The sequence below is a fragment of the Callospermophilus lateralis genome, chromosome 18 (assembly GCF_048772815.1).
Source record: "Callospermophilus lateralis isolate mCalLat2 chromosome 18, mCalLat2.hap1, whole genome shotgun sequence".
Lineage (NCBI taxonomy): Eukaryota > Metazoa > Chordata > Mammalia > Rodentia > Sciuridae > Callospermophilus > Callospermophilus lateralis.
The window spans coordinates 61156575-61228663 of record NC_135322.1 but is presented as its reverse complement, the minus strand read 5'-3'; the positions used below and the strand labels follow the sequence as shown (position 1 = coordinate 61228663).

Below are 72089 nucleotides of genomic sequence, written 5' to 3'. Positions count from 1 at the left end.
TAAATCACCTCTGATATATATATATCTCCATCCTACTGATTCATTTTTCTGGAGAACCTGACCACTACAATGATCATTCTGTTATAAATTTTTCAATAAACACATCAAGGTTTTACCAAGACAATAGATAGAGATAGCTATTGCAATCAAACCATGAATTAGAAACAAACATGAAACTTGGAGCAAAACCTTTGAGAAAAACAACTTCTGTCCCTTCTAAGTACCAAATAGTATTCAGATAGCATCTTTCACATGCATCATTTCTTTTGCATCTTTATTCCTATGAATAAGTATGAGTGCATGTGAGATAAGTGCTACTACTATTGTTTTCACAGAAGACTGGAGGTCAGGAAATTTAATAAAATTGAGCTCACTTTGCTTTTGCTTTGTCCTGAACTAACACTACATAGGGAATAATATCCTGGGCTAACACAATGCACTAGGACATGACCTTCTTGGAGAGAATAGCAGCAAACACTAGGACATAACACCATCTTTGATTTGATTAGTTTGGAGAGTCCTGTGGTGTTCTGGCTTGACATCTGTATGTTTAATCTTTGGCAATGGTCATTCTGGTTACCAATTCAAATTCTTTCATATAAAATATTTTTTTTATTATTTTAAAATAACAAAAATTGCTAATAAAGCACTCAAGTAAATTTTAGAATTTAATGTCACAACTGAATTCAGGATTCTTGAAGAAAACGTTAACTGAGAAGATGGAATATGAGACTATTAAATGTTACAGTTTCTTATAATGTTTTAATTTATTTGCGTTCAAATAAATGAAGATAATTCTAGTGCCATGTTTTTTAGAATTAGAATTATTATTTTATTTTTTAAAAACCTAATAATGTTTATTCCTCACAATGTTTCCTGTGGACATACCTTTACTAACTGTTCAATGGCATTCCTTATGGGAGCTTTCTGGGATGGATTCCTGGAATCGTTATGGTTTGAAGCACTGTGGAATATTACAGGAGTTTCTCTTCTGCTAAAGATGCTTTCTAAAAGCATGACTGAGAAAAACATGAACACAAAAGAGATGACAAAATAGTGGAAATGGAGAGGGGGAAAGAGAAGACAGAAGTAGTCAGGAGAAGAGGAAAGAAGGAAAAAAGAGAGCTCTCTTTGGATTTCACTCTAATCCTGGCCTTTCCTATCCCCACGATGCTGGGAGCCATTAGCCAAGTAGGTATGACAATTTCCTTGCCAGCGTACCCCCATGTTGCTTAGCAGAAGGTGACCTTGCTCAAGGACCAGGGCGGATCCGTGTTTAGGGTGCTCCCGGTTTAGGATAATCCGAGTTTAGGGTGTTCCTGGTTTAAGGTTATTCCTGCTGGGAATAGGGCGTATCCTGCTGCCTGAGTTCCTCTTGAGTTCTCACGGGATTCAGACAGTATTTTTGGGAGACAGAAGCCCAGTGGAGGTGTGGATTTGGACAGAGAACGTGGATTTCCCCAGAACATGTTTGTAGACGGCCGGTGTGAGTTCGGGAATAAAGAATTGCTGTTTGAATCTACAAAGCTGTGAGTGGCTCATGATTTGTGCCCAGCCAGACTGCGGCACCACTCCATACATTCATACATGACATATCACACACACACACACACACACACACACACACACACACACACACACACCTTCTTTGACTATTGTCTCAGCCCCATATATCTTGCAAGGGATATAGAAATTGGCAACATTTTAATGATCCAAAATATTCAAGAACATAAAATTACAGCCATATAATACATTAATTTGTAATTTTTAAAATAAAAATTTTAAAGAGTTTAAGAATGGAATCATTTACAAAAGAAGTTTCATGAAAGATTAATATGTAAGTTTCTTTCTGTATTTGGTAATCTGCTATGCTTCCTCCTGGCTTTTTTTTCCTATGTTTTTATTGGTGCTTTATACTTGTACATAATGGTAGGATTTGTTATTATATATTCATAGATTCACACACTATAGCAACACAATTTGACCAGTGCCCGCGCTCCTTCTCTCTTCCCCAGGGTCGCTTTCTTCTGCTCTCCTCTTTATTTTCATGAGATACTCCCACACACACCTTTTTTTTTTTTTCCTCTCTAGCTTCTACATATGGGAGAAAACATATGACCCTTGACTTTCTGAGTTTGGCTTATTTGGCTTAACATAATGGTCTCGAGTTTCATCCATTTTCCTGCAAATGACATAGTTTCAGTCTTCTTTATGGTTGACAAAACTCCATTGTGTATGTATACCACATTTTCTTTATCCATTCATCCAGTGATGGACACCTTGGCTGGTTCCATAGTTTGGCTACTGTGAATTGTGCTACCATAAACATGAGTATGCATATGTTGCTATAGTATGATGGCTTTAATTCTTCAGGATAAATACTGAGAAGTGGTACAGTTGTGTAATATGGTGGTTCAATGCCTGGTCTTTTGAGCAACTTTCATACTTATTTCCATAGTAGTTGTTCTAATTTACAATTTTACCAACAGTGAAAAGTGTTCCTTTTCATCCTCATCCTCTCCAGCATTTATTATCATTTGTATTCTTTTTTTTTATTGTTGGTTGTTCTAAACATTACATAGTTCTTGATATATCATATTTCACACTTTGATTCAAGTGGGTTATGAACTCCCATTTTTACCCCGTATACAAATTGCAGAATCACATCAGTTACACTTCCATTGATTTATATATTGCCATACTAGGGTCTGTTGTATTCTTCTGCCTTTCCTATCCTTTACTATCCCCCTCCCCTCCCCTCCCCTCCCCTCTTCTCTCTCTACCCACTCTACTGCAGTTCATATCTCCCCCTTGTATTATTTTTCCCTTTCCCCTCGCTACCTCTTGTATGTAATTTTGTATAACCCTGAGGGTCTCCTTCCATTTCCATGCAATTTCCCTTCTCCCTCCCTTTCCCTCCCACCTCTCCTCCCTGTTTAATCTTCTTCTCATGCTCTTCGTCCCTACTCTGTTCTTAGTTACTCTCCTTATATCAAAGAAGACATTTGGCATTTGTTTTTTAGGGATTGGCTGGCTTCACTTAGCATAATCTGCTCTAATGCCATCCATTTCCCTCCAAATTCTATGATTTTGTCATTTCTTAATGCAGAGTAATACTCCATTGTGTATAAATGCCACATTTTTTTTTATCCATTCGTCTATTGAAGGGCATCTAGGTTGGTTCCACAGTCTTGCTATTGTGAATTGTGCTGCTATGAACATCGATGTAGCAGTGTCCCTGTAGCATGCTCTATTTAGGTCTTTAGGGAATAGACCGAGAAGGGGAATAGCTGGGTCAAATGGTGGTTCCATTCCCAGCTTTCCAAGAAATCTCCATACTGCTTTCCAGATTGGCTGCACCAATTTGCAGTCCCACCAACAATGAACAAGTGTACCCTTTTCCCCACATCCTCACCAGCACTTGTTGTTGTTTGACTTCATAATGGCTGCCAATCTTACTGGAGTGAGATGGTATCTTAGGGTGGTTTTGATTTGCATTTCTCTGACTGCTAGGGATGGTGAGCATTTTTTCATGTACTTGTTGATTGATTGTATGTCCTCCTCTGAGAAGTGTCTGTTCATGTCTTTGGCCCATTTGTTGATTGGGTTATTTGTTATCTTGTTGTCTAATTTTTTGAGTTCTTTGTATACTCTGGATATTAGGGCTCTATCTGAAGTGTGAGGAGTAAAGATTTGTTCCCAGGATGTAGGCTCCCTATTTACCTCTCTTATTGTTTCTTTTGCTGAGAAAAAACTTTTTAGTTTGAGTAAGTCCCATTTGTTGATTCTAGTTATTAACTGTTGTGCTATGGGTGTCCTATTGAGGAATTTGGAGCCCGACCCCACAGTATGTAGATCGTAGCCAACTTTTTCTTCTATCAGACGCCGTGTCTCTGATTTGATATCAAGCTCCTTGATCCATTTTGAGTTAACTTTTGTGCATGGCGAGAGAAAGGGATTCAGTTTCATTTTGTTGCATATGGATTTCCAGTTTTCCCAACACCATTTGTTGAAGATGCTATCCTTCCTCCATTGCATGCTTTTAGCCCCTTTATCAAATATAAGATAGTTGTAGTTTTGTGGATTGGTTTCTGTGTCCTCTATTCTGTACCATTGGTCCACCCGCCTGTTTTGGTACCAGTACCATGCTGTTTTTATTACTATTGCTCTGTAGTATAGTTTGAAGTCTGGTATCGCTATACCGCCTGATTCACCCTTCCTGCTTAGCATTGTTTTTGCTATTTTGGGTCTTTTATTTTTCCATATGAATTTCATGATTGCTTTCTCTATTTCTATAAGAAATGCCATTGGGATTTTGATTGGCATTGCATTAAACCTATAGAGAACTTTTGGTAATATCGTCATTTTGATGATGTTAGTTCTGCCTATCCATGAACAGGGTATATTTTTCCATCTTCTAAGATCTTCTTCTATTTCTCTCTTTAGGGTTCTGTAGTTTTCATTGTATAAGTCTTTCACCTCTTTTGTTAGGTTGATTCCTAAGTATTTTATTTTTTGGGGGGATATTGTGAATGGAGTGGTTGTCCTCATTTCCATTTCAGAGGATTTGTCGCTGATATACAGGAATGCCTTTGATTTATACGTGTTGATTTTATATCCTGCCACTTTGCTGAATTCATTTATTAGCTCTAATAGTTTCTTTGTAGACCCTTTTGGGTCTGCTAGGTATAGAATCATGTCATCTGCAAATAGTGATAATTTAAGTTCTTCTTTTCCTATTTTTATGCCTTTAATTTCTTTCGTCTGTCTAATTGCTCTGGCCAGTGTTTCGAGAACTATGTTGAACAGAAGTGGTGAGAGAGGGCATCCCTGTCTTGTTCCAGATTTTAGAGGGAATGCCTTCAATTTTTCTCCATTCAGAATGATGCTAGTCTGAGGCTTAGCATAGATTGCTTTTACAATGTTGAGGTAAGTTCCTGTTATCCCTAGTTTTTCTAGCGTTTTGAACATAAAGGGATGCTGTACTTTGTCGAATGCTTTTTCTGCATCTATCGAGATGATCATATGGTTCTTATTTTTAAGTCTATTGATGTGGTGAATAACATTAATTGATTTCCGTATATTGAACCAGCCTTGCATCCCAGGGATGAATCCTACTTGATCATGGTGCACAATTTTTTTGATATGTTTTTGAATCCGATTTGCCAGAATTTTATTGAGGATTTTTGCATCTAGGTTCATTAGAGATATTGGTCTGTAGTTTTCTTTCTTTGAAGTGTCTTTGTCTGGTTTAGGAATCAGGGTGATGTGGCCTCGTAGAATGAATTTGGAAGTTCTCCCTCTTTTTCTATTTCCTGAAATAGCTTGAAAAGTATTGGTATTAGTTCCTCTTTAAAGGTTTTGTAAAACTCTGCTGTATACCCATCCGGTCCTGGGCTTTTCTTAGTTGGTAGTCTTTTGATGGTTTCTTCTATTTCCTCAATTGATATTGGTCTGTTTAGGTTGTCTATATCCTCCTGCCTTAATCTGGGCAGGTCATATGACTTAAGAAATTTATCGATGCCTTCACTATCTTCTATTTTATTGGAGTATAAGGATTCAAAATAGTTTCTGATTATCTTCTGTATTTCTGAAGTGTCTGTTGTGATATTGCCTTTTTCATCCCGTATGCTAGTAATTTGATTTCTCTCTCTTCTTCTCTTCGTTAGCATGGCTAAGGGTCTGTCGATTTTATTTATTTTTTCAAAGAACCAACTTTTAGTTTTGTCAATCTTTTCAATTGTTTCTTTTGTTTCGATTTCATTAATTTCAGCTCTGATTTTAATAATTTCTTGCCTTCTACTTCTTTTGCTGTTGTTTTGCTCTTCTTTTTCTAGGATTTTGAGATGGAGTATGAGATCATTTATTTGTTGGTTTTTTCTTTTTTTAAGGAATGAACTCCAAGCAATGAATTTTCCTCTTAGAACTGCTTTTAATGTGTCCCATAGATTCCGATATGTTGTGTCTGTGCTTTCATTTATCTCTAAGAATTTTTTAATTTCCTCCTTGATGTCTTCTATAACCCATTGATCATTTAGTAACCAATTGTTCATTCTCCAAGTGATGCATGTTTTTTCCTTCCTTCTTTTATCGTTGATTTTCAGTTTCATTCCATTATGATCAGATAAGATGCATGGTATTATCTCCACTCCTTTATATTGTCTAAGAGTTGCCCTGTGACATAATATATGATCTATTTTTGAGAAGGATCCATGTGCTGCTGAGAAAAAAGTGTAACTGCTTGATGTTGGGTGGTATATTCTATATATATCAATTAAGTCTAGGTTATTAATTGTGTTATTGAGTTCTATAGTTTCCTTATTCAACTCTTGTTTGGAAGATCTGTCTAGTGGTGAGAGAGGTGTGTTGAAGTCTCCCATGATGATTGTATGTTGATCTATTAGACTCTTAAACTTGAGAAGAGTTTGTTTGATGAACATAGCTGCACCACTGTTTGGGGCATATATATTTATGATAGTTATGTCTTGTTGGTGTATGGTTCCCTTGAGCAGTATGTAGTGTCCCTCTTTATCCCTTTTGATTAACTTTGGCTTGAAATCTATTTTATTTGATATGAGTATGGACACTCCTGCTTGTTTCCGAAGTCCATATGAGTGATATGATTTTTCCCAACCTTTCACCTTCAGTCTATGTATGTCTTTTCCTATCAAATGCGTCTCCTGTAGGCAGCATATTGTTGGGTCTTGTTTTGAGATCCATTCTACTAGCCTGTGTCTCTTGATTGGTGAGTTTAAGCCATTAACATTTAGGGTTATTATTGAGATATGGGTTGTTCTTCCAGCCATATTTGTTTATTTATGTTACTAAACATGGTTTGTTTTCCTTTTTGATTATTTTTCCCCCCTTTACTGTCCTACCTCCCACTGTTGGTTTTCATTGTTATTTTCCATTTCCTCTTCCTGTAATGTTTTGCCGAGGATGTTTTGAAGACATGGTTTTCTAGCTGCAAATTCTTTTAACTTTTGTTTATTGTGGAAGGTTTTAATTTCATCTTCCATCCTGAAGCTTAATTTTGCTGGATACATGATTCTTGGTTGAAACCCATTTTCTTTCAGTTTTTGAAATATGTTATTCCAGGATCTTCTAGCTTTCAGAGTCTGTGTTGAAAGATCAGCTGTTATCCTGATTGGTTTACCCCTAAATGTAATCTGCTTCCTTTCTCTTGTAGCTTTTAAAATTCTCTCCTTATTCTGTATGTTGGGCATCTTCATTATAATGTGTCTAGGTGTGGATCTCTTATGATTTTGCACATTCGGTGTCCTGTATGCTTCTAGGATTTGGGATTCTGTCTCATTCTTCAAGTCTGGGAAGTTTTCTCGTATTATTTCATTGAATAGGTGGCTCATTCCTTTGGTTTGGACCTCTATACCTTCCTGTATCCCAATGACTCTTAAGTTTGGTCTCTTTATATTATCCCATATTTCTTCGATGTTCTGCTCATGGTTTCTTAACAGTTTTGCTGAGCTGTCTATGTTCTTTTCAAGTTGAAATACTTTGTCTTCATTGTCTGATGTTCTATCTTCTAAGTGTTCTACTCTGCTGGTAGTATTCTCAATTGAGTTTTTAAGTTGGTTTATTGCTTCCTGCATTTCTAGGTTTTCTGTTTGTTTGTTTTTTATTACCTCTATCTCCCTGTATAGTTGATCTTTTGCTTCTTGGATTTGTTTATGTAATACATTGTCGAAGTGGTCGAAGTGATCTTTCATTGTCTGATTTTGCTGTCTAATGTCTTCCTTGAGACTCCAGATCATCTGCAGCATGTATATCCTGAATTCTTTATCTGACATTCCATCTGCTGCAGCTATTACCTCTTCTAAAGTTGAGTTGACCTGCATTGCTTGTGGTCTTGTCTTTCCTTGTCTTTTCATATTGCTCGTGTTTCTTTCTGCTTAGTGAAACTGTTGTGTTTTTGAAATTTTCCCCCTATATATTTATATTGCTCTTGTATAGTTGAAAAGTCTCCCTTGCAGGGGCGGGCGGCAGCTCTGCTCCTCCTCCAATTGGGGTGATCTGTCTACCACGCTGGCGGGCCGCTGGGACTGTTCTGCCGGTCGGTCGCAGGTCTGCCTACCTTGGAGGCGCGGGCAGCGGCTCTGCTCTGCCCTTCCTCCAATTGGTGTGACGTGTCTACCACATCCGTGAACCCCTGGGCCTGTTCTGCCAGTTAGTCGCGGATCTGACTACCTTGCAGGCGTGGGCGGCGGCTCTGCTCTGCCCCTCCCCCAAGTGGTGTGACATGTCTACCACGCCGGTAGGCCGCTGGGCCTGTTCCGCCAGTCTGTCACAGGCCTGCCTATCATACGGGCTCGGGTGGAGGATCTGCTCTGCCCCTACTCCAATTGAGGTGTCGTGACTACTACGCCGGCAGGTCGCTGGACCTGTTCTGGGCGCGGGTGGCGGCTCTGCTCTGTCCCTGCTCCAATTGGGTTGACGTGACTACGACGCTGTCGGGCCGCTGGGCTTGCTCCGACCGCGGGCGAAGGCTCTGCTCTGCCCCTACTCCAATTGGGGTGACGGGTGACGTGTCTACCACACCAGCAGGCCGCTGGGCCTGATCCGCCGGTAGGTCACAGGTCTGCCTACCATGCGGGCTCAGGAGGTGGCTCTGCTCTGCCCCTCCTCCAATTGGTGTGACGTGTCTACCACACCAGTAGACCGCTGGGCCTGTTCCGCCGGTCGGTCGCAAGTCTGTCTACCTTGCAGGCTCGGGCGGCGGCTCTGCTCTGCCCCTACTCCAAATGGAGTGATGTGGCTGCCACGCCAGCGGGCTGCTGGGCCTGATGAGGGCTCGGGGAGCGGCTCTGCTCTGCTCTGCCCCTCCCCCAAGTGGTGTGACATGTCTACCACGCCGGTAGGCCGCTGGGCCTGTTCCGCCAGTCTGTCACAGGCCTGCCTACCTTGCGGGTGCGGGTGGAGGATCTGCTTTGCCCCTACTCCAATTGGGGTGTCTTGACTACTACGCCGGCATGTCGCTGGACCTGTTCTGGGCGCGGGTGGCGGCTCTGCTCTGTCCCTGCTCCAATTGGGTTGACGTGACTATGGCGCTGTCGGGCCGCTGGGCCTGCTCCAACTGCGGGAGAAGGCTCTGCTCTGCCCCTACTCCAATTGGGATGACGGGTGACGTGTCTACCACACCAGCAGGCCGCTGGGCCTGATCCGCCGGTCGGACGCGGGTCTGCCTACCTTGCGGACTCGGGAGGTAGCTCTGCTCTGCCCCTCCTCCAATTTGTGTGACATGTCTACCACACCAGTAGACCGCTGGGCCTGTTCCGCCGGTCGGTCGCAAGTCTGTCTACCTTGCAGGCTCGGGCGGCGGCTCTGCTCTGCCCCTCCCCCAAGTGGTGTGACGTGTCTACCACGCCGGCAGGCCGCTGGGGCTGTTCTGCCAGTCTGTCACAGGCCTGCCTACCTTGCGGACGCGGGTAGAGGATCTGCTTTCCCCCTACTCCAATTGGGGTTTCTTGACAACCACGCCGGCAGGTCGCTGGACCTGTTCCGGGCGCGGGCGGCGGCTCTGTTCGGCCCCTGCTCTAGCCAGGGCGACGCGACACCACGCCGGCGGGTCGCTGGGCCTGTTCCAGGCTCCAGCGGCGGCTCTGCTCCGCCCCTCTGGCCTCCACAGTATTCAACAGGACCCGGACCGAGAAACAGTTTCCGCGGGTTCTTTATCCCTGGGCCAGAGCAGTTCCGGAAGCCAGAATTCGGCCTCTCCAGACTTGGTGCATGCTCCGACAGGAGCAGGCTCCAAGAAGCAGTTTCCGCGGGTTCTATAGCCCTGGGCCAGAGCAGCTCCCGGAGCCGGAGCTCCGCCGCTCCGGGCTCGGTGCGTGTTCTGATAGGAGCAGGCTCCAAGAAGCAGTTTCCGCGTGTTATTTAGCACTAAGTCTGAGCAATTTGTCTGCGAGACGCAGACAATTGTCAGCCTGAAATTACCTGTTCTATAGCTGAAAGAGCTGCAATCAGTCGAAAACAAGGATGGTGACGTCAGCTCTCCAAGATGGTGGCCGCTGGCTTCCTCCGTGGTCTGACCGGTGTGGAGAACCGAACTGGACCGTTTCCTTCCCCCGTCTCCAAGCCAGAATTCAGCTCCGAGCTCAGCAAATGCCTAGCTGGCAGGAGCCCGCAGAATCAGCATCGCTGTATCTCTGCGCCACCAGCCCGTCGTTTCCCAGCGCGCGCCGCAGACTCCAGCCGCGGGGCGATCTGCAGAACAAGCAGCGCTCTGTACGGACAGATGGCTCGCGTTTGAGCCCCTGAAGCTGATCCTCGTGTGATGAAAATCCTTCCACTAGGTTTTGGAGCACCCCAATTTTGCTGGAAATTCCTAACAAGATAGCTTTTAGCCGTTCTAACTCGTCATTTTCCCTCACAGTGACACTGTACATGGAGTTACTGCACTCCCTTAGCGGCCATCTTCCCTCCCTCCTCGACATTTGTATTCTTGATGGCTGCCATTCTAACCAGAGTGAGATAAACTCTCAAAGTAGTTTTCTTTTTTTTGGTATGGGGGATTGAACCCAGGGGCACTTGACCATTGGGCCACATCTCCAGCCCTTTTTTGTATTTTATTTAGAGACAGGGTCTTGTTGAGTTGCTAAGTGCCTTGCTAAGTTGCTGAGACTGGCTTTGAACTCACAATCCTCTACCTCAGCCTCCCAAGTCACTGGGATTACAGGCAAACATCACTGCGCCTAGCTCAGTATAGTTTTGAATTACATTTCCGTAATTGCTAAAGATGTTTAACTTTTTTATATATTTTTGGCCATTTGTATTTCATCTTTTGAGAATGTCTGTTTAGTTCATTTTCCCATTTATTAATTGAGTTATTTCATTTTTGATGTTGAGTTTTTAAAAAGTTATTTATCTGTTCTGGATATTAATCCTCTGTCAGAGGAGTAGCTAGCATGATTCTGGTATAAAAACAGATGCATAGACCAATGGAACACAATAGAAGACCAGAGATACACCCACAAATATATAGTCTAAAAGCATGACTATATAGTCATCTGATCCTTCATAAAGGTGCCAAAAACATACATTGGAGAAAACAAGAATCTTTTGAACAAATAATGCTTGGGAAACTGGTTATCCATACGTAGGAGAATGAGACTAGATCCCTATCTCTCACTCTGAACAAAGTCAACTCAAAATAGATCAAAGATCTGGGAATTAGACCAGAAAATATGCAACTTCTAGAAGAAAGCTTAGGGTCAACCCTACAGCATATAGACCTAGGCAAAGATTTTCTCAATAGGACCCCTAAAACTCAGAAAATAATTCGAAGAGTTAATAAATTGAATGGCATCAAATTTAAAAGCTCTGCACACAAAGGAAATAATTAAGAATGTGAAGACAGAACCTACAAAATGATTTTTTAAGTAATCAAGACATTCTTGTTGAGGGAATGGATAGATAAATGGATGATACACAGAATTGAAAGTCTTACTCATTGGGGCTGGGATGTGGCTCAAGCGGTAGCGCGCTTGCCTGGCATGTGTGCAGCCCGGGTTCGATCCCCAGCACCACATACAAACAAAGGTGTTGTGTCCGCCGAAAACTAAAAAATAAGTATTAAAAATTTTTTTTAAAAAGTCTTACTCATTGAACAGCATGACCCCAACCAGAATTTGCTTTCTGCATGATCATCCTGAACATCCACCCAATCCTTAGTCCCTTGGAAATGTGACTGGGATGCCAAAATTTTCTCTGAGGAATATTTTTATGCTTGCCAAGGAAAGTAGCATAGAATATTTTAAACTGAGGCTGCCACATACACATCCATGAGCAGGTAAACATGTGAACTCGTGCACACATCCAGCAACCCACATATCTGGAAGCCACACCTACAACTTCCTCATCCACTGGTGCACAAGAGGAAATTTGAAGTTCGGATTATGGCTCCTACATTCTTGATAGATCCATATTGTATTCCTGGATGAGCTGTCAAGCAGCCTGATAACACTGCTTAAAACTTACAATTGGGCATATGTTTCAATTTAATCTAAGAAATAGCAAGGCTCATTCTGGCCAGCAATATGCTATTTATCTGCTTTCCTTCTTGGTTGTCAGTGTTTCTGAGAAGACTGTGCTATAGGCAAAGCACTCTGATTAGGACATCAACCTGCCTTGGTTGATGGCAGCAAGAGCTGCCAACTGCCAGCCTGTGCTAAAGGCTAAATGCCCTTCACCCTGGTGCAGGTGTGGGAAGCCAGCATCATCAGAAGTGAGGGCCAGTATTCAGCATACCCTCTGTGGCAGACAAATTCAGTCACCCTCTAAATCCTCATTTTCACTCCAAAAGATTAGCTTTGGTTATATTCTTAACAGTAAAAAAAAAAAAGAAAGAAAGAAAGAAAGGAAAATTCTGTTATTACTTTTCTTGTTTCAAGGTGTATTACATTAAGTATGTGGATATATATAATCATGTTGTGAAGGATTCAGACACCTAAAATTACATCATTTAAAGCATGAATGCTCCCTTTCCCTACTCCTCGGTGGGTAAACTTTATGTCATTTTCCCTAGATTTAGTCACAGATATAAACACTTTTTTAATATAAAGGGATCCAGCTCTACAATCAGTTCTGTAGCTTACTCCACTTCAACAACATCCCAGAGATCATCCCATGTCTGACACACAGCTTTGCTCCATTCTTTGTAATCACTATAAGTTATTGCATGGAAATGTCTATGATAATTCACCAATGAGGCTCTTAACTACTGACAGGCATGTTGCCTCCAATTTCTTATCCCTGTAAGCAATGCTAAAATCAGCGTCCTTGTACATAGATCTTCAGAAAACATGTGCTTGAGAGTTTGGGTGACATCGCCTATAAATGGATTGCTGGATCAAAAGTTTGTGAATTTTAGAATTTGATTAATACCAACAAACTGCCTTCCCAGTAGGCTGAAATGATTCATGCTTCATCAAGAGTATATGAGAATGTCTTTCATGCCTTGTTGCAAAGTCTTGATAGTATAAGGATTTTACATTCTTTATATTCTAATGGCATGATTCCATTCTCTATACTCTAATAAATGAGCATTGTTATCTTATTTTAATTGTTATCTTCCTAACTACAACTGTGCATGAGTTTATTTTCACAAATGTTTTGGACATCATTTTTTTCTGAATTTGTGAATTGCCTGAGCTTTTTTGTTTCCTGTATATTTTTGAGTTGTCATTTATAATTGATTTGTAGGAACTCATTATTCTATAATAATGTATGTTTGCTTAAAATATCCCAGTATGTCTGCTCAGAATGACCCTTAATTTCAATGTAAACTTTATTAATTTGCCTTGAATATACTTATTTTTTATTTTTTACTTGATGACTTCTGTCTTTGTTGTTCAGTAGCATATTAACATTAGGGAGTCTGGGAGAAGGGTATACAGGAACTCTTTCCTATCTCTGAAACTTCTGTGTAAATTAAAAATCATTTAGAAAGTTTGTATATCTATCTATCTGTATGTGCGCACCACACACACACACAAACACACTTTTCCTTCTCCCTCCATGACATTTACATTCCATGCCTTCACTATTAACAATGATAAAATGCCAGTTTGTATTTTCTTCAAATGACTTTACATCTATTTTAGTGATGCTGGTACTTTTTTGCATTTAGTTTGTTAATATACCTGGAATTTAATTTCTGTGTATAAATGCATAAAAAGTGAAATAATCTAGAATTTCATCTTGATATTTTCCATGTGAGGAGCCCTTGGTCCCAACATCACTTTTAAAATGCTCTGTTATTTTCCTACTGGTTGAAGAACTTCCTTCATCATAAGCCACACTGCTGTCTTTGACTTAGTCGGTTCCCAGACCCTGTCCCATGTCATTTTTCAGCTTATCTGTGGTACTTCAATACCACACTTGGAACACTGCTAGAGATTCACACAGTTTCTTTCTGACTTCTTTCTTTGCTTATGTATTATCCCTTTTATACTAACTTTTGGCCCTTTGCTTCATTGGTCTTGTTCCAAACTTATTTTTTTAAGGAAAGCAAGTATTGTTGCAAACTGCTATCTTACCACCCAGAAGTAGAGTCCATATTTCCATTTATTCTTTTATGTCTTTCCATACTGATTACAATTTTAATATTCCTCACTCAGGTATTCACTCATTTCTTACTGTGTTTATTCCTAAGTTGCTGATGGATTTCATTTCTAATAGAAAGAAATGAGATTCTTCTTTTCATTATGTTTCCTAGGTGATTATTACTGGTATTATTGGTTTTGAATCTGAATCTTTTTTAATTAACATGTAATATTTGTACACATTGATGGAATTATAATTTATACATGTATATAATATGTAATGGTCAATAGCAAAACTAGAATTTCCATCTCCCCAAATGCTGTTTTTTCTATGTGTTGGGAATCCTTGAAGCATGAATCTTTTGTCCAGTCACTTTATGGAACACTCTTTTTAGAGTCAATGTTTCCATTAATTCTTCTCAAGTTTTCTCTGCCATGTTCAGGATATACACAAAGGAATGGTGATTGACGGTTTTCCTTGGATACTTTTATATGAGAAAGAGGCTGGCTGGGGCTGGCCAACAGGCAGGATTTGCTTTAAGATGGACAGGCACCATCACTACCCTAACCATCAAATGCTAAAACAGAGGACTTCAGGCTACTATGCCCACACTGCTTCTTGGCTGGGCTTTGCTCTACTTCACCATTAATTTCAAATTGCAGACTCCCTTAATGACCACAAGATAGCTGCTGGGTCTCTTGGTTTTACTTTTACATGGACAGCAAGGGCTTTTCACCCCAAAAGTTAAACAAAGGTCCTGGACTTGGCTCTCAGTGGTCAGCACTGGACTGTGCACCAATTCTTAAACTAATCCCTGTGGTTAGGGGGTTGGATAGATAGGTTGGTTTAAATCAGTAGAAGATGAAACCTTTCAGTCTTATTTCCCATAGCCTACCACACTTCAGAGTAGCAAAAAGAGTGTGGCTACAGAGAAGCCCTCTTGTGGGTACCTATCAGAGCTCTTCAGCCCTTATAAATGAGTACTTCCCTGGGCTACTGCCTCATCTCCTGGTTTCGATATTCACATTCATTGGAAAATTCCATTGCTACATAAAGACTGAGGAACCAACTGGCCCCCAAATATATATCCCTTTGATATCCTTTGTTCCCTTGGATAAGCTGCATCTGGGGTTACGGGATCTCCAGAGTGGACCCCTCACTGCTGCGGTCCTAACCTGTGTATATTTTGGCTCTATTTTCCTCCACCAATGAAGCATATCTGCATGTTTTTTCAAGTATCCCTGATTGCAGTCATTCATGTTGCCAGTGTGGTTATAAATTTAACTTATTTTCTCATATCATTTCTTACATTTCATGAGATGTGGAATGGGAAAGAAGATATCTGAATATGCTCCTTTCCTAACATTTTGATCCAATCTCTTGGAATTTGTAAAACAAACCGAATTGTCCATGTTCTCTCCACCTTTTAAGCAATTATTTTTATTTCTGTTCAACTCCTTCTGGTCTTTGTTCACATATGTAGATACATATTGTTCTAATCAAGATGTACTTAAATTTTTGCATTCTTCTTTTCCGTTTAATACATCTTAAACATTTTCCATGTAGTCTTCATAATTACCATTCTGATGGCTGCATAATTGTAAATTTAGTTGATCTAGTATCATCTACTTAACTCCTCCCCAATTTTTCACTATTACATACAAATGGAAATTAGCATTTTGAAGCATTTACCTTCTCTTCTAATGGATTATGTCCTTAGGATACATATACCCAGGAACAGAGTTACATGTGGTAAAAAACATGAATAATTTTCAAGTTCCAGTGCCATAATGTCATATTACATTTTAAAAAGATTTTATCATTGTGCTTTTCTTTTACCACAATCTTATCAGTATTATCATTTTCATTTTGACTTCATTAATAAGTATATAAAGCTACCTTGTTTTAATGATGGTTCCATTTTTAATTTCTTTAAAGAATAGAAAAAGTGAACATTTTCTTAGTTGTTTGCTTTCACTCTTTTATAAATTGTTAAATATCTTACAAATCAAATGAGGTATGAATTTTATTCCTTATATTCAAATGAGTTTTTTAATATAGGGTAAGTATTCATTAAAATCTTCAAGGGAAGAGCAAAAATCTCCCCCAATCTGTTGAGCACAACTTTTAATGATAATTTTGACTTTATCATTATCCAAAAATGTTACATTTTATAGTAGTAAATCTACCAACCTTTTCCTTTGTTTTTTATTTTTCTTTTCAAAATTAAGAGAAATATTCACCATACTAAATTTGTATGGTAAATATTTTAACTCTTTAGATATTCAGAGTTGATTTTGGATAGGTCATTGGGTATGGACAGATGCCCCTGTGCTGCTACAGACACTTTTGGAAAAACAGAGTTGAACTTCAGGAGTGTTACAGGGGAAGAAAATCATGGGGTGTCCGATACAGTAGCCACCAGCTGCATGTGGCTATACAACTCTTGAAATGCAGAGAGTCCAAATTGAGATGTGCTAAAAATATAAGACTTACATCAAATTTCAAAGACTAGGTATGAAAAAGTATGTAAAATATCTCATCAATAACCTTATGTTGATTACATATATTGAGTTAAACAAGGCATACATTTTTTTTTTTTTTAGTTTTTTAATATGGCTACTAGAAAAGTTAGAGTTGCATACATGGCTTGTGTTTCTGATTCATGTTTCATTTCTATTCAACAGTGCTTCTCTCACAGACACCTAATCTGTCATAGCTCTAGGTAAAAAGGAGAGCTGAGCCCAAAGAACAATGGCAAGTATTACATCTCTCCTCCTGGAGAGAGTACTTGCTTCATAGTCTAGTGAGAAAAGAATTCCACAGCCCACTGCTGGAGCCCTCTATGTCAAGCCTGCAGGTGTGCTAAGCTTTGAGTGAGATCCCAAGTCCATTCACTGTTGAAAACTCCTTGGATCCCCCAAGGGCAAGAGTACAATGATAGGACCAGTCCTGCTCTCAGAACCTATTTCCAGCCCCTATCCTCAAGGAATTTCTTGGAAAACAAACAGGACTAGCGCCACCTTCCTGTTTCCACCATCTAAACTTCCTCCCACCCTTATAAGTCTTTGCACAGTGCTAACTGTTGTCCTACTCACCCACAGTCCTGCTCCCTGCTTTCTGGGGTACTGCAGCTCTTGGTTTCTAAAACATGAGCTGGCAATTACACTTTTTTTGTTATTAATTATTTCAGGTGACACCAGATTCCAAATGGGACTTTTCGACACCTGCTCCATCTCCGTAACTGCTTTTTCTAATAATAGATACTCTTAGCATATGTGGCTAATAGTGCCCATTCTCTTCTTTGGCCTAAGTTATCTAAATTTTAAATTAAAGTAATAATAACTGTGTATTCTACCAGTGTTCTTTCCAAAGTATTTTCATTCTAATGAGCTCATCTAAGCCCAAACAGTGTCCAAGTCTAACCTGCCAATTTGATGCATCCTTGTTCCATAATGTGCAGTAATCTAGGGACAAAGTAAAGGATTCCAATCGCTGCTCCTCTACAGTGCTCACACCATAAGGCATATTGGCTCAATCACTGAACTATCTGGAGCAAAGCTCTCCCTTTATAGCCTTTGCCAGGCTGTCATTACACAATTGCCTTTTATGCCATTACTAACTTTTCACCACTTTGCATAGGAATATGTATTTGTGTGACAGTAAAAGTGATTAAATAACTAAGTGGACCTTGTAGTAAATGAGTTATTTCTTTGCAGCCATTATGTCTAATTTGCCATAGATTATTCAGTCTGGAGGCTTTTTAGAATCATAAGTAGCCAAGATCATTTTTCACCTCATCATCCCATTATCCATAATGAGAAAATACTTCTAAATGTGAAGATTACTCTTTCCAAAGATCCCTGGTGAACACTCCTATAGACATTAGTGAAATTTATTAACTACATTTTTTGTAGCGGCAGCAGCATCAGAAATAAGATTCTAAAGGACACCCACATAGTCCTGCAGGTGACTCTCAAGAGTCAGGTTCCCTTCAGGATGTTCATGGGCCCTTAGGATGATCTTACTCTGACCATCTCAACACCCCTTACTGAACAAGATATCAATGGGTTTTGGATTCACACACAAAGCTTTGGGGGTGTGGGGGAGAAAAACCTGATCTAGTGTAAAAATTCTTAGGAAATGTCAGTGGATCTACCCAGACTCAGTTCAATTCCATAGTTCCAATCACTTCTGAATGTGCTTTACAGTTCAGAGAGGGCTTCACACACATTATCACACTGAACCTCATTTATTTTCAGGTGGGGGAAAGGAAGGTTTGATAATAATCAGTGATTTTCCCAATGTCATAGGTACAGTTAATATAAGAGCCAGAACCCATGCCCATACCCAGGTCTGAATTCAGAAACCAGGGGAAGGGAAATTCAAGGAATAGCTCAAAAGAATAAAATTCTAGCATATATTTGACCATTAACAATTTTGCAATTTTGTGTAATCTACTTTGCCAAAATGAGTAGAACCAGATAATAACTAAGATTCCATATTAACTTAATATTCTAAAGACCCTGGCGCTCTAAAGAAAATTCCTAATCTATGTCTGTTCACTCCAGTTCTTGTGCTGGACCCTTGATACTGTTCGCAAAACATAGTAAGTTCTTCCTGTTTCTGCTCCATTTTCTCCTAGTATCTAACAAGACCACAGAACCTCCAGTTGCCCCAACTCAAAGCAAAAGGTTCTGTTCACACTTAAGAGTTTGCATGAGAAAAAGTGAGGAAGCAGAGCTTTTCCTCTGCTTAGGAATCCCCAGAACCTGTGATTAAAGAGTGAAGCCAGGTTCATCCTCCCTTATTGCATTTGAAAATGTTGTATTTGAAATAGATTGAAAGTTATTTTGTTGATAATTTTTATGTTATAGCTTTAATAAATTACAGAGCTTTCTAGAAATATTAGCAGAGTGGAAAGTTTATGTTCTATTTTGGAAAATAAGCTCAGGAATGTCATTCCTGCATCAGATGATGCAGGATATAACCTGAGTATATCATGTGTATTGAAAAATGAATGCTCGGGTCAAGATAGATGTCTGTCCTTGGTTGATTCAAACATGATAAATTTATCTTTATAGAGTTAAAAATGTCTTTTTCTTAAGTTATCTCCACTGAATTCTAACCAATAATTCATGAAATTGTTTGCCCACTCCACCCCCAGTAAAGATTCTATATCATCTTCGGTAAAACTCATGAAAAAATTTAGGTGGTAGATAAAAACCAGTTATAACATTCCTCTCCTCTTCTCTCTCTCTCTCTCTCTCTCTCTCTCTCTCTCTCACACACACACACACACACACACACACACACACACACCTTAGCTAATGGAAAATTTTAGCAATGTGTCTTGAATGTAATATAAAAGTGAAACAAATGGCTTTGCAGTAATTATTCTGCATTTGTTTGTTTTGTGTCCTTTCTTTGGTAGAACTAGAGGGGCAAGCAGAAACTGAAATGTGCTCTGGATTCTGAGCTGAATTTAGATACCATTCCAGACTGAAATTAGCATGAATAATTTTTTATTTAGATCCATAAAAATGAATGTAATCCAGAACTTGAAGGAAATTTTTTGAGTAATCATTTGATATGGTCCTATGCCTCCAAGCAGAACTAAATTCAAAGAGATTCATCTCTCTAAAAGAAATAAGTATGTCTTCTGTCCTTAGGGACAGGACATGGCTGTTCTTATTGCTAACAACATAATGTGTGGAGAGTCAATATACTTCATAATGCATACTGGACTTGCATTTATAAGACACAGGTTCTGCCCCAGAGTATTTTTGCTAACTGGCTATAATGTCTTAGCAAAATCATTTAACCTTTATGAGCCTCATTTTCTTCATTTATAAAAGAAAGGCAAAAAAATCTCCTAATGAATTAATAGAGCTAGAACTTCAGTGGCTGATAACATCACACACACACACACACACACACACACACACACACAGAGAGAGAGAGAGAGAGAGAGAGAGAGAGAGAGAGAGAAATATCTAGATTATGAATAATCAAGGGAAAATTAACTTGATTCCAATAAAAACCTCAAGATTTAACTACCAATTTACAGGACAGAGGACCAAATTAAACCACATCACAGGAATGCAATTAGCAAAGCTCAGACTTTGGGAAACAATAAGATAGATACCCTGTGTCCTTGACAACAATAACAGAATAAACAGGCGATTAAAAAAAGAAGGGAGAAGGGTTGGGCTTGTGACTCAGTGGTAGAGCACTCACCTACCAAGTGCTGGGTTCAATCCTCAGCACCATAAAAACATAAATAAATAAAATAAAGGTCTTGTGTCCAACTATGACTAAAAACTGTTAAAAAAAAAAAAGAAGGGAGAAATTGGATCAACAGACACTTAAGGGATATAAATCTGATTGGGATCCTATTTCACATAAACAATTATGTAGAAAACAATTGAAGAGCCTTGGGTTTTCACTCAAGAATATGTAGAGCTGGACAGAACACTGCTTTCACCCTTATACCAACAACAAGACAAAAAGGCCAAGCATCTGCCAAATCACGTTTTTTAAAACCCATTGGAGAACTGAGACCTGAGATCAATCAATTGGTCTAAAACACAAAGAGAGACAGATATCTTTGCGGAGAGAAGAGGTGTGATCGCCAGCCTACCTGGGGCAGATGCAACTAGATAGATGGTCACCAGTAACATGGTTCTGCTAGACTAGTTCGTATAATAATAGCAAACCAATTAAGACTGATATAAAAAAGGATAATACCTCACCATGGAGTGGGACTATCGCAGGAATGCTGGTTCAACATTTGAAAGTCAGTCAATATAATTCACAATGTGAATAGAAAAATAAAGAAGAAAGATCATATGTAATGATAGAAAACTGAAGGTTTTCTCATTGAGCTCATTTCTATCCAATATTACACTGTATGGATCATATTGAATGCATCCAAGCCAATGCAATAAAACAAGAAACAAAGATAGAAAACTGATGATTTGGAGAAAAAGAAAAAACAGTTGATATTTTGGGATCTATAGCAACAAAAAATAGCTTACAGAACTAGTATGTGTTTTTAGCAAATGTATAGCCTAAAAATCAAAATATGACTAGAAATGAAAAGTTAGAATTCAAATTTTTTAAAAAACTATCATTTCCAGTAGCATTCCTAAAATGAAATGCTTAGGTATACATCTAAAGGAATGTATTCAGAATCTATACAGTGAAACTTACAAAGAAAGAAACCAAAGAAGACCCAAAAATCATGGTTCATGGATTAGAAGTCTGAGTACTGTTAAGATATTGATTCTTCCCCTGTGATCTATAGATTTAACACAACATCAGGGCTATACAGTAATACTCCACACTGATTTTGTAATTCCTCTGTAAGCCTAAAATTATCTCAAATAAAAAATTGCCTTAAATTGTAAGATAATTGGGACAATGTAATATTTAGCATCTTAAGGAATTGTTAATTTGTTTTTAGGGGAGATGAAGGTGATGGGATTATTATGTCTTAAAATCCTTATCTCTTGCAGTCATACATTTATGAGTAGATTGCAGTTGACCATAGCATTACTTGTATAGGCAAGAATCATGGATGTTAAATTACTTAGTGAAAGTATGAGAAACAAGGTACTTGTCACAAAGCATCTCCCCTCAAGCTACTTACTAAATATAAAGAGAATGACAATAAGTTCATAGTGAAGGGGCATAGCAAACATTACCTGACCAAGTACTTCCTGATATGATTCACTGAGAAGGACACAGTTCAGATTCTGTATATTCCTGCCAAAAATGCATACCCTGAATCTTCATCATGCAAAAGCACTACACAAAGCCACCCAAGGGACACAGTACAATGGCTATACTCTTCAACAAATGTGGAGATTATGAAAGATAAAGACAGACTTAATTATTAAAAGAGACTAATAATTAAAGTTCTAAATATGACATGTGATCTTGGATCAAAAAAAACTCTTCACTGTAAAAGACTTTAATGGGACAACTGGCAACACTTAAATAGATTTCTAGATTGAATAACAGTGTTGTGACATTTTTAATTTCCTGATTTTTACCACTGTACTATAAAAATGACCTTGTTTTTAAGGCTCATACAAGAAAAGTATTTGGGTATAAAGGGATATTTGCAATTTACACTCAAATAGTTCAGAGAGAAAAATTATGTGTGTGTGTATATATATATATATATATATATATATATATATATATATACACACACATACACATATATGTGCTATATATACATATATATATGTGCCATATATACATATATGGAGAAATTATATTAAGATACAACACTCATGTATATTTTATATGTTTATAACATACATTGTATTTATATATCTGTTTAGAGAGAGAAAATGATGAGCAAATGTGTTAAAATGCTAACACAGGAAACTTATGTAAGAGGTGCACAGGAATTTTTGCAGAAATTTTATTCACATCTTTTCTAAAAGTCTAAAATTATCTCAAAATATAGAGTTTTTTAAAAGTAAGGAAAAAAAGAGGTAATGATAATATTTTGAGTTCACAGCCTCCCCGATTTCCACCCAGTTTCTGCCTATACCAGAAACCAACCCATCCCATGAGTCAATCATTCATTAGGTCCTCCAAGCCCCTGTTCAGTTTCCTTTTGCTGCTGCAAAAGGAATAGCACCCCACGCTTGGTGACTTGAAGCACCATAAACATACCATCCTGAGACTCTGAAGGTCGGGAGTCCAAAATGGATCTTCCCAGGCTCAGGTCAAGGCTTGGGCAGGGCTGCCTCTGTGCAGGTTCTGAGCCAGTCTGCCCTACCTTTTCCAGCTTCTGAAGACTTCCTGCACTGCTAGGCTCATGGCCTTGTCCTCCATCCTCAAAGCCAATGGCATAGCATCTGACTTCCTCTTCTGCCTCCCTTTAAAGGGCACTCATTATTAAATTAGGCCCACGGGGGTACTACAGGATAGTCACCCATAAGGTCAGCTGATAAGCAACCTGAATTCCTTCTTCAACCTAAACTCTTCCTTGTCATGTAACCTAACATTCTTAGCCTCTAAGGATCAGGATGTGGACACTCTAGGGGTTGGCAGGAATGCCTAGAAAGAATGCTCTGTACCCAAGCCCTTATAGTTAATCAGGTCTCTGGACTACAATTTCTAGAAACATATCCCTACTAGTTGGAAATGGTGATCACCCCATGTGTAACTTCCCTAACTCAGCCATCCCCAGTAAGCTCACTGATTTCATGTCAGTTCTCTTTGCATGTTTGGTCTTCAGCCCTTCTGTCTTTGTTATTATCATTATCTAACTGAACCTAAAAACTGGAAGGCTGATGCAGACAAATAAAACAAATGTTGCTGATAAGAAAACTCTTCCTAACGTTTGACTTCAATTGCTTTTGTTGAGATGTAATCATATTTTTTTCTATCTTCACCATGATAGTAACAGAAAACAACTAGTAAATACCCACCTTATAAAAAACCTTTTGAATTTAGAGTCTGTCTTACCATTCCCCCCAAATGCTATATAACACATCGACCAATCAGCCAAACTGCAATAAAGACCCATCAAGTTGGTTTTGAAGTGATGGAGTGACACAGTCAAGCCCTGAGATAAAGAACCATCCACAAATGTGACCTGTGTGGTGCCTCCAGCTTTTCTCCCTCGGCCGACTCTCCCTTTTCCAGTCCTTGTTTATTTCCCAGAGTTCTCACAGTTGAGGTTACCCTCCCTTGGGTCTGGCCCAATCCTTCCTAAATGTCCCATGGAAGTTCATCTTGGACCTGAAGCTTTTCCTTTAACAACTGGGAAAATCATGTGCTTCTTTAAAGACCCCTCATGGATCCACTTCTCTCCCCCAAGAACAGCTAGTTATTCTCTTCTGGGCTGGAACTAGGTGTACTCGGAGTTCCAGCCTCTAACACAGGGCTTGACTTGTGGATTGAAATTGCCTACATTGCATCAGTTTTTAGTTCAAGTCTGGTTATGGACTATGAATTCCAAGAAAGCAGCTGTTGTGTTTCATATTTTATTTCCTATTAAATGAGTCTTCATGGACTCATTCCTACATCTCTGACTACTCCATCTTATTATCAGATAGTTCTTCTTTACCTTAGAGAATTCTGACTCAGTATTGGAATTCCTTCTCACCTCTCCTTGGTCCTCTTTCTTAGTGTATATCCCTCTCCCTAGGTAATTTCATCCAACACCATCCATTTCAATGTCTACCTTAATGCAAATTACTCCCAAAGTGTATTCCCCACCCAGAACTCTCCTTTGAGATTAGACTTAAGGATTTATCATAGGTTAGACCCAAAGATCTATGCCTCTTGAATGTCTTAAAAGTACACTAACACATCATGTTCAAAATAAACCTCAGGAAATCTCTCTCTCTCTGGTAAGAGAACTTTTGGGTACTTTCCTAGCACCCATTTCTGTGTTTCTACCAGCAGCAGTGTCCTTCTTTCCTTTAAGGACTTCATCTCTCCCATTCTTGGCCAAATCTGGTCTCAATCAGGTTTACCTCATCCTCATCCACAACTCCAACCTGTGCACATCATCCAGTCAGAACAAATGAGTCACAGTAATGTGCTGGCTGGGACTCCTAGGAAGAGAAGCCTTCTGTTTCCTCTAAACATGTGGTTTGAGAATGTGATCATCTTGCTTCCATAAGTGGCTGAAATTACCCAAAGAAAGCAGAGCTGAGAGACTGACTTTGTCACATCATTTGACCCTTGGACAAGTCATACCTAAAGCCAATTGATTTTTTTTTCCAGTGTCATTAGTCAACTAATTCTTCCTTTGATTAATGCAGTTTGTATTGGGTTTTCTATTTTCAATCATAAAGAGCTTTAGCTGAAGGATAGAGTTGTGGATCAAGTATGTATGAGTGCCAAGTATGTATGAGGCACTGGGTTTGATTCTCAGCACCACATAAAAATATACATAAATAAAATAAAGTCATTGTGTCCATCTACAACTAAAAAAAAAAGTTGTTTTTTTTTTAAAAAAAACAGAACTTTAGCTGAAACTCCCTGCCCAATATTTGGTCTTCCAGAGTTTTCAACTCAATGAAATACATCATCATCCCTCCAGATAAAAATTCAGATACTTAGGAGTCATTCCTTCTCCCTTACTCTCCATATCAAACTTATCACCAGATCCTATTAATTAGAAGCCCTAAATATTCCTCAGATATGCATATTTCTCTTATCTTTATTGGTCCCACTCTATCCCAACTGGCTTACTGTTTGCCTGGACTAGTAAAGCCCATTCATTAACTATTCTATCCTTACCTGCCATTGTCTTCTCCAAACCATTCTCCACACTGAATCCAAAATTGTGCTTGTTAAAAACAATCATTCTGCACTTCTTTTAAGATAAAAGCAAAACTCTTTTACATGGTGTCTCTGCCTGGCTTCCCCTGAAACAGCACAACACAATCTTGCCTATATGCAGTGTTAATTTGGTAAGTGATCCTTGGGAGCCAGAGTCATGGGTTAGGGAAAGTGAGTAAAACAGAGAATGAGGGAATGAATAAGCAAGTTGACCACCATCATGAACAACTGTGATCAAACCTGTGAGGAACTTCCAAGGGACCCTGGGGAATGTACCTCGAAATGCCCACCAGGGACATCCATTGACTTTCATGCATCAGCAGTGCAGAGTTGCCCCATGGAAACTAATTCCCTGGCACTTCTGGGTTGTTCACACATAGCTGCCAGTGGTCTCCTACTAGGGCTGCAGGCCTAGGCACCAGAGAAGCCCCAGGTGCACCTGGGTGAGGTCAACAGAGTTGGTGGGAGCCAATTGGCCCTGTTCACCACAGCCTGGCTAGAATTAATGAAAACAATGTACCTGCACTGTCTGGCCTCTGCCTACCTCTCCGCATTCCTCTGGCTCCCCAACTTCACTCACAGTGAAGTCCTACACAGCCTGGATGCCTCACATCCCCACCTACCCCAGGGATTTTTGAGCATGTTGTTACTTCTGCCTGGCATGCTCTTTCCTCCGTTTTCATTCATCAGAACTCAACTTGAGCATCATTTCCTGTGGGAAGTTTTTCTTGTCCAATCACCCCATAATGGGCACTGACAGCAGTATGTACTCCCTCTTTGAATCACATATGAACTGTGACTATTCAACTGTGTGGTCACATGAGGTCATCTGACTCCTCCTGGACAATCAGTAACACAAAATCTCCTGTAGTAGCACAAGATTTGGCACATGCCAGGCATTCAGTAAGTCCTTGTTGGAAGGGTAAGCAAATTTATCTTTCTATTCCTATAAATATTTGGAATATATAGGTGCTTAAATATTTTAACATAATTAAGAAGCAGAAGTGTTATTTCCTGGAAAAAATTCATTTAGCTTGTGCTGAATTGTATTCTATTCCTTAAATTGCTATGGTGAGGCTTCTCTTATAGGAAGCCCTGGGACAGACACTGTAATTCTTTTCTTTTTTATGTGTAATACCTGTAAACATAAACTGAATTTCTCCAGAAAGAATAGTTGATAAACAGAAAAAAGAGAAATCACCAGTGTAGACAAGAAAACTTCATTGTGAACTAAGAGAGGGATGTTATCTAAAACAAATGGGTATAGGTTATTGACCACAGGAAGAGTAAAAATTCATAGGTATGTGAACAAAAACACCCAGAATCACTCTGAGCTCTCCTTTTCAGCCAGCACCATCAATTATGATTATTAAGTGCCTGCTCAGCTGCTGTACAGTGGAAGAGGCAGGGAGGTTTGGTAGCTAGGCAACAGGCTAAAAACTCAAAGGGTAGGAGTTGTGATTCTGGCTCCTCCATAAAAGTGATAAGTGGCCTTGGGTAAACTCCCCTGCCTTGTTTTCTTCTTCTGAAAAATAGAATCACCAGTCTACCTTTCTGTACTGAGGCAGAAAGAACAGTATACTGTAACTGTAGAAATGTGAGCTTATGGGGCCTGGGGAGTAACAAGTGCATCAGGGAACCAGCCTTCCACTCAAAACACCATATTTTTACCAACAGTTTGAGCCTAGTATTCTGTGCCTCAGTTTATCCATCTACAATGATTGATAGCTAATGGTCAGCTATCTTAAATTACAAACTTAAAGGATAGTCTTTACCTTTAAAGTATTTGGTGTATGGGGGAATCCTTGGTAGAGGAGCCTCTGTTCCAAAGTATGCTCAGAATTTCACAGATACCACCCTTGCTATCTGCCTTGTCCAAGCCTCACCAGTACTTTGTCTGTGCCACTTTTGAAATCTAGATTGTCTTGTGGTTTATTAATTTTAACATCTGCCTGCCCTATGGGGTTCAAAAGAGCCAGACTATATATATATCTCTAGGATCAGATAGTTTATTATGCAGAATGGTGTTCAACAGATGCTTGTTGGAAGAATTAGTTTTAAAAGTGAGTGAATGAATGAACAGGAAAGAATGAACCAACTGACTTTCCTGAACATCAACAGGCACTTGCTTATCTTCCCACTTGGTTTCCATCTTCCTCAAATGATGACACTTGTGGACTTTGCATGAAGGCAATCACAAGGCACAAAGGAGTCTGGAAAGCCAGGAGGGAGGGAGGGGCTTCAAGTATAGAGGGAGATCAAGAAGCAAAAAATGGAGGAGTGAAATTTCTTACAGAAACCAGGGAAATCCTCAAAAAGAGCTGGGATGAAGAATAAGACAGGAGCAGACAATAGAGGAGAACTGTGAGAGCCTGAGTAGGGTGGGCAGTGACCCAGAGCCTGTAGACACACCTGGGGCAGGGTGAAAGGGATACTGGTGCACAGCAGAGTGAGGAAAGGAGAATTCACTCTTTTATTTCTTCTCCAGACTATTTTTTTCCACATGGAGTAAAAAAAATTAATTTGGGCAAAAATAAACTAGTGGACATGAATTTTCACAGAAGCAATGTTCACAGTAGTAAAAAAGCAGAAGCAGCAGCCTTAATGTCCATCAGTGTATGAATGAACAACACGATGTGGTCTATTTATATAGTGGAATAGTTTCAGCCATAGAGAGGAATGAAATTCTGACACATGTTACAACATGGGTGAATCTCAAAACATCATTCTTAGTGAAAGAAGTCAATCACCAAAAGTGAGATATGATATGATTCCATGAGAAACATCCAGAATATGTAAATGCATAGACCTAGACGGCAGACAGATATTACCAGGGATTAGGGAGACTAAGTAGGCAGTGAAGGGTAACTGTAGGGGGTTTCCTTTTATGGTGGTGGAACTTCTTTGGAACTAGAAAGAGATAGGCTCCCACAGCATTACAAATGCACTACATGCCACTGAACTGCACTCTTTAAAGTGGTTAGTGGTTAATGCTATGTGGATTTTACCTCAACTTTAAACACCAAGCTAGCAGGAAATACATCCATCTTGACAAACCCCATTACTGGAGCCTCCCTCCACTTTAGAGAACTAGAAGCTGCAGATAAAATGAACAAGGGCCTCAGCCAGCTTGAGGCCAAGAACAGAGGACGCATCCCTCCTGACTCTGAGGAAGAAAGCCATCCCTCATGGCTCCTGCATCTCCCTCAGCTCCCTCCTTCCCTCTCACAGGATACAGACTCCAGGAAGGCAGAGAATGGCTCTATCCTGCTTGTGCCTGTTCCCAACACCCAGCATAGTGTCTGATATAGAGGAACTGCTGGATACCCTCCAGCCCATTCTCCACACCATGGCAGACAATCTCTTCAAAGGCAGAACCATTCCCCTCAAAGAGGGGGGGACCTCTCCTTCTGCTTTAGTCCTCAATGGCTTCACATTGCTCCTAGAGTAAAGGCCAGACTTCTTGTCCAGAATCATAAGGCTGAGCATAACCTGGCTCCTCCCTGACTCACTTTCTGCCAAGGCCCCCACACACTCTTCTGACACATGGCCTCGGCATGTGCCACCCCTTCTCACTTCAGCCTAGTTAGCACTACTCAGTCTTCAGAGACTGCTCCTCACATCTGCTCTGGCCTTGATTTTACAACAGAGCTCTCAGGGCACCTTTCCAGCTACCTAGGTGTGGCCATGACTAAGTTCTGGCCTAGCAAAAAAGAGGTGTCCAGCTTCCCAACTGCCTCCTGAGAGCTGCTGTCTCCACTCCTGACTCAAAATGGCTCTCACAGAAGTAGCCTGGGAGCCAATGCTGAGGAGAGCAGAACTGCCCACTCAACCTGTTCACCTCTGGATTGCCATATGGGAAAGAAATAACTTATACCTTATTGAAGCCACAGCAATTTAGCATATTTGTTCAAGAAGTTTAGCTTGTATCCCAACTAGTCTACACCCTATCTCAACTGAATCATATCAGAGCCTTTTTTTAATCTAATGTGACTAGTTCAAATCTCCTTATTATATATGTTCTCAAATCACCATACTACTCTTATTGTATGTACATTAACTGTGTATGAGAAAAAGGCAGAGACAGAGAGAAAAAAGAGAAGATTTTTAATTTTGACCTTCTCTCCTAGATTATAAGACCCTCAAAAGCAGAGGTCAATCACATCTGCCTAATTGACCAAACAAGCCCCAGGCCAGTGTCCAGTGTTACTAAATTATGTTACTTAACATATATATTGTTTAAATAATATCACCTCTTTAAATGAGGTCAAGATGGTGTATAACTAGCCTTGAAGAAAACAACAATTCTGTTGAATGGCTTTGGAGAAAGCGGCATTGATCTGTGCTCTCCTGTGAGGATGAGCCCACGTGAGGTCACCAACAGCCATTAAATGTGATGACACTTTGATTGATTCTCTTTCATTACTTTTACTATTATTTAGAACAGTCCCAAATAATATAGTTATAGCCCAGCAGCATTCCTCCCTCCAAATGTAACTGTCATTCCTGTAGAGTAAGTTTCAGAAATGTTTATATATTATCAAAATTAAGTTTCAAAATGAGCTACAGTATCTGGGAAAGGAGGATAATAATATTTCACAGAAACTAATTGGAAACTTGTTTTGAAATAAAGAAGTTATTATTTCCATCATGGAGAGATGAAAGTACAGAGATTTCCTTTTATCTCACCCAGCCTCGTATCTTACATTATTTATTCAAACTGAAATTAAAACCTGACCAAATCCTACTGAGGCATTGCATATCAGTGAGAGATTATTCTTCTGGAAATGAACTTTTGTTCACAAATTTCATTATGCAGTTACAAATGACTATTATTAAAATGTAACATATAAAACTAAACTGTCTTTTTTTTCTGGCCATGCATAAGGTTCACTTTTCAATGCACTATTTATTTCCTCTGGACTTAGCTTTATGTTCTTCCTCTGCTCATTTGACAAAGCATCCAGACAATTTCACAAAACCCACTGCACTGTCCTGTTGACCTCCTGGTCATCATGCTCCCAGGCTCGGGGACCCCCTCAATGCCCTTTTCATTACCCTATTTCTTGCTTTCCAAGGAACAAATAGCAAGGAATGTTCCCAACCTGGTGACCTTGACAACACCAAGACCATTTTCACTTTTTCTAGACTTAAACCTCAGGCAGAGATACTACCTGCGAAAAGTACCTGGAGTATGGTGTTGCCTATTTGCAGGTTTCTGAAGTCCTAACCCTGAAGCTCTTTATCACCTGTTGCCAGGCCTTCCATATCCTATTTACTTTGCCTGTAATGTTCTTCCTTGTTCCTTTATTGCCTAACTCCAACTTGTCCTTCAGATGTCAGCTTAGACATAACTTCCCCCAGAGAGATTTCCCTGACCTTATTCTCAGTTACTGGGTCAGGCACAACCTGTGTTCTATGGAACCCCATGCCCACTTGATATTTAAAAAAAAAAAAAAAAAATCTCACACCCTAGTCACCTTCCAATCAGCTCAATTTAGTTTTTGCTTCTGCTTCCTTTTCATCACCATTTTATAGATTTATGTCTTGCCTGGTTGTCTATCTGCCTCTGTCCATTTATCCATGATGAAAAGTAGGAAAAGAGTAGGTTTTCCCAGGGAAATGTCAATCAGATCATTCTTGGCAGGTCGCCTAAAGACTGTCTTGCTTCACGTCTTGGCTACATATAAAGAAGAAGCTAATTACTATTGCCACCTTTGTTTTTACTACTTGCATCATTTGAGGTATGAGAGTATCAATAAGTAATATCTTTCTTCCCTTCTTAAGATCTATTAGGAAGCAAGACACAGAAGACATACAAATATAGATCAAAGCAAAGCTTTATGATTATAACTGATAAGGCTGGTGAAAGAATTCAGCTGCTGAATTGGGCATGAATCAACTTGCTAATACTCTTTCTCAATTAGGCAGATTTACCCATAAGCCCCAGGCATTGCTGTGCTAATGCAGGACTCTCCCCACCCAGACAGTGGCTGCTTCTCTAAGTTTCCAATAGGCAGCATCCTAGAGACAGGACAATTCTAAGGAAAAGATAAAGGTCTGAATTAAGTAAGTTTAGTTTTTTCTCCAAACAGAGAAGGCCAAGAATATGATGCATGTTATACCAAAGGAAATCCATTATGAAAACATAAACACAGAAAATGAGGAGTCTCCATACAGCAACCAGTCTAGTTCTATTTAAGTTTCTACCAACAGCCCTAATATGTCCAAAGGTCTGATAGGCTCAGTGTTCCCTTGGTGATTTGAGTTTGCCTTTTCTTGCTATTGTGAAACAGTATTTTAGGATTCACATAAAGTGCTATGAATTCATTTGGCCTCATCCAGGATCATGATGTTTCCCCGTAAGTACTCACAATGAGCCAGAGACTAGGAGGTAGGTACACTGTTTATTCTTGGATTCTAACATTAACAAGATGGTCCATTTTTTAAATGTTTGTTTCAAACCAGACTCAGCTAAGAGTCTTTGTAAAATGCATTTGTTCACTTTGCTGCTACCATGAGTATACTATATATAATTTCATCTTTCTTTGATGATTCTGTGGTCTTTGAGAGTTACTTTGTAATTATTTATATCCTTTCCCATTGCTGGGGGCTGGATACACAGAGAGAGAAGATACAAAGTAATAGAATTGGATTGAGTGTGTTCTAACTGTAAGAAAAACTGTGGCTCTCTGATGAGGTCAGACTGCCTAAAACACATGTGAAAAATGATAGGAAGACATTACAAATGATGATGCTGATGGTAGTTAAAATGAGCACCTGCTATGTGATAGATACTATTCTATGCCTTTTATGTATATTAAATCATCTGCTTTTGAATCCTAGAAGCTAAGTGTTATATCTTTATTTTACAGATAAAGCAACTCATGTTCAGAGAGATTAACTAATTTATCTATGATCTCACTGCTGTAGGACCCAGGACAATCAGGATTTGACCCTGAACAGTGTGATCTCAGAGCCGTCACCCAAAACCACATTCTAAAACAAGGAGAAATGTGCACAGGAGTAAGGAACTAAACAAGCATAACAAAAGAATTAATCCCTCAAAAAGTTGAAGTGAAATATGCTTAAGCCTTCATCTACAAGCTCAGAAACACGCATCTGGACACACCCATCATCCACTGCAATCAAAAGAAAAAGACAACCAACAAATCAGACCTCACTGCTCGGGGCAGATGATATAACATTAGCAAACAACAAAGAGAAAGTCATATATCTCAATTCTTGTTGTGTTTCCATCTTCTTTATCAAGGAGAAAGATCTTTAAACTCAGGAGAGTTGAATAAATGTAGTTTAGAAGGAATTGAAGTATGAGATAGGTAAGGTGATAGCGGGAGACGGTCTCGCTCTTTTAAATGAGTTCAACACTCCAGGCCTAAACAAATTACATCCCAGAGTATGAGGAGACTGTGCAGATGCAATCTGAGAGTCACTGTCAGTAATCTTTAAGGAATCATGAAGAACATGAAAGGTGCCGGGGATAGTGAAGCTGGAAAAAGAGCATTCTAATTTTTCAACATGAGGAAGAAGATTCATTCCATGATCTACAGATCTGCAAGCTTCAGTTTGAATCCTGGTAATATCTTAAAATGATTAGATAGGTGATGTGCAGACCCTTAGAAAAGGACATGGTGATCTCTAGAAACCAAATGGAGCCGCTGGGGGAAAACAAAAGAGAGCATGCCTTTTTGTGGCTTTGATGGCTGGCAAAATTGAAGATGCCATGTGTTCAAGGAGGGAGGTGAGAGCAACCTCAGTGAGGCTCCTGTGATGCCATGGGTCACCAGAGTTGATTCAGGTGATCTGGCTGAGCAAGGGGGTCCCTCTCTTTGCTTTAAGCTCTGTGAAGCTGCACACTGCTCAGAGAAAGGCCTGTGTATGGATGAGTGCATGCAACTCATGTGTATTCCCAGTTCCCCTGCACAAACTCAGATTCCATCTGAAGTTTATATTAATGAAGGCAAGCATATTAAGAGTCCCTTCATATTCTTGGGGATTTGATAAATAAGTAAGTCAGTGGTTATAAGAGAACAAATGCCTAGTTGACCATTCATACTAAGAAAGCTTGATTCGTGTATCAGTGTCCTTCTGATTATATATATTATATATATATATATATATATATATATATATATATATTATATATATATATATATATATATATATATATATATATATATAATATATATATATATATATATATATATATATATATATATATATATATATATATATATATATTATATATATATATATATATATATATATATATATATATATATATATATATATATATATATATATATATATATATATATATATATATATATATATATATATATATATAGAGAGAGAGAGAGAGAGAGAGAGAGAGATAGATAGATATAGATATATAGATATATAGATATAGATAGATAGATATAGATAGATAGATAGATATAGATATAGATAGATATAGATATAGATACAGATATAGATATAGATATAGATAGATATATAGATATTTATTATATTCACACACATATATATGTATATATAATACTGTATATAATACAATGTCAGATAGTGATACACACACACACACACACACACACACTATTCCTCTTGCAAAGTTAACCATTTTTATATAACTGATGTCTCTGTTACATGGTAGTCCTGCCATTTGAATGTCAGCTCCATGAAGACAAGGACTTTGCTATATTTTTCAACACTATGTCCCCTAGCCACTAGAAAATTACTGAAATATAGTTACAGTTATTCTCAATAAATAGTTATTGTTTGATAATATTTACCTAATTAAATGATGTCAATGGAGAATGATCTTTAGTGGTTACATAGTTCTGTCCTTGGCTTCATGCAAAATGTTAAATATGATCCAGATAAAAAGAAAGAAAATAAGAAATTTGATTGAGTCCCTGCCCTTCTAAAAAAGAAAGCATTTATTATTGTTACCATCACCATTACTACTATGTGATTGACACTATACTAGGCTCTTACATTATTGCAAATACTCACAACAAACCAAAAAGATAGAAATTATCATCTTCTTCATTTTCAGATAAGCAAATTGGAGTTTAAATAGCTTGGGGAGTTTAAATAACTTGCCTAATATTAGGCAGTGGGTACACAATGAAGCTGGAATTAAAATCAAAGATATGTCTCACAGCAAAGTACATCCCTATTTTACAATACTATAATAACACAAAAATATGAGAAGCCTACTTAAATTTGCAGCTGACAGAAAAAACAGTACATTAGAAAGATTTTTCAAGAATTTGACAGAATTTAATGGAAGGTCAAAATTCAAAAACATAGGTAGAAAGGTAAGATCTGGAGCTGGGTCATAGCTCAGTGGTAGAGCGCTTGCCTGGCAGGTGTGAGGCACTTGGTTCGATTCTCAGCACCACATATAAATAAATAAAGGCCCAGCAACAACTTAAAAAATTTTTTTAAAAAAAGGTAAGGTCTAATGAAGAAATTTTAAGAATCAAGGGCATAGGTATGTTGTGGAGGGAAACAATCATTTATCTGAAATAGATTAAGAGCTACCAACAACCTCAGTGTGAACTAATGGCAAGATGTGATCAAGTGAACTAAAACAACTAAACTGCATCATCAGATTTTTAAAGGGGAGGATGTTCCAGTTTCATTCTGCAACTAGTCCAGGAAAACTAAAGGCAGAGTGATGAAAATCTTGTTGTGAATGAAAGGATTAAAAGGTTTGTTAGCCTTGGTCTGGGAGAGAAAAGACTCAGAGGAGTAAGATGTTCCCCTGCATCTCTGAAGGGCTGTCACCACAAAACAGGAAGACATTCTCTGCTGCTACTGATGAGGAAGGATATGGGAAACAGGATTTGCCAGAGATGTGAAGCTCACTAATCACTAGCTGCCTCCAGAGCCATAAGCTCCCAATCTCTCTGGGAGACATTCCAGCAGAGGCTATGTGACAACCTGGCCCAGATGTTATCTACCCAAAGCAAATCAGGTTGACTATATGTCTTTTTCAGTTCAACTTTCTTCTGTATATGGTGATCTTACTTTCTGAACTCCAAACCAAAACCTGTGATTCTATAAGACTTATGTGTTGCTTCTGGCTTTGAAAGCCAGTCTAGCATTTGTATGAGATGTCAATTATTGAAATAATGGGGAAAATACATGAAATTGGAACTCTCCTAGAGAAAAGAAAATGTAAAATCATGCTCGAGCGGACATCCATCTCTCTTTGAACACTCATGTTTCAATCCAGTGGGTAGAAACTCTCAGTAAGAGTTCACCAGTTTTTTTCTGGCATGGCAAGTTTTCTTGAACTTTTCCTCCAAAAGCTGAGTGCCAAAATATAATTACCTATTTCAGTTCATTTTGATTTAGAAAATAAAGCAGTCCCTGGAAAAGCTTCTTGGAGCATAATCAAGAATTTCAGGTCCTCCTATAGGAGCTATGCCAACCCCTCCCTCCCCACACTGCTTCTGCCTCTGTGCACCCAGTGATGCTCTGTCCATGCAATTGATCAAGATCCCAAACTATCCTGTCCCTCCTGCCTGAACCAGAGTACCTGCCCACCACTTCTCACTTTGAGCCCTTGTACAAAAAGGTAGGTGGGACAAAGACTGATCCGTGGTCAAATCTGGACTCTCTTAATGCCCACAAGGAACCAATCAGACTGATTAAGATATTGTAATTCCAGATATGATGCATTGGGCTGGTATCAGCTGTTCCCTATTAGACACAATGTTCTTTTCAATAGACTACTTTGTTTCACACTGACAGTCATTTTTCACCCTGCATGGCAGAATTTCAAAGCCAAGAATCCTGTATTACACAGTAAACAAACAAAATTAGACCCAAAATTGCCTTTTTTGATTTTGATATATTAATCAACTCTTCAGGAAAGGTTCTAAACATTTTCAATTACATCAAAAACAAGCTGGAAACATTTTCCAACTTAAAAAAAAAAAAAACACCAGTCTTAGTTAAAGGTTTGTTTTCTATTCCACTGATACTCTATATTACATATTTGCAACTATTTCTGTTTTAGGACAGATTGATTAATAGCATCAGTTCTAAGATCTCAACATGTCCAAAGGGGAAAAGAAGTATTTCCATCTGTGATCTTCATTAACCAAGAAAGAACTACCTATTTTGGTGTGCCTGCTTCTTCCTTTAGCTGCTGCAACCTTGGGTCCTTGGAGATCTCTGAGACCAAGAGGCTCATGGCTACTGTTCAGGCTGCCATTCAGTGTTCACTGAGAGTTCTCTAGAGACAAAGGCCTAAGGATGGATCAGATGAGCCAAGGAGAAAGAGAACTCTTGACACCCCAAACCCCAAGCTCCCTTCTATACACATTTCTTGCCTGGGCAGAAAAACTGGCATTTGAACTAAAAAATGAAAATAGGCTAGGAGACAAAACAGGAAGCTGTATATAATCCTCAAGGGATGAACAAAAGAAAATATATACTGGACAATTATGTGCTTAATAGATTAGATGATGACCAGCTAAGGAGCTTAAATCATGTCTATGGTTACCTCCTTTGAGCAGTGGAAATCACAGGAAGAATGCTACCAAGACAACTGAAATGTTCACACATCCTGCACTAAACATATTCCTTAAGAAAAGAGCTTAAGACTGCTCCTGCTGCTAATTGCTACAGGTTTTTGTAACCTTGAAAGAACTGTCTTATCTACTAGTTTAAACTAGTGAGTTATCAGGATTTATAGAATCCCTGCAGTTTTCAGGGTTTATCTTGTATTAGAATGCAAAAGAATTAAAATATTGGTCTCTTTGCTCAAAAGGGGTTACTGTATGTGGTAGAAACTGGACAAAAAGCTTACAAAACATATAAGAATACTATGTGAAAACCAGTGTGATCTCTCATATAATTATACGGGGCTATATATGGTCACTTCACTGGAATTTCACCCCCCTTATTAAAATGAAACAGAATAAAATGCTTTCAGCTCTTGAAGGAGCTTCTTTGGAAGGACAGAGGGTGCTGGGGTTTGGAAGTGGTTTTAGTGTGTTGTCAAGGGTCCATGTGTTGGGAGCTTGGTCCCTAGTATGGTGCTGAAAGGTGGTGGGACCCTTAAGAGGTGGAGCCTAGTGGGAAGTGCTTAAGTCACAGGGGGGAGTCACTACTTTACAGTTAGTGGGACCCCTGAACTCTCTTCAGAGGGAGATGTCATAAGAGCAAGCCAATCCTTGAATCATGCTGGCTTACTGTTTGTCAATGTGATCTCTCCCTCATGTCATCCTTCCATCATGATTCATCAGCCCTGAGGACCTCACCAGAGCAGAGCTGATGCTGGTGCCCTGCCCTTGAATCAACAGCACCATGAGCTGAATGAACCTCTTGTCTTGAAAAAATTAACCAATGGACTAAAAGGAGTTGGCCAATTATGCCCATCTCTGCCCTATGATTACACACACACACACACACACACACACACACACACACACATACACAATTTTCTTGACTCCTTAACACAAAAAAATATAGACTAAAATTTTCAAAAAAAAAACTTTAGTATTTCACTTTATGCAAGATGCATAAAAGTGGTTAAGTTTATACACTCCAACATGGTAGCTACAGAAACCTCATGGCCCCCACAAAAATTCACATTCTTATTCCCCAAAGAAACTAGTGAGTCAACACCTATGTGAGGCTGTGGGCTTTCTGAATGCCAATAAAGACAGAATCTTTGAGCCTGTTCTAGGATTTCCCAAATGATGTGCACCTCTCTAGCATAAACTGCACTTTAATTCTTTTTTATAATGGTGGGAGGAAATTTCACAATGCCAGAGAAAGATTCATAAAAAGACTCACATACTTCTTATTATTTATCAAATGCAAGGCTAAACAATATCTCAGTATTATTTATACTGCTCCAAGTATTCTGTCTAAAGGTAGGGATTTTTAATCATCCAAGGCTGGCAGTATTCAATCAGGGAGTAAAGCAGAGAGTGAATAGGAGTTATGCCCTCCAGGAGAGTTCTGTAGAGACTGAGCTAAAGGAGAGTCCCCCAGCAAGTAGACCAAGAGCCCTGGGAAAGGTTTTACCTTTATATGAGCAGAAAGCCCAAAGCGACATCCAGTCACAGCTTTGTTTTGTCTTAAATGACAGACATACCTGGGGAAAAGTGCTGGCAAGCAGGTGTTCTAAACCAACAGCTGTAAGCTGGTAAATCTTAGCTTTAGGTAGATATTTCCTATTTCCTTCCTCAATGTAGACATACAGAGATATGTCTGCCAGCAAGGACATAGGGGTTTTGTTCTCAGATTAATAAAAATGATCATGGTCTATTAGTCTATTTATTACCAAGGGAAGAAGTGGCCACATGGTAATATCAAAGGTTGAGTTCCACTGTGGAGACCATCCTAAAGGTCCCTATTAATAGCCCCAACTGTTCAGTTCACCTCATTTGCTTTGTCTGGATGACTGATAGAAATGCCTGACACCTGGTGTCACCCTTAGTGAGACCCAACCCCTATACTCATAATTTGATCCTAGTAACACTGGAGATGAACCTCTTGATGAAACTTTTATTCTGTAAGTAACTCAGCATTCAATGAGTTACTCACAGAATAAAAGGGGACACTATCTGTCAGTAACTGTACATGAAAAAGACATGTGAAGGGATGGCAGCCATGGGAAAGTAACTTATTCAGAAGTGAAATTAATTGAGGAAATTTTTCTAAAGGTAATGAGACTTCCCTATAGACTGGATAATAATCCAACTGCATTTATTTTTAAAGACTCCTATAAACTGTAACCCTGGTGATTTGCATCAACCTATTAACATCAATGTCTAGTAATTATCCAGCAGAAAAATTTAATATATGTTAAATATATGTCAAGTTAATTTTTTGTTTCATTTAACACAACAGCAATCTCAATTCACATATGTTCAGTCTTGTTAATCTACAGCTGCTATTACATGATTCTGTGCTTACAACTTTAAAAAGAAGTGGAAGTTAATTTTAAGACATCTAAATTAAGCATGTTTGTTAAGAAGACATCAACTCAAAAGGAGAAGGTTGTGCTAAGGCACCCAAAGGTCTGCATAATTCCTCGCACTGACCCATGTTATTCCCTATTCAGACTGACCTCTTTGGGTGCACTATGCCCCCAAATGATGATATCCAAAAAGCTTAAGAGATGGACAAGATACTGTAATAAGAAGGAACTCCCTGGGATTAGTGATTCCATAATTTAATTTATGGATTGTACCTAACATGCTAACCCAAGAATAAGGAAACAACACTGTTACATAAGTTTAAATACTTACACATATTGATAGAGTGGTGATTGGCAAGTGAAGCTATGAGAGAAGAGGCTATGCCTGGTCCTACTGGGCAACTGAGTTCCAACTTCATCTCCTCCTGGCAACTATAATCGAAAAACACAAAGAAAGATGAATTATGGTTAAACAATTTTACATCATATCAGTTAGCATATTTTCTGTTGAAAATAGGTAAAGGCCAGCTAAAATTGGCTTAAATCATGATTTTTATTATATCACAAAACAAGAAATCCAGAGGTCAAGTGGCCCCAAGACAAGCTGTCTTGCTAATTCACCATCTTTCCCCTCTGCCAGCATAAGTGAACTGCTTGTCTTCTGAGGCTGGCTCTCTACCAGGTGCTAAGATGGTCTCTGTATTCAAAGAATCACATGAAGGTGACAGTAGTGGCAGAGGTGTTTTCTTCCCAGCATAAATCTTACATGGAAGCCCCCCAAAACCAAAGGCTTGTTGGCCCAAACTGTATCACAAACAGCGGAAAAGGTAGTAGTGAAAATGTCTAGTTAGACTATTCAAAATTCATCTCCTCAGGAAAAAAAGCTACAATTGCTGGTGGGGCTGCAAATTTGTTCAACCACTATGGAAGGCAGAACGGAGATTCCTTAGAAACTTGGAATGGAACCTCCATTTGATCCAGTTATCCAACTCCTTGGCATACACCCAAAGGATTTGAAATCAGAATACTATAGTGATGTGGCCACATTAATGTTTACAGCAGCACAATTCAAAATAGCTAAGCTATGGAACCAACCTAGGTGTCCTTAAACAGATGAATTGATCAAGAAATGTGGTTGGTCTGGGGATGTGGCTCAAGCAGTAACGCGCTTGCCTAGCATGCGCGGGGCGCTGGGTTTAACCCTCAGCACCACATAAAAATAAAGGTGTTGCATCCACCAAAAACTAAAAAATAAATATTAAAAAATTCTCTCTCTCTCTCTCTCTCTCTCTCTCTCTCTCTCTCTCTCTCTTTCTCTCTCTCTCTCTCTCTCTCAAAATGTGGTATATATTCACAATGGAATATTACTCAGCCATAAAGAAAAATGAAATTATAGCATTTTCCAGTAAATGGAGGAATTGGAAACTATCATGCTAAGTGAAATAAGACAATCCCAAAAGGCCAAATGTTCTCTCTAATATGTGGATGCTAACATACAATAAGGCAGGGAGGAAGAATAGAAGTTCACTGGATTAGACAAAGGGAAATGAAGGGAAGATAGAGGGGATGGGAATAGGAAACACACTGGAATGAATCAGACATACCTTTCTAACATTCACATGTGAATACATGACCAGTGTAACTCCATAGCATGTTCAACTGCAAGAATGGGATGTTAATTAGAATAAGTTATACTCCATGTATGTATGTCAAAATATACTCTACTGTCATGTATATCTATAAAGAACAAAATTTTAAACTGATACAAAAAAAAAAGATCCACCTCCTCTCAAGGCTGAGGGAAATCCCACCTTCCCCTAAAGCACATAAGAAAACAGTTCTAGCAAAAAAAAAAAAAAAATCGATTGGTGAGAATGACAGTGGAGTAGATAGCCTAAAGTGTCTATCACATACACCTAATAAGAATAGAACGAGCTTAGCTCACTACACCATGGCTCATTCATAGAGCTGATGCTGGCAGCTTGTCATGTGCCTAATATTAGCCATTGTTGTTAGAGCAGTGTGTCTATATAGAAATCTGGGAAGCTATGAATCTCTCTTTAAAAGTCACTAAGTGATTATAATACATGCACAAATCATTGCTAAATCCATATAGTCTACACAAAGCCAGAATAGATATTTTCTCTTTTATTGAAAAATCAAGGGTTCCTTTACTGGAAATTCAAGTTCCAATGAGCTTCCAGTAACAGTTTCACCTTCCAGATGTGCATTTGTGATAAGTTTATATTAACTGGGCTCGATTTATCTAATGAGCTACTAAAGTGGTCAATTGTTTATTCAAATTGGAAATTGTGGCTGTATTAAAAAGTAGAGTATTATAATATCACCAAAATACATTCAGACATACATTGTTTTATTTTTCTAGATTCTTTATGTATTACATGACCATCTCTGATATGGAAAATAGATAAAATGATGCTTGTTAAATGTGTGTTCTTTTCTAATAAGAAATAATGCAATTGACATACTTTACTATGTTTAAAGGATGTCAGGAGAGATAATGTGGTACCACTATAAAAATCAAAACGAGGAAAGAGATATGAATTATAATTCCAAAAGCATGTATACTGAGTACTCATTATATACCAGGCTCTGGGCTGTTTCACCTGTAATCTTTGTGTTTAATCCTTCCAATAACCCTGTAAACTATGCACCCATTTTCAGATATGGAAATTAATGCACAGAGAAAGGATATAACTTACACTAGGCTGTCCAGTTGATAAGTGGAAGGGGCAGGATTCCAACCTATGGCTTCAGATCCAAAGCATTTAACCAAGATGCAAGTGCTCCAGTTGCTTAAATTTGTTGGGACCTCAGTTTCCTAGTGAGTTAAATAAAGAATATGAGTAGAGATATTTAAGAATATTTCTAATCCTAACACTTAAAATGAAAGCTATGTCCTTATACACATCCTCCTCTGCCAAATGGTATATATTACGATGACGTTTATCACACAACTAAAATCAATATCTAGACTTTCTGGTAACAACTACAAGGTGATCCAGGAGACAAAAGAACTAATAGCCAAACATGGCATGTAAGTCACAGGAAAAATACATCTCCTTGGAGAAATAAAGCTACAGTTCAGGGACTGGGGTTGTGGCTCAGTGATAGAGCGCTCACCTAGCATGTGTGAGGGACTGGGTTCAATCCTCAGCACCCCATTAAAAAAATAAATGACTAAAATAAAGATATTGTGTCCATCTACAACTAAAAAAAAGCCAAATTTCATTAGAACTAAACTCACAAGGTACTCAGGACACTGATTGATTTAGAGGGCAGGCATGGAACTGACTTTCCTTTAGCATGGCTCCTAAAATAGCTAGAGATCCTTCACAGCATTCTGCAGTGTTTCTTGACAATAGGCAATGAAAAATTCTTCCCCTTTCTGAGTAGTCTCTTCTCTACCTGGGCTTCCTAAAGTTAGAATTGAACTATTTTAAACTAGCTCACCAAAGATATTTATGACTGTTTATGAGATTTCTCAAAATACCCTCTTTGTGGTATCCAAACACAGAGGCACAGAGAAGCACCCATTTTCAGATATGGAAGCTATATTCAACTTTAGAAAAATTAATATTAATGTTAAATTTATCTAGGCACTGTGAACTAACTGCCCACTAATGTAACCTACCATTCAGTTTATCTAAAGGATGAAATTTTAAAACTAAAGGACCAAACTTTGCCATTTACTTAAAGAATTTAAGCAGGAATGGGCAGTACAGTCTCTCTCTGAGGTCTGTGCAGTAGTTCATACTTGCTGTACTTTTCCACTGTGTGTAAAGAGGGACATCAAGTGGTCTGAGTTCTGGAAACTCTGGCTTGTCACGGGTATTTTCCACATGCAGCTCCAACAACCCCCATGAAATGGCATAGAAGAAACATCTTTAGTAATTGCTAGAATACTGTCAGCAAATTTCTGATCAGGATAAATTTTCAAAAAAAAATTGCATATCACAGTATATGTATGTGGGTATATTGTTTTATAGATTCATTTGCTTTCCCAATCACATTTTTCTTATATTAGATAATAAAGATAATTTGTTATTTCTGAATTAAAAAATGACAAAAAGGCCAAAGACTTATGGGTGCTAAGGTCTAGTTGTGAAAAAAAATTGTTACAGTTTGCGAGGCTTTATTTATAACAAAAATTTTTTAAAACAGAGCAGCTTGTTTACATCTATGATTTGGAAAGTATTCAAGTAAAAGCACTGGGTTCTTCTATTCCCATATACTTAAAATCTCTTTGTCCTACATTTATGGATAGATAAATTAAGAAGAGCTTTATCACATTTCCACCAAGTAAAAAAGGTTAGGCAGCTGGAGAATAATACAGAAAGCCACTAATGACAAGAACCATTTGCCTGTCATTTAAGTGTTTCCTAAATTAGAAAAAAACATGAAATTATTTTGAGGTTGCTTCTCCCTCTATTCTTTCAGTTAGATTCTATGGGCACAGGACAAAAAGGAAGGAATTACTGCTCTGTTTCTCCTGAATCACTGAGTTGATAGTAAAATGAACAGTCGAAGTAACATGGAAATCCAACAAGAGCCATACAAGTATGAGCTAACAAAACTTGTTCTATACTAGTGAGACCCGCAAAAACCCAGGGAAGCAGAATGATCAATGAGATGAAGAGCACAAGAGTAGGCAGGTCTCCCAGCTCAGGACCCAATCAAGGTCAGCTTCTTCCAACCTCTGGCAAGTTACTCAGCTGCTCTGGATCATAGTTCTTAATCTGTAAAATGGGAATCATCAGACTGGACATGCCTATCAAAGCGCCTGGCATATAGCAGCACTCTGCACATCAGCTACTTCTCCGACTTACCCAGAAAGATCACCCAGCAGAGGGACAGAACATCCTGACTGAGAGTACCTCTCATTTCACATATTAATAAAATTTAGTTAGCTTCTTCCTTCTATGAGTTATCTTTTGAAAACTTAGTTCAAAAAGCAATATATATTTTTAAGATAAAAAAAATACTGAAGAACAGATTATAAGTAAGAGTCCTTTCCCACACCCAGTGCCAACAACTATAATCATTCTTACTTTGAAAATGACCACTGTTCTCTGTTTGAGGTATATACATCTAATGTTTTTACATGTTGTTTAAAAGAATTTTTTAAATGGACATTGAAGCATGTTACAAAGTTGCTTTTTTAATTAACCTATCCTTAATATCTTTCAGGATATGGTAATATGTGTAGATTCATGCTGTTGACAAATTTAATATTAAATTTTAAATGGTAAGAAGATAAGTAGGTGATAAAAAATAAATTGTTAAATATTTTCTCAACATTGCTTAAGGGTGATCATAGCATTGTGATTGTCTTAAGTTCTAACCTTTTAGAGGTATGTACTGAAATATTTATAGATAAATTATATGGTGCCTATTAATACCTTCAAATGGAAGAGGGATAGAGAGAAGGAAACTTGAGGGACATAAATAAAACAAGATTGGCCATGAATTGTTAATTAAGCTGGTTGATGAGTATATAGGGATTAGATTATTCTCCTTTTGTACTTTTGGATATTTTTAAAATTTTCCATAATAAATTTTTTTGAAACCTTTCTTTCTTGCCTCACAATTTATCTACTAAATGCCAAACAGCCATACTTATAAATCACAAAATTAATCCCTGATTAGATGATAATTTAATCAACAAGACTAATCATCCCTAACACCCATCCCCTAAGCAACACAAACAAAAGACAACTTAGCTTTCCTATAGTTTTGATGATGCCATAAAAATTCAAATACAATAATCAGCCCAGAGAAGCAATGTTCGCAAATATTAAGGGAGTTATTTATTGGCACGTATAAATTATACACTACCATAATTACTGCTTTTTCAAATTACTGAAGAAGTGTTTTCCTTTTTCTCATATACTGAAATTATTGTAGCTGGATAAAAAAAGGAAAAAAAAAGTTTCTTAGGCTATACATAGTCAAGAAATGCTTATCCAAAGTACATGTATGAAGACTCGAATTGGGGGTCAACATTCTTTATGTACAGAGATATGAAAAATTGTGGTATATATGTGTAATAAGAATTGTAATGCAAAAAAAAAGTACATGTAAAAAAAAGAAATGCTAAAGATAATGTTGAGTATTCTGTTCATCCATACAGACACATATAATCTGGAGTGTGAGTACCAAAAGTTTGCCATGCTAAAGCAAAGAGAAAGTCTTTTTTACATGACTGAATTAATTTTTTGAGTCTGTAATCTGTGTTTTGCTCTATACATACTTCAACAGTTCCAAGAAGGTGACCTGGCCCTTGATATCTCTTGCCCCTGGAGCAGTGAAGGAGGTCAATAGTGCACAGAGAGGAAATTGTCTGAATTCTACAGTTCTTCCTGATGTTTGTAAAAGCCTACACTCACAGAAGAGCTATGTCTCTGTAACCTGGAGACAGATGGAAGAGACAAGCACTTTCCAGGGAAACAAAAGAGAAAAAGAAGTTTTTTTCAGTATTGGGAAAAGGTCCAAGTTCAGAAGGTCCAGTGAGACATGGAATCTGGAAAGACCAGGGAATGTCCAGGCAATGCACCCAGAGATAATGGAAGCTAATCCCCCAGGTTCAAAATTCTTGAATACCAAACATGGACTGGAAGCACAGGATGGCAGAATTTGACATGGTCCAGATGGACATTGGGTGTCTCTGCACCATCCAGTGAGAGGCAATGATCAGTGAGACCAGAGGGAACTTCACCCATGATTTCGCATCTCTTGAGATTCAGAACCTTTGTACAATGTTTGGGACAGGAAAGCACTAATAAATGTTTAGATTTAATTTCTGCTAACCCAAAGGTATAAAGAGAACTTAGATGTGGGTTTCAGTGGATTTAAGGGAAAAAAGATGTGCAATAGTTTTTACAGATTTGGATTTATGGTAACTAATTCACATAGACTACTCCATTAAAAATCAACCATGCCAATAAAAGTGGCTATAAAAACAACCTGCCGCCATGCTGCAATTACCATCCTTCACATCTGCACAGCCTTGTGCATTTGGTAAGGTGTTTCTACATATGTTATCTTATTTGAAACTCACAGAAAAAGAGGATTCAGTGGCTCTCAAGCTGCTGAGATTAGACAAGCAGGATTGAAATGGCTTAATGGAACTAGGCATTTCCTCTCCCTCTCTCTATGCCCCCACCCCCATTCTCTTCCTCCCCTTTTGTTAGAAAGAAGAGGAAATTTTTATTCAACAATTAATTTAAAAACATCTGTGCAAAGTTGTCATTTGTAAGATGGATCTCACAGAACCCACTGCTTAGGATGAGTTCACTTCTTAAGGGGTTCAATTTAGGTTGTCACCCAATTGTGGTAGAAAGCCATACCACTCTTCACTAAACACGAAACACAAGAATCAAACATTTATGGATGTATCTGAAGAGGAAAAGAGTCTTAATACTTTGCAATGTTTTCTTATAAAAAAAACATAGCTTTCTTAAAACCATCCAACAGAAAAGAAAAAACTTTTAAAATATTATTCTTTTAACAGAAACTTTTAAAACCAAGAGATTTAATGGAAGTTAACTTCAAGGAATGGTAGTTGAGGAATTTAAGCAGGTGAGATTTTCATTTTTCTACTTTGTACATTTTTATTGTACATTTTTTATCTTTTTATTGATTACAATGTTATTCATTACTTCTGTAACATCCTGTAATTTGAAAAACTACTCTTTTTAAATCAAAGGAACCTGATATCTAATCAAGAGTCTTTTTCCCCTTTATTACAAAACATCATTGCCAGCTAACAAAATAGCTACAATCATATAGCTGTCTTCTAATACTTTACAGGGCTTCAAAAGAGTACTTTGATTTCTTTCTTTGAATTATTGACTTTTGTCATGAAAACCTTAGTTTGTCCATGCCCTATAAACCAGGAATTCCCAGCTACAGTGTGAATCCCAGTGAGATAAAGTAGACACAGGCAAACTCAGGATGAGCATCAGAATTAGAATTTCTCTCTCAATTATGCCATCCAATGACTATGCAGGATTGAATGCTCTTGCCTTTGAATTTTCAAGCATACTCTCAGCATACAGGTAGTAATCAAGGAGAGCAGTTTTTTGTTTCTATTTTAAAGTTAAAGGAAAAAAATTCTCAAAAGTCAAAAGTAGGTTTATGTCTGTAAAACTTACTACAAATAATAGAATAATAAAACAACTACAAACATAAGTGTCTTTATTTAAAAAGAAAAAAAGGACATTGTTTTTGCAAAAGTGAGATTAAATTTCTTAGAGTGGTCAAGAGACGTGATAGGTGAAGGCCACCACTCTGGACTGGCTCAGGTCTCAGCAGCCTCCCTTTCAACTACTGAATTTGACTTCTATAACCTCCTCTCTCCTTTTCTGGTAGTAATAACTCATCCTAGGTAAGACTGTTCTCCCTAGTCCTCTGATGTAAAACCTGTCTTTTGTTCCTTTTTATGAGAAAACACACATATTTCCCTTCTTCTTAGGGAAGATAAAAATCCTTCTCAGATGTGGGTTGATAACTCCCATTGTAGTATGTTTCCCTAACCCCTCAGGCCCACAATCCTTTTCTTTCTGAGATCCTCCTTCATCTTTCCCAAATGTCTTCCAGGTTTAGACCTGATAACTTCATTTGCATGAATTGGAGATATTTTTTAATTTTTTCTCTTCATAATTCCCATAGCAACTGGCTTCTTCAGAAACTTCCTCGCAATGTCCAAAGATATCATCTCTCTTTTAAGTGAACAGAACATTCTGAATAGAATTAGTACAGGAAAGTAAGCTGGTTTCATTACCGCATCCTTAGACTTTTTTCTTTTATAAAATGAAACGTTAAAAAAAAAAAACTGTCAACTCAGCTGGATAGAATTTGTTGGGTACTCTGAGGCTTATAAGTAATTAAAGGATGTGTATAATTCTAAAAGATGCTGTCTCACCCATTTTTCAATAAGTATTAAGTATATTAATAACTACATTAGATACTTAATATACTTAACTACTAAGTATATTAAAAAAAAATCTTCCTGTGAAAGTATAAATGTAAGTATAAACTCAGCATTGCCTCCTGCATTTGCCATCATGTTAGGTAACAATAAAAAGTGGGTGTCATGAACACCAAAACCATAAAACAACTCTGTCTTCATTTTCAGTTGATGTAAGAGGAAGATGAAATTTGAATTGGGCCCTGAGAGGCAGGTAGGATTTGAAAAATTGAAAGAATTGAAAACATTACTCTAGGCATCTTTCTAGAAAGATGTATTTATGTGGAGGGTAACCTGGAATGTTTGGAAGAATGGTGAGAAGATCAGTTCAGCTAGAGGAGGTAAATTGAGACATATAAGATAGTGCTAAAAAGCAGGGAGATAAGGCTAAAAGGCAGGTGAAGTCCTGACCATCAGGTCTCGACCTGGGCTTGGATTTTATCTCACAAGTCTGTTTTCTGCAGACTTGTTGTCTACACTATGGGCAGCATCCAAACTCCTTTCCATATGACTAGTTAGAATAGGAAATTAGTCTAAAAGAAATTTGGAAATGTAATCTAAAATTAACCTCTGAAATGGCTTGAGAATCAGAATATATTCCTGTTTCAGTCTTATTTTTCTTCCCTCCATTTCCCTACTCCACTTTCAGCCAGAGTAATTTTAAAAATGGCAGTTCCCTTGTGGAATTTTAAAATGGCATCACTCACCCATTCACAGCAATTCAACAGCTTCACAGAGACCTTCAGAAAAGTCCTCCCACCCCAATGCCTGGACTTTAGGTGCTGGCCCTGGCCTGACTCTGCAGACTTGTTGTCTACAGTATGGGCAGCATCCAAACTCCTTTCCATATCACTCCTACCTGTCCCTTTGCCCTCTTTTGTCAGGCAAACTCATAACTCATCTTGAGGTTTTCACTTAGATGTCACTTCCCCCAAACAAGGCTCACAAAACTCCTCAAATCCAGATTAAGTTTCCTGCCACTCTCATTTCTCTTGACAGTTCTTAGGAACATATCCTTGGCTGTGACACATCCTCAGGGGATATGTCTGCAGCGCCTACCAAAGGGCCAGGAACAAAAGAGATGCCCAAAAATATCTGTTCTGATAAAAAAGGCAGAAAGCAGAAAGGAGTATAGAAGTCAGACAGACATAAAATAGACACAAACTTGAGGATGATGAGGGGCACAGTAAAGAAAGAAAGGAAATGTTAACAAAACTGAATTCTGACTAACACAATTCTCTCTATATATAATTAGAAGGTCCATCTAGATGAGCAATTACCAAGTCCTGGCTGATCATTAGAATCATCCAGGGAATCAGGAGTGTTCTTTTTGATGTGCTTTAATTTCCACTGGTCATTGGAGCATAACAACCAATTGATGTTAGGAGTTACTTTCCCAAATATCCTGTGAGACCATTCCTAGCACCAGTGTCCTGATTTGACCAAGATACGTATGAACAAGAAATTGACTGATTCTGATAAATCACTTATTTTAAGAGAAGAAGGAACATATTAAACTACTTAGATTTCTAGACTAGTTAGCCTGAAGTCACAATTTGCATGTGTCAGGCAGATAATAAATGCTTGTCTAAAGAATGAAATACAGAATCAGGAAGAGGAAGCACATTCTATGAAAAAAAAAGACAGATTTAACTTTGAATATGAGTTTCCTGACACTCAAATATTTAATTCTTTGTCCTCTGGAGCTATCCCAACAGAACTCTCCTCCTTCCTACCCTAGGCATTGCTGCATGGCCTATGATAGCAACTATCCCTTCTTTGAGGATTGGCACCCAATCTTTCTTAAAAATTATCCTCCCTATCATGTCCAATCTTGCTGAGATTGCAATTCAGGTCTATCCTAAATTAAAACAAAAGGAGATTCTTTGATTTTAAAAACTTTAGTCCACTTTCCTAAGAGCAGAGAAATCAGTTGTTTTTCATCCATTCTTACAGAAGTATTAGGTTCATTTCTGCTCCCTACATCCCAGGCTGTCCCATCTTCCGTCTTTGTTCTCAAGGCTTCTCATCAATTCTATGAACTACCAGTATACTTCTAATAAATCCTTGTTTTGTTGAACAAGTCATTTTGGAATCTGGTACTTGCAAATATATAATGAACAAAAGCTAATAATATAGCAGCTTTGTCTCATTGCATAAGAGTTCCTTCCTCTGCTCACAACAGACTCTTCTACTCTAGTTTCTGCACTGGGATGGCACACATGGCCAATGCAGTTGTTAAATCAGTGCTATCAAAAAAAAAAAAAGAAAAAGAAAAAAGGAAAACAGAAGAAACGCAAGCCATGCATATAATTTAAAATTTTCTAGCAGCCATTTTAAAAAGTGAACAGAAACAGACAAAATTAATTTTAACACTGTTTTATTTAAACCAAAATATCCAAACTATTATTTCAATATGTAATCACTATGAAAATACACTGAGAAATTTTACTTTTTTCAGCCTAAGTTTTTGAAATGTGGTAATGTTATTTACACTTACAGTATATATCTCAAGTCAGATGCTAAATTTTGAAAGTGAAATGTAGTCCTTCCAAAACAATAAAGCTATGAATACAGAAAACTATTTTATATTTTAAACTTAAATTAGCTAAAAATATTCAGTTCCTCAGCTGACTAGCCACATTTCAAGTGCTATGTGGCTATATGTGACCAGGTCTATTCTATTGTGCAGCTACATGGAACCCTCTTCTTGACTGGAATTGGAGGCTCTCACACTTTCAACAAATTCCACTATGAAATGACTCAGAACTGTGAGGAGACCTATCCAAAATATTTCTTACTCCAAAACAATGTTTCCTTTGCTGTGTAACTACAAGAGGCTAACACATTATTGAGTGTGACAACTATCCTCTGTGTTCTACAATTCAGTAGCATGGGGAGATCAAGGAGTTATCTTCCCTGTCAGGGAGTTTAATTCAAAGTTAAAATTACACTATTACTCTTAAATCACTTTTCGTTTATTACATTTTAAAAGGCAGAAAGAGACTTTGGGGACTCACTTTCAGTATTTTCATAGTGAAATAAAAATATAGAATTCTGAGTGGCAAGTTGAAGAATTTGACCTTTATCTAACTGACAACAGCAGACGTTGTAAATTTTGGAGTCAAGGAGTGACATGATAACATCAGTGTCTCGGGAAAACAAATCAAAATCCAGTATTCAAGTAGACTGACAACAGCAAAAGTGCGCAGGGAAGGCGTGGTGCTTCTAGCATCCTTAGCTGGCTGTGCAAGTGCTCTTGTATACTCCAGGAATGCTGTTTTCCTCTTCTTAAGCCAGCAAAACACGTGCTCATCCTTCAAAATCTGGCTCACAGTCACCTCCTGGTCTCCTGGATACAGATGACAAACTGAGCTCCTTCTTCCACCTGTGCTCCCACAGCACTTCCTTCAAAATCCTGTCAGGAGCCAAATTAAGATGGCAAAACAGTAGTTGAAAGAAGTTGAAGAGTTACTCTATAAAAGGTAGAGAGTTTCAGTTTTACAAGATGTAGAGTTCAGTGGATGGATGGTATCATCGCAGCACATCAATGAGAACAACTAGATTATTCCAGCCAGCTAACTCCTCTTCTTTCCAATCTCAGTTTAAAGTTCACACCATTTAGGAGACTTCTTTTCCAGGCCATAATGGTTTAGGTACCTTTGTCATACTATCTCATGAACTTCATGCTTTTCTCCTAACAACTGTAATCTATAGCTAATTATGTGGTGTATTAGTTTACTAGGATCACCATAACAAAATTCTACAGACTGGGTGCCTTTTATCGATTTTCTCAGTTAAGACCAAGGTGTTGATAGGTCTGGCTTCTCCTAATCTCCCTCTCCTTGGCTTGAAGAAGGCCTTTCCTTTATTCACACATCCCTCTGGCATCTGGGTGTTTAAATTTTCTCTTCTTATAAGGACACTGGGGCAGGGGATGTAGCTCATTGATAGGGCACTTGCCTAGCATGCATAAGGCCCTGGGTTTGAACCTATCAAAGATATGAGTCAATTGGGTTAGGATCCACCATTCGTACCTCATTTAAACTTAATCACTTTTTTAAAGGCTGTATCTCCAAATACAGTCACATTCTGAGGTACTGGGGGCTAGGACTTCACTGTATAAATTTTGGGAGGCCACTCTTCAGCCTACATGATATTAACCTCTATGGTACTCAACTGGCAAACTCCATGAAAAGAGGGACTTAGTATCTAATTCTCATTTCACAGCCTTTACAGTCACCACACCCTCTAGTATACGTAGAGTACACCACCTTCAACTCTTCATAAAGCAGCAACACCAGCACTAATATCTGACAAGAGCCATTCTGGACCATGTTATCTAAAGTAACCCTAAAAGTCTCTCCTGCGTCATTATTTTCTTTCCACCATGGCACTCACCACTTACTGTCAGCTTCTGCAAAGGGCGGTCATGCCTTTTGACACACTGCTGTGTACTCCAGGGTATCACTCATATTTATGCATAAATGAGTTTCTGTAACCACTTAGCACATTTTTTTTCTTTTCTTTTTTTTTTTTTTTTTTTGAGAGTGAGAAAGAGGGAGAGAGAATTTTAATATTTATTTTTTAGTATTTGGCGGACACAACATCTTTGTCTGTATGTGGTGCTGAGGATGGAACCTGGGCTGCACGCATGCCCGGCGAGCGCGCTACCGCTTGAGCCACATCCCCAGCCCCCCACTTAGCACATTTTAATGCCTTTATTTACACCTCTGAGAAAATCTGCAGGGCTTTTAAAATCCCAAATGCTTTCTGGATCTCAGCTTTAACACTCATCCAGCAGGTTCCTTATCCTGTCGGGTCCTAACCCAGGACAGCAGGACCTTCCTCAGAGCTGGACAAGGTACAGAATGCACCCAGCTCAAAAGAGTGGCGTAACGAGGCTGCTATCGGCTGAAACGCCGGTGTCCTCCCAAGCGTGGGACCTGAGTGGGACCTGCGGCTGCTGAGAAAGCCCTGGGGGGGTCACAGGGCACTCAGTGGGCGCTAAGGTCACCCTCCTCTCCTTGCTCTTCCTACCCCTTGGGGTGGAGCAACCTCGGGCTCTCAGCTCCGGGCACCTGTCCCTGCCTACAGCGTTTGGGGAAGGGATGGTTTGGGCACAGCTTTGAAGCCCAGGGTTGCAGGGCCTTCTGCAGCCAGCTGCCTAGGCTCACGCCGCCCTGCTCCCAGTGGCCGGCGGTGCAGTGACAACCGCCTCATGGGGCCATCGGGGACTCAAACGGAGCTACTGCACCGGGACGGCGGGGATCCGGGGGACTCGCCACCGCGGCCTCGCCAGCGGCTGGGTGGGGAGCCGCGGAGGGAGGAGTCCCCCGGGGCCCGGCCGAGATGACCCTCCTCTTGGTGGGCGACCCGCGCCGGCAAGCTACTGTCTTCCCCACGCTCTTACCCGGCCTCTCAGCCAGCAGAAGGCGCGCTGAGGAGGCGCGCGAACAGAACGGACGCGCCCGAGCGCGAGACGCACAGGAGAGGCCGCGGGCTGGGCAGGGCGACGCGCGCTGCGTGTGGCGTCACCAGCACGCCGCGGCACGCACGCGCAGAGGGCTGGTGGGCGAGGCTGGCGGCTGGAACCAGCATGGCGGCCGAGCGCAAGACCAAGTTGTCCAAGAACCTGCTGCGCATGAAGGTGCGCGGGTGCTGGAACGGTCTGGGGGGCGACAGGGCCCTGACCTCTCGACCAGGCCCAGGACGAGGTGGCGGGCATGCAGGGGACAGCAGGCGGGCCTCCGGAGGGCGGAGCTCATTGGTTCCCCGCGACCCGGCCGGTGCGGGCGCTTGCTAACGCGTGCGCGGGCAGCCAGGCTCCGGGCGGAGGGAGCGGGAGGGTCCCCGGCTCCGGGAAGGCGAGTTCCAGGCCTGAGTTCAAGGGAGAGAAGGGAAACAAGAAGGTTTCCAAGAACCAAAGTGACCACTGTGTCTGGAAGGCAGGCCGTGGTCACGGCGTGCAGGGAGCTTCGGGCGGGATGGAGGGTTGGTTTGGGGTTTTGTTTCCCTTTAATTTATGAGCAGTAGAAGCTGTTGAGCACAGGGAGCAGTCTCTTGAGCTGTGTTGCTCTTCAGGATCACTTTAACTGCTCTGTGGAGAATATGTTGGTGGAAGAAAGGCCCCGACAAGGCACAGAATTGTGGCAGTGGAGTGGAAGTGAATTGTGACCCAACTTTAAACAAAATTGATTTTTTTTAAGATTTGAAATAAAGTCATTTTAACCCTATACTTTCAAAGTGGAACAACAATCCAGATAAAGCATGGTAGGTAAAATAAACACAGGAATGAAGACAAAATTAAAACTTAGATAATACAGATAGCAAATACCATATGCCGGGCCCAGTTCTAAGTGCTTTCCATATGATAATTCATGTGATTCACATAGTTACCCTTTGAGGAGGCTGTGGTCATTATGCCTTTTTACAACTGAGGCAAATGAGAGGAAGTGATATGCCTGAAGTTACATGCTAGTAAGGACTGGAACTCAGTTTTATCTGTCTCCAGAGTTCTGCCTGGTACTTGCTAGTGATGGTCCTTGACTTACAGTGAGATTATGCCCTGATATACTCATTATAAATCAACAGAGGATAAAAGTGCATGACACACCTAACCTACTGAACACCCTAACTTAACCACATAGAACACTGTAGAGTTCCAGTTGTTCACCTTCCATTTGGTGTGGCTAAATGGGAACTGTAGCTCACTGCTGCTCTTTAGTATCACCAGAGAGCATCATATGGATAGCCCAAGAAAATATCAAAATTTGGAGTACTATCAGTGTGTGTCACTTTGCCTCCATCATAAAGTCAAAAATTCGTTAAGTTGAACAGTTTTAAGATGGGGAACATCTGTACTTATACAGATTGTTAGATATCATGTTTACAGAGTGATGGAATTTCCAAGAAAAGAAAGTAAAGTGTAAGTAATGTTTTGAAGATTAAAGAGAAAATGTTACATGGGCAAGATTTGAATGGAGTTAACTTTGGATGTAACTAGGGATTGGTAAGGTGAGGAAGGGAGGGGACAAATTGTAGCATGATTATATGGTTTGTAAAGTACTTCTTTTGTGCATATCAGCAATATTTGAGAGTTTACTGAACAGAATTTTCTTTTGGTTTAATGGTTTATGATCTCATTGGTTTTGAGAAGTGGAATAGACTGACCAAGCAAGCACTGAAAAGATTTTAGCAGTAGCATTTGCTCTTGGAATAAGCCAAATAAAGATGTGCTTGGTGATTAGGGACTGGACCGGAGATCTGACTCTGGAGTTAACAAGGAAGAAATTGTCTTAAAACAATCTGCCACCACCCAAGTGAATGGGGAAGTTTGAATTGGATGTTGGAAGCAAAGGAGAGATGAGAAAATTAATCAGGTTCTCCATTTGAGTTAGCAGCTTCCATCACTGACAAGAAAGAACTTAGCCAGCAGGATCCCAGGTGACACTGCCTACAGAAAAAGCAGAGTATATGCTGTGAGAAGTCATGGGGCATTATAGCCAGTGTCGCTGTTCACTTGGAGCTGAGTGTAGGCAAGTATGAAATCACTGAGCATTTAGTTCAACTCACTTGTTTTCTGGGCTCTTGAAGACCACTGACTTTAGCTGTTGGACAGAGGGTGATCCTGGTAGGAAGTACAAAGAAAAGGATGTGGATAGAAGGTTTTCTGGTATGATGGATTGCTTATAGAAAAGGTGCTTGTTTTTGTTTTTCATTCCTTTGGACTCTTAGGACAGATGGGCTTTGGTGAACTTATTCTTTAAAGGTTCAGATAGTAAATATTTTAGGCTCATGGGCCAGGTAGTCTTTTGGGTACCTACTCAACTCTGCCATTACCACTTAGAACTAAATGAGCATTACTTTGTTCCAATAAAACTTTATTTATACTAGCAGACATCCAAAAACTTTATTTATGATAGCAAATATCCAGCCTGAAGACTGTACTTTTCCAAAGCCTACTGTGGATTCTCAGTTGTGAAGGAGGCTAAATCGCTAACTTTAGAATGTATTCTGAGATGCTGTAGAGTCAGGAGACTAAACTGATGCCTAAAAGTGGAGGTACTAGATTCATAGCCATGGGGTGTTCCATTTTGCCATGTGTAACAAACATAGGTATAAATGAGTATTTGTGTACCAAGAACATGAGTGTTGAGATGAAGCAACACTCAACATGCATTAGGAATGAGTCTGTGAATGTAAGACTGGTCTGGGTTCATTACATTAGAAGGCCTGTTTGTAAAGACACACAAGAGTGTTGACACTGATTTTGTTTTGACAGTTCATGCAAAGGGGACTGGACTCGGAAACCAAGAAACAACTAGAGGAAGAAGAAAAGAAGATCATCAGTGAAGAGCACTGGTACTTGGATTTGCCAGAGCTTAAAGAGAAAGAGTAGGTTTATTAGAATTTATATTGATGATGTTTGGGACAGTCAGAAGAAAGTCCCTGTAGATTTGACAGGGATTATTTTATGTCCAGTGACGTAAACTACAAAGTTATTTTATGTTCAGTTTTGTGGGTTAGCCTTGCAAATAATTTTCTAAAAACTATTAAACCTATAAAAGTTCTACCTGGATTTATATATTTTTACTGGCTTCCTGGCTATCATTTATAACACTGTCTTTTTTTTTTTTTTTCATTGAATAAAGGAATCTAGTGCATACATCTCTGATAATAGCAGAGGACTTTTTATTGGAAGCTATAATATGCTCTGTATCACATTAAGTTCCAAGTTATAATATGTTCTGTATCACATTAAGTTCCAAAATTAGGTGTGTACTTCAGGCCATCCAGTTTTATTTCAGTAACAGAGTTAATTTATTAGACTTAGGCTCTGTCAGTTCAGGAGCTTTGTCTTTCTTTTTTTTTAATTGTTACTACTTTAAAGACCATCTAGCACACATTCAGTGAATCTAGAGTGTGTTCCAGGTACTTGGCTCAGCACCTTACATCATAGCAAGCATAAGAGCTGCCCATTTTCATTCTATCCGCCTTGCACCTTAACAGTAGTTTGCCCAGAGCCACTCAGTAGTCCAGTGCTGGAGCTTCAAAAGCACACAAAGATAGTGACCCTCAACTTCCAAGCTTGACTGGTGCCTAAGAAGTGATTTTGATTGAAGGAGTGATGGATTCATCTCATTTACTGATCTAGATCCTTCTGGAAGCCCCTTATCATTGTTCCCTAGTAATTCTCTTGCCTTGGCAAGCTCTGCATGTGTGATTTTACTTAACCCAACTGAAGATGCTGTGTACATTTTCAAACACATATGTGCTCCTTTCTTCCCCTGATAGTTTTTTTGATTTACCATGTTATATTCCTTCTTCATTTTCTGATCTTTTCTGGGCCTTTTTGGGAGTTTAGATGCCCTTCTGTAAAGACAGAACATCTGCCCCACCAGGAGAAAGAGACATTTTTTTCTCCATTTGCCTCAGAGGGAGCAAGGTATTGGTGAGAAGGGAACAAGTGCTGCAGGAGACAGTGTTGATGGGGGAGAGGATAAGTTCTCACGAGGATCCATAATCTGGATTTGTGCTTTGCCTTATGAACTTGCTCAGGTCTTCCAGATGTTTACTGAAGGGTGGGACAGGGCTTTTTTTGTTTTGGAGTTTTTTTTTTTTTTTTTGGCGGGGGATGGGGGACACTTAATCAGAGGTTGAACTCAGGCAATTGACCACTGAGCCACATCCCCAGCCTTATTTTTGAATTTTATTTAGAGACAGGGTCTCACTGAGTTGCTCAGCACCTCACTTTTGCTGAGGCTGGCTTTGAACTCGTGATCCTCATGCCTCAGCCTCCTGAGCTGCTGGGATTGCAGGCGTGCACCACTGTACTCAGATAGGGTGAGACAGTTTTGATCTTGTTTTCAATATTCTTTTTTTTGTTTTCCCCCTCTACACAGAAAATTACATTTAGATTACTTTCCTTAGAAGGTAATGAATAACTTTTTGCCCTCACTCAGGAAAAGATGGCACTGTCTAGTTGTACACTGGCAGATTGGGTGATTCAAGGAGCACAAACTGGTACTCTTCCAGTTTCCATTCATAATTCAGGTTCCCTAATTGCTTCTTCGTGCACTCATTTTTTCATGTAAATTCTTGAGCATATTTTTATCACTGTTCTAAAGTTCTTTTCTTCGAATTCCATCATCTTTTGATTTTTGTTTATTTTGTGTGTGTGTGTGTGAGGGTTGCATTTTCCTGCTTCCTTGCATGTCTACTCATTTTCCATGTGTGCGTTGCATTATGTGTGTTAACTTCACTAACTACATAGATTTTGTTGTCTCCCTTGATAGAGTGTTGAATTTTGTTCCATTAGGCAGTTAATTTACACTGATCAGCTTATTATTTTTGTTAGAATCGGTCTGATAGATTCTGCTTTAAGGCTTAATTAGCCCTACTCCTAAGGTAGGGCTTTTCTGCTCAATATCACAGGGGGTAGACTTGACCTCTGCTCTCTGGCTAGACAGAACTCAAACATGACCACGTTTCTGTGCAAGCCCTAACATCTATTCAACATATAGTTGCAGGATGAGTTTTCTTTTCCAGATATGGTAGGGTAGAAGACATCAATGTTCTTGTCTCTGGAACCTGTGTTACCTTAGGTGGCAAAATTGACTTTGCAGCTATGGTTAACTTAAGGATCATTAAATGAGAGATTGCCTGGGTTATCTGAGTGGAAACTAAATACAATTATGTTTTCTTATGTATTAATTCATTTAATTAAAATAATCAAGTGCCTGAGGTTGAGTAACTTGAAAAATATAGAGATTTGTTTAGCTTATAGTTCTGCAGGTTCAAGGACATGACTGGGCTGGGGTGGGGGTGCCTCATACTGAGTGGTGTATGGGGAAGGAAGGGCTACCATCTTGAGATAGGAAGCCAGAGAGTCAGGTGCACGCTCAGATTTTTATAACAGTTTGTCATCATGAGAATTACTCCAGGAGCCAGCTTTCCCTTCCAAGGGCAACCCCTCCAATGACTTAAGGACCTCCCTCCAGGCTGCACATCTTAAAGGCTTCAGGCATCCTCACATGTTCTCACTGGGGACTGAACTTCTAATACTTGAATCCCTGGGGGGACAAATCATTACATCTTGTAAGAGGAAGGCCAAGGGCCATCTGACACACACAGCAGGCATTGTGACCATGTATGAAAAGTTGGAGTCATGTAGTACCAATCCAGGAAGTGCTGCCTGCTACCAGAAGCCAAAGAAGCAATGGGCAAATTCTCCACTAAAGTCACTGTCCTGTTGGTACCTTGATTAGGCACTTGTGACCTCCAGAATGATGAAAGCCGAAATTTCTAATGATTGAAGCCACCAATTTTCTGGTAATTTGCTACAGCAGCCACAGAAAACCGAGTCATCAGATAACTATTCTCCCAGAAGGCATCTGTGAGAGCTCTTCTCCTGATGTTGTGGCTTCACCTGGCACAGCTTAGTGTTCAGATGGAGATTGAAGGGACCCCACAGCAGGTCCTGGATTTCCTGTGTCTCTGGCCCATGTAGCCTAGCCATCCCTGTCATCCCAAACTTTAGCTTGTCTTCACGTCAGCAGGATTGTGCTGTTTGTCTCTAGCTTCCTCCTCCACAGTCTGGATATTGCGTCTGGGCAGAAAGCCCTACATGGCGGGGCTCACTCCATTGGGTTTTCTTCTTGATCAGCCAGTGCTCTGTTGTAGTCAGAAACTATTTGTTCCACATTTTGCCCTATTTTTTAATTGGCTCTGGGTGGCCAGGAATGGGAAACCTGCTAATTTTCTTCTGCTGTCTGATGGCAATGTTTTCTTTATTGTCTGGGGCCGTGAGAGCAGAGGCTTTTTCATTCCCGGCTGTTCCCAGCCTCTGGAAGAGTGTCTGCCTTGTCCGATCTCTGGATGTTTGCTGAGTGAGTCTGCTGAGGAGTAGAAGCCACACACGGAGGTGTTTGCTTTCCTGGCCTGTTGAGGGTCATAGCCAGCTGAGAAGCTTACCTTGGGTTCAGGGTCATAAACTGGCGGTTCTGAGGAAAATGCTTTTGGAGACACTGCAGTCAGTCCTGTTTCAGGGGAACTGCAGCTGCCACGCTGCCTCTGGTGCCAGTGTTGGCTCCTAGCCCAGCATTGTTCTTCCTGGGCTAATTGTGGAGAATGATTTTGGTTTCAGATTCACCCTCATCACCCTTATTTCTGCCAGTTTCTACTTTTGCTCATCCAGCTTTCCCGAGGTCTTATGGGAACTCCAGGGCCAGTCTTCCAGGTAGTTAGCTAAACACTTCAGCCAGTACACTCTGTAAAAGCTGCCCAGGCTCCTCCTGCATATTTATTTGTTTGATTTATGTATTTTTTTTTCCTGGACGTTTAGTAAGAATTGGGGGGTGGGGGTAGACATCAAAGAAATTTTGCTACAACTTTGGAAAAGTCAAGTTTACTAATGCTTTTGGTCTGTACATCATGCAGGTACTTGTGCATAGTGTTCAGAAGAGTTGTGCCTCCCTCCAGCCTGTAGCTCTCATCTCCCAGGGCCTTCCTTTGCTGACTGAATTAATCAGATTTTATTTCCAGCCCTGGGTTAGAAATCTTACACTGTGTTTTTACTTGATCCTACTGAGAACCATCAGATTGATTTTTCCTTCAGTCTTGATTTTTACTTGCTCTGCTTTGTTATGTGTAGACTTGCCATTGATACAGGTTTATTTTCCCATTTAGGAGTGTCATAATAGAGGAGCAGAGCTTCTTGTTATGTGAAGATCTTCTGTATGGAAGAATGTCATTCAGAGGATTTAATCCTGAAGTTGAGGTATTAAATATAATTGCTTCAAATTTAAATTTTTTCCAATTGAATTTTTTCTGCCAATTGTTGAGCTTAGGTTTCTCCCTACCAGGTATCATTTCTCCTTATTATATAGAAAATAACAAGTCTTGAAATACTGCTGTAGCTATTTAAAGAAATTGCAGGCGTTGCAGTCTAGTTTTATGGAAGAATTGAGTAGATAATTTAATACAGCAGCACACGGTCCCTGATGGTGCCACTGTGCTAGAATTTCAACTGGAGTCTTTTACTGGAGTGTCAAGATTTTATTCAAATGATGCTATTATGAAAAGTTATTTTCTGGCATCTGTAAATGTATCTTTTCTAATGGATAATATTACTTTAAAATTGTATAATTTGACTTTTTAATGGGAAGATTTTAATCAAAGCTTGTAAATAGACTTTTAAGTGAGTACTTTGGAAAGTTTGTTCAAAAGATGAATATTCACCTTGTAGCTGAGCTGTTTGTTTGAATTTCCTGCCTCAGGTTTGCAGAGAAGCAGACCTTTATTTAACACCTTTATAGAACTTTGGCACTTATGTTGGTCCCACCTCATACTTGATCATCCGGATGCACATTGTCAATATAAATTTTTAGTTCTGTAAATATCACTTGAAGCCAAGGCTTCTTGCCCTTGGCTTTATTGATCTTTGGGGCCAGATCACTCTCTGGTGATGGCTGTCCTGAGCATTATAGGGTGATCAGCAGCATCTTGGAGCAGTTTTCTACCCACTGAATGCCACTAGTGCACACAACTGCCCCCTTCAGCCCAGTCATGACAACCAGAAGTGTCTGCAGACATTGCCATACATTTTGTCCTAGTGGGCAGAATTGTCCCCAGGTGAGGACTGCTTCTCTAGGACACCTATAGAGAGCCACAGCTGACTGAGCCTGCTGCAGGGTTACATTAAGGGTAGCAGGTTGGGGAGGGAGTGTGGGATGATTAAGGTGTTACGTTTACTTTACACAAAGCCAACACTAACTGTTTGGTTTTAATATATACTTTCTTTGCTTTGGCCTGCTTTGAGCTTTAGATGGAAAGAAAAGGGGGACTATGAAGCAGAAAGAAAAAAAAAAACAAAGGGAGACTGAGTGTAGGATGTCTAAAGAGCGGGGTTTGGGTGGCACACACCCCCAAGATACGCCTGATGCAGGGGAATGCGAGGGTGCCTGAAACCAGGGCTGGTTGCTGGTTCTGTGATCCTGGACACCCTCTCTTGGGAAAGGCTATTTTCTTATTGGTCCTTTGAGTGTTAGAGAAACCAGTTGAGCTTGTTTTCTCATCTGCCAGCCTTTCTCATCCTCTGGCCATTCCCCCGCCAACTGTAACTGTGGTAGTGCACTTTATTCTCAGTTTTGTGTGTGTGTATGTGTGTGTGTGTGTGTTGCTAGAGATAGAACCCAGGGCCTTGTGCATGTGAGGCAAGCACTTTACCAACTGAGCTATATCCCCAGCCTCTCTTTAATTTTTTAGTCTGTTAGAGAATAGCTCTTACGAAGAGGTTAATGAGGGAGGAAAGGCCATGGCTCAGAGACACTGCGTGCCATGCCTCTTCCACCCTGAAGCTCAGAGTGAACTTGGCTGCAGATTCTGTGCATCATGCAGGGCCAGGCTTCCACTTCTGTCCTGCACTGGCTGCCCTTCCCCCACCACTGAGACATGCAATCCAGATTACTAGTGACTATTTTCCTCTACCAATACATCTTCCACTGGGCTCTAAGATGGGAAGTTCAAAGGAAATCTGAAGTCTATTTTTTTCTTTCGCCGTTTCACTATATTGTGGTATCATATGCCCATCTTAAATATGAGGCAAAAGAAAAGACACCTTGAATTCCTTGGCACTAAATACAGTGTGGTGGGGCTTTTCTTACTTGTCTGTGATTCAGAGCTCATCGAGTGTTACAGGGAGTCCCTTATAAATTCTGAAATGTCCTCTGGATTCTTTGACTTTAGTTTCTCCACCTTCAAATAAGTTTGATGCCATATCCTTTCACAAAGCCTTTTCTAGCTAGCCATCATGGTCAACATTGGTGTATTTTTCAGAAATTGATGCTTCAGATGAATGCTAAGAACAAAGCAGAAGATGAAGATGAAGATGAGATAGTAGAGCTTGATGTGTCAGATGAGGAAATGGCTAGAAGGTAACTGTTACCTGGGAACAGCTTTGCAAGCTGGGCCTTGTGTCATTGGCACCCTGTGTGCACTTCTCTTACCCTACAGTCTGCTGAAGCTTTAAAAAGAACCCCCTAGAGCTGGACACGTTGGCGCGCACCTGTAATCCCAGCAGCTCGGGAGACTGAGGCAGAAGGATTGCAAGTTTTAAACCGCCTTAGCAAATTAGCAAGGCCCTAAGCAACTTAGTAAGACCTTGTCTCAAAATATAAAATAAAATATAAAGGGCTGGGAATATGGCTCAGTGAATAAGTTCCTCTGGGTTCAATCCCCAAAGAAAACTGAAAAAACGAAGCCCCGGGCAGGAAGACTTACAATCTGCCTCCTCAACAGCCTAGGTGCCTTCGCCTATGGCAAGCTGACAGTTGAAGTGTCTTCTCCAGTGCTTCTTCCATGTGTTCAAAAATGTTTAGAGTAATGCAAAGCAAAACCAGAAAGTAATTTGGTCATTCTTTAAAAAGTTCATTAATTTTTAGATCATACTGTTTCTTTTAATCATAGTTTCTACTTCTGTTATTTTTGTTGCTTTGGTTTGATATTCTTGACAAGATTTGATTCCTACTTTATTTGAAATTAAACTTGTGCTATATGTCATTTTAACAGATATGAGACCTTGGTGGGGACAATTGGAAAAAAGTTTGCCAAGAAAAGAGACCGTGCCAATTACGAAGAAGATGAAAATGGAGACATAAAACCATTTAAAGCAAAGAAGATGTTCTTAAAGCCCCAAGATTAAAAATGATGCCTTAAAATATGTCTCAGGGTGGCCATGAGAACAGCAGACTTTGGAGCCCATCCCAGTGGCATCTTTCAGCTATTAATACTTGATATTTATTTGTAAAGAGATGTGTAATTTTAGAAATAGACTGTGTTTGAAACAGATGTGTAATGGATGTTATACATCCTTTTCCGAATCAGGTTCGTCAGAAGCGGAAGTTGAGCCTGAATCTTACAAATGTTCATAGGCACAGCATTGCTTCCTAAAGATTTTACCTCAGTTCTTTTTATATAGCTCTCCAGTCACTGACCTTGGATGGACTCCTATAGATTAATGCCAGTGTTTAAATTGCCTTTAAGATTATATTTTACTTTAAATTATTAGTCATATAATCATGTCCAGCCGATTCATACATTCATTTTGGAGTCAAATGTCAGGAATTTATTATATGTACATTCATCAAGAGCAAACATGCCTCTCCAACCTGAAGTATTTGCATGCTACCAGGTCTATCACTTTATGGTATTGTTTTTTGTTTAAGCCATTTAATTTTTTTTTAATATTCTGTAATAAATCTCTGTTTCCACATGCTTTTTCTGTTTTCTTGGACTTTCAAATAATTTTAGTCTAGATAATGTAACTTATCCAAATAGTAATTTTTAATATCAGCCATTAATTTAGAATATATTGATGTATTCAGTTGAACCATAAGAAGTTGCCTTTATGGGTCAAAAACAGTATTCTAGTCTCTTATAGTACAGGCCTATAGAACTTACCACTCACCACCAGACCATCTCAGCCTGAACCTATTCTAAGTACCAGGTGTGGAAGCATATGGAATTAAGTGGATCTGTCTGGAGATAGGTACTGAGAGGTTTTTTTTAATTACTGATATCATTTAATGTTTTTTCTCAACAAATAAGCAAGACGCAGATCTCTCTCCCTGAATCTCCCATAGATTTTGGTGGTTCTGTGATCTCAGTTCTCTGGTGAATTATGACAAGTGAATTTGAAGAATCATGCTTTTGGTGTATGTGTGAAGGTGGGAACAGTGTGCTGCTAATGTGTTCCATCCTAGAGCAGTGGTTGGAAGTTCCTCCCCATGCCCTGCCCGCACCACAGTCTACTGAATGTCTTGGGCACACTCTCCACCTTCACAGTGTCACTTCTAATGATGAGCCCATGCATGGCAACAGGTGATGCCTGGTTTACCAAGTCCTCTGTCACCAGGAGTAGCAGATGCACAGGGATGGTGGAACGGTACTGAAAACATTGGTAGCACTGGCTAGGGTATAGCACCCCATCTGACAAAATGGAATTTATGCTTTGAATTGGGGACCACTTACATGGGCTTGTGCCCAAGGGTCACACTAGGGTGTGTTTAGCACTTCAATGTCCAGTAACAGAATTTTAATGGAAATAACAGTAACCTCAAAGAAGAGTGTGACCTTTAGACCATTACATTTTAGGACTTCCACCACATAGGAACCCTGAAAAGATGAGGGAGGTGAAACAGAATATGTGGGTGTGAATAAGCTTACTAACTGCTGCCTGTGACCAAAAGTTACAGAAACAAGTTACTGCCTCAGTTGCACACTGTGTGTGTGCTGATTTCCTCTCTTCCCCTTTATTTTATATAAGCTTAGATTCAATTTGCTGTTTAGTCTGTGACTGTGCTTTAACTGTAACTGAAGAGATGAGTGTGACTCCCAGAAACTGATCAAAGATCTACTGGACATTCTTGTCTCATTTGGGAGAAAAGGTGAAGATCTCTTTTATAAAAGGATGTTTGCGATTTATTAAATAGAAATAAAGAGATGCTTCTCTTGCTGCAGGAAGATTAATTATGTTAAGCATTTTGTGTGCAGAGGCTGAATGGCCCACCATGGGCTCTAGCAGATTGTAAGCGATTGCTTTTCAGGTTCCAACTCGCCCTCAATGCTGTCATCTTAGCTATCTGTGGGTTACTGGTTCCAGGGCTTCTGGTGGGTTCCAGAATCCAAGGATACTTGAGTCCTTGGCATAAAATGGTATAGTATTTGCATAGGACTTGCACATCCTCTCATGTGCTTTAAGTCATCCTTAGGTTACTTACAATACCAAATACAATTATAATTGTTACACTGTATCATTTCTATGTTGTCCACATGTTCAGTACAGTAGCAGATATTTTTCCTGAATATGTTTGATCCACAGTTGTTTGAGTTCACAGATGCAGAACCCACAAATAAAAGCAGACTGTACTCAGCATCTGGGATCTTCCAGTGGAAGCCCAGAAGGAGGTGGTAAAGCTAGAGGAAGAGGGAGGACTTGGTCCATCCTGTCTGCTTCCTTTTTCCTTCCTCCTCCTTCACCATGCTCAAAACTCCTTCACCCTGCAGAGGCCTGTGTGCTGGTGACAGTAATTAACACCAGTTTACAGTGTTACCAAGTCTCTGTCACCAGGAGCATCCGTGTTCCCGGCGCTTGCTGGAGCAGCCCATAGCTCCATCCAGGACCAGCATTGGCACCAACCAACCCCCAGTGTTCCCTCCTCACACATCTGTCATTGCTGGGCCACAGGCTCCAGCTCAACTCCAAGGCACTGGTACTGATGAGCATCTGAATGGCAGCTGTCAGGCCCCCTCCAACTTCTACACTCAACAATTCCACCTCTCCCTTCCTGTGGCAGCTTCCTGCAGTACACCTTAGTGCCTCATTATCCATTCTTTGTATTGATTTTTCTCTGTTAAAATAAGAACAGTGTTCCTCAACATGTATCCAAAAGAATCAAAGTCAGTATAATATAGCTTTGCACACATGGCCGAGCTTGTCCAACCAAATTTTGGAGCCAGCCAGGTGTCCATCAGCAGAGGAATGGATGAAGAAAATGTAGTATGTATGCACAATGGAGTTTTATTCAGTTATGAAGAACAAAATTATGTCATTTGCAGGGAAATGGATGGAACTGGAGAGTATTTTGTTAAACAAATTAAGCCAGACTTAGAAAGTCAAGGGTCATATGTGGAAGCTAAAGTAAGGCTAACATGGAGGGGGGTGGAGATCTCATGAAAATAGAAGGGATACCAGTAGGTTAAAGGAAGAGGATTGGGGGAAGGGAGGAGGGGAGGGAAGAGGAGGATATAAAGTTGATCAAATTATGTGCATGTACAAATATGCCATGGTGAAACCTACTGTTGTGCCTAATTCTTATGCACCAACTATTTTTTTAAAAGGGTGTTGAAGGAGTTAAGGCAAAATACGGCAAGCCATAAAGATTATTTTGGGAGCCATGTCCTTTTCATGTCAAGGCTGGATAATAGCCTTGACCACCAGGGAGTGGTAATTCCGGCTGCAATGAACATGAACTGTCAAACCCTGAAGGAGCGCTTACCTTTCACTAGCTTCTACATTCCCCGCATGTCTCCTAGTGGCATGCCTGGCACTTAGGATCCTGGCACTTAAGATCCTAGTCCAGATCTTTACTGCCCTTCATTCCTGCACGCATTGATTGTTCTTTGCCTTAAAAAGCATGTAAGCATCATGATCTGGCCATTCCTTCAGACTTCATTTTCTTGTGAAGATCTGACATACATGCAAAATGAAAACTCTCACACTCTTGTTAATTAGCCTTTGCAATAAATTCCAGCCATAGAACCCTACACAAGAACTACAAGAATTAGGGGATCTTTCTTTCCCTACAGTGTTTGGGATTTTTTTTTTCCCCCTCCTGATTTGGTCTCAACCAATACACATTCATCCTAAAGTAATATTGTCATATCATGGGTTTGGTGGACTTAAAATGCTTATTTCTCTAGTCCACATTCAAGTTCCTTACTATGAAAGTAAAAATGTCCATTCAACTTCAACTTCCTGTTGATCAGACTGCCCAATCATTCATTCTGTCTCCTTAGTTGTTAAGCTACTGTTCTCTAGGGGAGAGACTGTATTTTACTCTTTGTTGTTTGCCCCAGGGCCTAACAAGGAATATGTTAAATCATCCCAACTGCTATTCACTCATTTATTCATTCAATAAAGAAACATTTATTGAATAAATAAATGAATGAATAGCAGTTGGGATGATTTGGAAGCCAATTAGCACACAAAGCCTATTTACATGACCATGCTGTGCAAACAAATGGAGACTAACCAAATGAGAAAAAGGCTATTTATTCTGAGCTTGCTGTAGGAAAGGAGCAAGCACCTCCACTTTGCATTTGGTCAGAACCTCAAAAGCAGGCTGAGGAGCAAGAACAGTCAGGTGTGCCCTGGTTGGAGGCTGTTGGCCTGAGGAAGGTACAGGCTGGTGATTAGGAATGGGGACACCCTATTTGATTGATTAGAGGTTCATATTTGGCTGTCTCTAAGTTGGTCCTAAATGGAAAGCAGAGGCAAAGATTAGGGAAACTGTCAGTTAAATCCTGGCCAAAGGCTTGTAGCACTTGTTTAGCTTCTAAGATTGCCACAGAGATAGCCATCTTACTTCCTGCAGGTCTGACTTATGAGCAGAGTGGCTGCCTACGGTGTTGTAGATGAGGGCTTGCTTTCTTAGGCAAGTTGCTTGCAGGTTATGGGTCAAAACTCCATTTGTACCTATGGTTTGTTCTTTATTCATTTGTAACCTCAGTCTCTCAATGCTCAGGTTTATTTCTATTCACAGTATAAAATACAATCATTTGATCATATCTTTATGGAAATCTGCACCCAACTTCATAGGAAGATGCCATTAGTGGATCAGAGATGCTTTCAGTTCCAGGAGGTGCCTGTTCTAGAGGCAGGTAGGTGATTGACACCACAGAGACAAGGCCATCAAATCGAGTGACTAAAACCCTTTGCCATCACAGATCTGGAGAAGAACACTGTATACTGTGGGGAACAAGTGCATGGAGTACTACATACATAGCATACATTAAGGGCATCTGAGTGGCAGGCCACTCCCCTCCTGCTAGGAGCATGAGTGGCAGGCCACTTACCCCGAAGCCACAGCCCTGGGCATGAGGCCAGGTGTTGTAGTCCCTGCGTTTGCTCCACGGCCCATTCCTTGAGTGGTCACTGCAAGGACAGTTAGCAGAAATTGCATTGGTGGCTGCCTGTAATCTGCTGAGCTCCTGCCTGAGTACATATACACGGTAACTACGCAATAAAATCAGACCTGCTTCCTGCTTGGTCTCCGGAGGTCTTGATTAGTGACTCCACAGCCACACTCTCCTCTACCCTGTTCCGTGGACCTCCTTGCTGGACTAGAGACAGTCCACGCAGCATACCACAGGCTAATGGATACAAAATTCAGTTTTGCAGCTAATCATGCTTCGCTCACACTTCACAAACACCTTTGTGGATTAACCCTCCCAGAGTGGAGTATTTGGAGAGGGAGAGAAGATGTAGTCACAATGGCACTGTCAAGAAAATTCCCCGGAGAACTTGTGCCATGAGCCATGGGTTGCATGTGGGTCACCGAGCATGGAAGCTTCATGGTTAGGGACATCTGGTGTCTGGGAATGGCCAGTGGACATTTCCTCTGGTCAATTCCCAGGGACAATGTGAATCTCTTCCCGCTCTACCAGGACCCACACAGCAATAGCACCCATCAATGAGATGGGTGTGACCTGCCAAGATGTCAATCAACCCGTTGACAGACTCTTTCAGAATCATATTGTTCTATCAGTTATTTTTTAAAACTTCCTTTTTATAAATTGACTTTTTACAGATAGTTTTGGTTAAATTCACCCTAACAATCAGTTTCAGACACAAATTGATTATTTTTACAAATAGGATATTCTCAATATTAGTGATTCCAAAAGAAATATTATGTGTGTGAATCTTTGGTAACAAAAAAAAATTTGGAAAAGCTATTATTAAACAAGGTCTCAACTGGCACATGACTGCTTGTCATCATGTCCTCATGCAGGTTGTTTCCTGTGAAATATCATCGTATTTGAAAGAAGGGATTGTGGCCCCACTCTGGTTCCGATCCCAAGTTCTTCAGACTGTGCTTTGCAAAAAGTCGATGTTAAACCAATAATAGTAAATTGAATGCAAAAGGTTTCCTATTTACCTAACCTCACATAAGTATTTTCAGAGACTCTCTTCTAAGAATTCATTAAATAAATATTGGACTCCTCAAAGGCTTTTCATACTTCACTGTTTTCCAAGGTAATGCTCTGTCTAAAGGCGTCAATTCACAAACTCAAAATCTTCAGTCGTTCAAGGCTCAGGAGTTATAGAGTAGAATGTCAGTGTTTTTCCCAGGAGACCAGTGATCAGAATCAGGACATTCTTAGTCTCGGGTTCATACTGTTCCCTTCTGACTGAATCCTATATTCGACTCCTCTGTGAGACAGAGATGCAAGGCTTCTGAGACTGGTTATTCCCAGAAACTACCTTCAGAGTTTGCCTTATCTGATGAGGTCAGGCTGGGGAAATGCCCAGGCAGAAAGATAAAAGTGACAAATGGCATCTTTTGGCTGCTTGTGGGAAAACGCAAGAGAGGGAGAGGAATAGCAGAAGAAACTGTTTTATTTTATATCAAAATTTAAAGAAAATCTGAGAGTAGCCTTTCTAGGAAGCAAAGGTCCTCAAAATAAGAAAATGCAAAGATGAAATCTAGAATATAGTCAGTAAAATTTGGTCCTGAGTGAGCCCTTAAGACAGTTTTCTGAGAGATCAGAAAAATGTAAGGGTGTGCCTCTCAGCTACTCCTTGCTCTATTAGAGTCCAACCATCTTAAGGCATTGTTGCTAAGTGTTGGGTAAATTTGCTACTTGGCAAGAAGTAACTGCAACACTAACTCCCAAATGTTTGCCATCTTAGGAAGATGATCATGGGCTCATGTCTCCCTATCTACTTCATTTGCATTTCTCTGACTGCTGGTGGGTTTTAGAAGCTTTTTGTGAATCCCCCATTCTGTGAGGTGGATGACAAGGTTTGGAGGAAGGAAAACATTTCTCCAAATTAGCCAGGATAAATAAGCAATTTGAGATATACTACAGTGCAGATGTTAAAAGAAAGAATTTCCAAAGGGAAAATATCCCACAACACCAGGTTACTGGAGGGCTCACCCTTAGACTAGATAGTGGTAACACTGTAGATGAATTGAGAACAATTACTCAATAGACGATGGCCACCATGCCCTTGATTCTGAAAAAGTTGGCTTCTGGATTTTTGGAAATTATAATCCAAAATGGCCAAATGTACAGGTGTGAGGTTGCTCTTGTCATCTCCAGTGAAAGTGGCCGAAGCAGCTAAGCACCTCCAGCAGGAATCCGACAGGAAACCAGTAGATCAGAATTCTCACTAAAAGCAGGTGAGGCTGCAGTCTTTCAGCCTCACATGAGGCTGGCACTTGAAGTGTTAGGGACACGAAGGCTTGAGAACACCCTCCAGCATCTATGGGTTGGCAGCCCGTCATTTTCAAACCAGGAATTGGATATTTTCAATGTTTAAACCTGGAGTGATAGAGGAAAACTAAGAAGTCTCCCCGAGCTTCCTTTTCATAGATAAAGAGATTAAATAAACCAAGAGGGCCACAAAATAAATGCCAGCAATTTCAGCCATGGAAAGAAGTAATAATTATGAAGCTAAGAAACGCTCTCCCTGAATATGAATTATGCATGTTGGAAGCTTATTGGTTTTAATACTCCAAGTGTTGGAATTAGTACTGTCTTCTTCCAAAAATTCTAATTTGGATTAAATCAACTCAGTATAAAAATTTGAATATACACTAACTCACTCTTCATTTCTTTGATGAAGAATAAATATTTTCATTGCTAAAAAAAAAAAAAAAAAAAAAGAGGAGGAAGAATCTTTCTTACTGAATTTTCTGGAGAAAGGAGGCCAAGGGAGAGACTGGCTTCAAGTTGAAGGTTTTGGCAATGTCAGGAGCCCTGTAAAATGTTAGGGCCAAATCTTCACCTTAAGTCTCTTCTCTTTTGTGGATCTGCCAAACAAATAAAATAATTGTTGCTGTTTCTAGTCAGTGTGGAGTTACAATTTACGTACAATAAGATGCACCTTTCTTCTTCCTCCTCCTCCTTCTCCTTCTTCTTCTTATGCTCTTCCTCTTCCCCCTT

At 39.6% G+C, this 72089-nt stretch overlaps 1 protein-coding gene across 1 annotated transcript; it reads left to right on the top strand.

Annotated features, from left to right (window-relative positions):
• Window positions 1-53927: 53927 nt before the first annotated feature.
• Window positions 53928-64629, top strand: Mphosph6 (M-phase phosphoprotein 6). Its single transcript, XM_076838918.2, has 5 exons — window positions 53928-54006; window positions 56641-56753; window positions 61047-61137; window positions 63195-63292; window positions 63927-64629. The coding sequence occupies exons 1-5, from the start codon at window positions 53956-53958 to the stop codon at window positions 64057-64059; spliced, it is 486 nt and encodes a 161-aa protein (XP_076695033.1). The 5' UTR covers window positions 53928-53955; the 3' UTR covers window positions 64060-64629.
• The last annotated feature ends 7460 nt before the right edge of the window (window positions 64630-72089 follow it).

Coding starts and splice junctions, on each gene's coding strand:
- Mphosph6 (XM_076838918.2), top strand. CDS start 53,956: ATGGCGGCCGAGCGCAAGACCAAGTTGTCCAAGAACCTGCTGCGCATG. Junction 54,007..56,640: donor AGAACCTGCTGCGCATGAAG/GTGCGCGGGTGC, acceptor TTGTTTTGACAG/TTCATGCAAAGGGGACTGGA. Junction 56,754..61,046: donor CCAGAGCTTAAAGAGAAAGA/GTAGGTTTATTA, acceptor TTTCCCATTTAG/GAGTGTCATAATAGAGGAGC.